At 36.7% G+C, this 72089-nt stretch overlaps 1 protein-coding gene across 1 annotated transcript; it reads right to left on the bottom strand.

Moving 5' to 3' along the window:
• Positions 1-3288: 3288 nt before the first annotated feature.
• Positions 3289-25425, bottom strand: LOC106088163 (histone H2B-like). Its single transcript, XM_013253546.2, has 3 exons — positions 25352-25425; positions 24325-24578; positions 3289-3470 (listed from the first exon to the last, which is right to left on the bottom strand). The coding sequence occupies exons 1-3, from the start codon at positions 25423-25425 to the stop codon at positions 3289-3291; spliced, it is 510 nt and encodes a 169-aa protein (XP_013109000.2).
• Positions 25426-72089: the final 46664 nt, after the last annotated feature.

Here is a 72089-nt window from a genome sequence, read left to right on the forward strand (position 1 = left end):
TCTTTATACCCTATACCATTACTGTTTGCAACGCTAAGAAGGAGAAGAGCTAGACCCATTGATAAGTATACCGATCGGCTAACAATCACTTCCTGATTCGATTTAGCTATGTCCGTCTGTCTGTCCATGCATTCTTGTGTTCATGGTATAGGTCGCATTTGTTATCCGATTTTCATCGTAAAATTTTGCACAAGTCACTTTTTTGGTCCAAGGACATACGCTATTGATTTTGAAAAATATCGTTTCAGATTTAGATATAGCTCCCATATATATTTTTTGCATCCGATATGTTCTTTCAAGGCTGTAGTAGCCACAATTTTTGTCCGACCTTTAAAAAATTTTGCATGAAACGTTTTATTCGACATTTTGATACTTGTGTAAAATTTCATAAAAATCGGTTCAGATTTAGATACAGCTCCCACATATATCTTTCAGCCGATATGGGCTTTCAAAGTGGTAGTAGCCACAAATTTTGTCCAATATTCATAAAATTTAGCATGAAACATTTTATTCGACATTTCAATACGTCTGCAAAATTTCATAAAAATCGGTTCAGATTTAGATATAGCTCCCATATATATCTTTTTACGTCCGAATACGTGTGCAAAATTTCATAAAAATCGGTTCAGATTAGGATATAGCTCCCACATATATCTTTCAGCAGATACGGCCTTTCAAGACTGTAGTAGCCACAATTTTTGTCCCATCTTTACAAAATTTTGCATGAAACGTTTTATACGACGTTTCAATACGTGTGTAAAATTTCATCAAACTCGGTCCAGTTTTATATATAGCTCCCGAATATATCTTTCATCCGATATAAGGCTGTAGTAGCCACAATTAAGGTCCTTTCGTAAGAAATTTTTACAAAGTTCTATTCAATATTTCAATAGGAACAGAAGAAGGAAGATGCCTTCTAGTTTCTACCGTTGAACTATCCAGATCGCTTTGCGAATGTTCACATCTGATAAATCAGACAGGATCTCAAAAAAACGAGAACCTAAAGTGAAACTCCTTCTAACTGCTAGTGAGGGACACACACACAGAAGGTGTTCTATAGATTCTTCTTCTTCGATGTCCTCACAGCTTGTGCAAAGGTCGTTGCTGGCAACCTTAAGTCTGTCAGCATGTTTGCCGATTAGACAGTGTCATGAGGGACACAACGACTGAGACGTCTGTTCTAGCCCATGACAGCAAAGCAGTAGACCTCTTCAATTGTTGATTAGTCCACATAGTTTTGAAATGCTCACAGACCCCTCTTTGTGACCATTTATCATTCATTGTCCTTTGGGCCTGAGACCCTGAAAACTTAGCTTGCATGTCGCTAGAGGCATACCCACAGATTCCAGTTGCCCTGGAATGTGTAAGGTAGTTCCTAGTCTCGCAAGCTCGTCCGCTTTGCAATTCCCTGGATTATCTCTATGGCCCGGCACCCAGAACAGGTGAATTTTGAACTGTTCAGCCATCTTGAGAGATCAGCTAGATAGTCGAGGATGGTTTTTGTGTTCAGAAAAACGATCTCCAAGGATTTAATGGCTGCCTGGCTGTCTCAGAAGATATTTATGCCAATTGTCGTAATGACATTATATCTTAGCCATTCCACCATTTCCTTCATTGCAAGCATCTCCGCTTGATACACACACTGCAGTGGTGGGGTAACCTTTTCGATATGACCAGTTCTAGATCTTTAGAGTACACCCCAAGGCCCACCTGGTCGTTTAGTTTGGAACCATCCGTATAGAAGTCTATGTAACTTCTGTTGCCAGGATAAAGTCTGACTAGATTTCAACATAGGTTCCATGTATTGAATGTAGGGTATTATTTAGTCGGCTCCGCCCGATTTATGCCTTTCCTTACTGGTTTTTTTAAGTTCTCACCCGGACTGAAATCCAGGCTTATAGTATATCAGGCGAAAAAGCTGGCCCATTCACCACAATGACGCACTAAATGTAAATACATGACATTTTAAGATCTTAAAAAAAAATTCACTAAAAATTAAACATTTCTATGATTTCGATTTTCCATATGGGAGTATTGAATCTCTGGAGAGCAAATTTTTCATCCAATAAGTCTTAAATTTAGCATGTAAAGTTATTTGTGGAACTAACCTAACTTCGTATTTGAGTTCTTACCTACTGACGGCAATACCAGATATGAACTAACTTAGGGGCTTGGTATGGAAAACAATTAGGTATTTTGTAAGTAGTACGGATTAATTATTCCGATTACGGATTAATATCCGCATCCTCTTTTTGACCTGACCTAACCTACCTTCTGACCTATAAGACCTTATACGGTACTAAAATCGCTGAATATGTCTACATTGCGAATATCCTTCAAGTGTCAAAATTATGAAAAAAATATATAAAACAGGTTAATTCGTAGCATAGCAAAGCCTAAAGAAATAAAACAAAGGAGAAAATAAAATATATAATTGTGATGTATGTTGTCTTTTTAATGTTTAGTCCTAGATACGTACCTATAAACATATATACAAATGAAAAATCCCCAAAACTATACACAAAAATCTATCTTATAAATAATTATTTACATAAATGGCAAAGAAAAACTTAAACTATATACAAAAAAAAAATAATATCTGTTAAGAAATAATGCAACAAATTTCCAAAAAAAGCTAGGAATTATTTAAAAACAGGAAAACATTTCAATGTAGAAAAGTTTAGGCCAAAATAACGTTAAAACTAAAAAAAATACTAGATAAACAACTGTGTACCTTTGATGTTATATGTACGTAAATGTAGTTGAATGCAAAGAAATAATAAATACAATACATATATATGATAAAAACAAAATATTATATATTTGTAGTTATAAATTTTAAACAAATATATATAATAATATTTACATTATGTACGAAATACAATAATAAAAATATTTTTTTATATTTTTTACATTTTCATTTTTATAAGGTTCAACAACAATTACAGTTTTTTTTTGAAATAAAACATAACATAACAAAATAATGGCTGTCAAGATAGGTAAAATGATAATACAACTTAGACTTAAGAGATTTAAACAAAATTATTTATGTAGTTTTGTTCCTTGTTAAAGAGTTACGTTACAGTTACATTGATATATGATCCAAATAATATATGATTTATATTGATAATGATAATGGCGCTCAGGCAAAACTTTCCTTTCATTTTTCATAAATGTCTACGTTTCTGAATCAGATCACAAAAATCTCTTGTAGTTTTCAAAAACAAAAAAAAAAGAATAAATATATAATTTTTTTAAATAACATACCAAAATCTGAACTCGCAAATGCTACAAATCCAAGCTATTTTCTAGTTTAGTAAATTCGCGCAATTGAAGCAACACTGTAAAGTTTTCCATGAAAATTAAGGCGAAAACCAATTTCTTGTGGGCGAAAAAGTTCAAAGTTATTTTGAAGGCCTTAAACGCTGTACCCGCTTTATTTTTTCGAAATTCGAAAACCTTTAGGCATTCTGCATTTCGAAATTCGAAGACGAATCGTAAAATAAACAGAAATTACTAAAATTTCACATCTTATTTTTTTCGCTTTCTTTTAAGAAGGCTAACCCCTTTCCAAAATTTTGAATTTTTGATGCGAAAAAATTTTTCGAGTTAAGTATACAGTATTGAAGATAATTGCAAAAGATTCGGTTTAACGCAACTCTTATGTTTTCTCTTCAAAAAACAAGCTCAAAATCGCATAATTGATTTCAAAAAAATGCAAAAAAAAATCTACGTGAGTTTGAAACTGCTGTAACTTCCGTAGTTTTGAGAACTTCAAAACTCTGAAGACAGCGTTGGATTCGTGAAGAAAATTGCTTTGCGAAGTGGTGCTGGATGAAGCAACACTGTAAAGCTTTTCATGAAAAATAAGGCGAAAACCAATTTCTTGTGGGCGAAAAAATTCAAAGTTATTTTGAAGGCCTAAAACGCTGTATCTCCTTCATTTTTTCGAAATTCGAAAACCTTTGGCCATTCCGCATTTCGAAATTCGAAGACGAATCGTAAAATAAACAGATATTACTAAAATTTCACGTTTTATTTTTTTCGCTTTTTTTTAAGAAGGCTAACCCCTTTCCAAAATTTTGAATTTTTGATGCGAAAAATTTTTTTGAGTTAAGTATACAGTATTGAAGATAATTGCAAAAGATTCGGTTTAGCGCAACTCTTGTGTTTTCTCTTCAAAAAACAAGCTCAAAATCGCATAATTGATTTCAACAAAATGCAAAAAAAATCTACATGAGTTTGAAACTGCTGTAACTTCCATAGTTTTGAGAACTTCAAAACTCTGAAGACAGCGTTAGATTCGTGAAGAAAATCGCTTTGCGAAGTGGTGCTGGATGAAGCAACACTGAAAAGCTTTTCATGAAAAATAAGGCGAAAACCAATTTCTTGTGGACGAAAAAATTCGAAGTTATTTTGAAGGCCTAAATCGCTGTATCTTCTTCATTTTTTTAAAATTCGAAAACCTTTGGCCATTTCGCATTTCGAAATTCGAAGACGAATCGTAAATTAAACAGAAATTACTAAAATTTCACATTTTATTTTTTTTGCATTTTTTTAAGAAGGCTAACCCCTTTCCAAAATTTTGAATTTTTGATGCGAAAAAATTTTTTGAGTTAAGTATACAGTATTGAAGATAATTGCAAAAGATTCGGTTTAGCGCAACTCTTGTGTTTTCTCTTCAAAAAACAAGCTCAAAATCGCACAATCGATTAAAAAAAAAAGCAAAAAAATCTACGTGAGTTTGAAACTGCTGTAACTTCCATAGTTTTGAGAACTTCAAAACTCTGAAGACAGCGTTGGATTCGTGAAGAAAATCTCTTTGCGAAGTGGTGCTGGATGAAGCAACACTGTAAAGCTTTTCATGAAAAATAAGGCGAAAACCAATTTCTTGTGGGCGAAAAAATTCAAAGTTATTTTGAAGGCCTAAAACGCTGTATCTCCTTCATTTTTTCGAAATTCGAAAACCTTTGGCCATTCCGCATTTCGAAATTCGAAGACGAATCGTAAAATAAACAGATATTACTAAAATTTCACGTTTTATTTTTTTCGCTTTTTTTTAAGAAGGCTAACCCCTTTCCAAAATTTTGAATTTTTGATGCGAAATTTTTTTTTGAGTTAAGTATACAGTATTGACGATAATTGCAAAAGATTCGGTTTAGCGCAACTCGTGTGTTTTCTCTTCAAAAAACAAGCTCAAAATCGCGTAATTAGTTTCAAAAAAATGCAAAAAAAAATCTACATGAGTTTGAAACTGCTGTAACTTCCATAGTTTTGAGAACTTCAAAACTCTGAAGACAGCGTTGGATTCGTGAAGAAAATCGCTTTGCGAAGTGGTGCTGGATGAAGCAACACTGTAAAGCTTTTCATGAAAAATAAGGCGAAAACCAATTTCTTGTGGGCGAAAAAATTCAAAGTTATTTTGAAGGCCTAAAACGCTGTATCTTCTTCATTTTTTTAAAATTCGAAAACCTTTGGCCATTTCGCATTTCGAAATTCGAAGACGAATCGTAAATTAAACAGAAATTACTAAAATTTCACATTTTATTTTTTTTGCATTTTTTTAAGAAGGCTAACCCCTTTCCAAAATTTTGAATTTTTGATGCGAAAAAATTTTTTGAGTTAAGTATACAGTATTGAAGATAATTGCAAAAGATTCGGTTTAGCGCAACTCTTGTGTTTTCTCTTCAAAAAACAAGCTCAAAATCGCACAATCGATTAAAAAAAAAGCAAAAAAATCTACGTGAGTTTGAAACTGCTGTAACTTCCATAGTTTTGAGAACTTCAAAACTCTGAAGACAGCGTTGGATTCGTGAAGAAAATCTCTTTGCGAAGTGGTGCTGGATGAAGCAACACTGTAAAGCTTTTCATGAAAAATAAGGCGAAAACCAATTTCTTGTGGGCGAAAAAATTCAAAGTTATTTTGAAGGCCTAAAACGCTGTATCTCCTTCATTTTTTCGAAATTCGAAAACCTTTGGCCAATCCGCATTTCGAAATTCGAAGACGAATCGTAAAATAAACAGAAATTACTAAAATTTCACATTTTATTTTTTTTCGCATTTTTTTAAGAAGGCTAACTCCTTTCCAAAATTTTGAATTTTTGATGCGAACATTTTTTTTGAGTTAAGTATACAGTATTGAAGATAATTGCAAAAGATTCGGTTTAGCGCAACTCTTGTGTTTTCTCTTCAAAAAACAAGCTCAAAATCGCATAATTGGTTTCAAAAAAATGCAAAAAAAAATCTACGTGAGTTTGAAACTGCTGTAACTTCCATAGTTTTGAGAACTTCAAAACTCTGAAGACAGCGTTGGATTCTGAAGAAAATCGCTTTGCGAAGTGGTGCTGGATGAAGCAACACTGTAAAGCTTTTCATGAAAAATAAGGCGAAAACGAATTTCTAAAACGCTGTATCTCCTTCATTTTTTCGAAATTCGAAAACCTTTGGCCCTTCCCCATTTCGAAATTCGAAGACGAATCGTAAAATAAACAGAAATTACTAAAATTTCACATTTTATTTTTTTCGCATTTCCAAAATTTTGAATTTTTGATGCGAAATTTTTTTTTGAGTTAAGTATACAGTATTGAAGATAATTGCAAAAGATTCGGTTTAGCGCAACTCTTGTGTTTTCTCTTCAAAAAACAAGCTCAAAATCGCATAATTGGTTTCAAAAAAATGCAAAAAAAATCTACGTGAGTTTGAAACTGCTGTAACTTCCATAGTTTTGAGAACTTCAAAACTCTGAAGACAGCGTTGGATTCGTGAAGAAAATCGCTTTGCGAAGTGGTGCTGGATGAAGCAACACTGTAAAGCTTTTCATGAAAAACAAGGTGAAAACCAATTTCTTGTGGGCGAAAAAATTCAAAGTTATTTTGAAGGCCTAAAACGCTGTATCTCCTTCATTTTTTCGAAATTCGAAAACCTTTGGCCAATCCGCATTTCGAAATTCGAAGACGAATCGTAAAATAAACAGAAATTACTAAAATTTCACATTTTATTTTTTTCGCATTTTTTTAAGAAGGCTAACCCCTTTCCAAAATTTTGAATTTTTGATGCGAACATTTTTTTTGAGTTAAGTATACAGTATTGAAGATAATTGCAAAAGATTCGGTTTAGCGCAACTCTTGTGTTTTCTCTTCAAAAAACAAGCTCAAAATCGCATAATTGGTTTCAAAAAAAATGCAAAAAAAATCTACGTGAGTTTTAAACTGCTGTAACTTCCATAGTTTTGAGAACTTCAAAACTCTGAAGACAGCGTTGGATTCGTGAAGAAAATCGCTTTGCGAAGTGGTGCTGGATGAAGCAACACTGTAAAGCTTTTCATGAAAAATAAGGCGAAAACTAATTTCTTGTGGGCGAAAAAATTCAAAGTTATTTTGAAGGCCTAAAACGCTGTATCTCCTTCATTTTTTCGAAATTCGAAAACCTTTGGCCAATCCGCATTTCGAAATTCGAAGACGAATCGTAAAATAAACAGAAATTACTAAAATTTCACATTTCTCTTTGCGAAGTGGTGCTGGATGAAGCAACACTGTAAAGCTTTTCATGAAAAATAAGGCGAAAACCAATTTCTTGTGGGCGAAAAAATTCAAAGTTATTTTGAAGGCCTAAAACGCTGTATCTCCTTCATTTTTTCGAAATTCGAAAACCTTTGGCCAATCCGCATTTCGAAATTCGAAGACGAATCGTAAAATAAACAGAAATTACTAAAATTTCACATTTTATTTTTTTTCGCATTTTTTTAAGAAGGCTAACTCCTTTCCAAAATTTTGAATTTTTGATGCGAACATTTTTTTTGAGTTAAGTATACAGTATTGAAGATAATTGCAAAAGATTCGGTTTAGCGCAACTCTTGTGTTTTCTCTTCAAAAAACAAGCTCAAAATCGCATAATTGGTTTCAAAAAAATGCAAAAAAAAATCTACGTGAGTTTGAAACTGCTGTAACTTCCATAGTTTTGAGAACTTCAAAACTCTGAAGACAGCGTTGGATTCTGAAGAAAATCGCTTTGCGAAGTGGTGCTGGATGAAGCAACACTGTAAAGCTTTTCATGAAAAATAAGGCGAAAACGAATTTCTAAAACGCTGTATCTCCTTCATTTTTTCGAAATTCGAAAACCTTTGGCCCTTCCCCATTTCGAAATTCGAAGACGAATCGTAAAATAAACAGAAATTACTAAAATTTCACATTTTATTTTTTTCGCATTTCCAAAATTTTGAATTTTTGATGCGAAATTTTTTTTTGAGTTAAGTATACAGTATTGAAGATAATTGCAAAAGATTCGGTTTAGCGCAACTCTTGTGTTTTCTCTTCAAAAAACAAGCTCAAAATCGCATAATTGGTTTCAAAAAAATGCAAAAAAAATCTACGTGAGTTTGAAACTGCTGTAACTTCCATAGTTTTGAGAACTTCAAAACTCTGAAGACAGCGTTGGATTCGTGAAGAAAATCGCTTTGCGAAGTGGTGCTGGATGAAGCAACACTGTAAAGCTTTTCATGAAAAACAAGGTGAAAACCAATTTCTTGTGGGCGAAAAAATTCAAAGTTATTTTGAAGGCCTAAAACGCTGTATCTCCTTCATTTTTTCGAAATTCGAAAACCTTTGGCCAATCCGCATTTCGAAATTCGAAGACGAATCGTAAAATAAACAGAAATTACTAAAATTTCACATTTTATTTTTTTCGCATTTTTTTAAGAAGGCTAACCCCTTTCCAAAATTTTGAATTTTTGATGCGAACATTTTTTTTGAGTTAAGTATACAGTATTGAAGATAATTGCAAAAGATTCGGTTTAGCGCAACTCTTGTGTTTTCTCTTCAAAAAACAAGCTCAAAATCGCATAATTGGTTTCAAAAAAAATGCAAAAAAAATCTACGTGAGTTTTAAACTGCTGTAACTTCCATAGTTTTGAGAACTTCAAAACTCTGAAGACAGCGTTGGATTCGTGAAGAAAATCGCTTTGCGAAGTCGTGCTGGATGAAGCAACACTGTAAAGCTTTTCATGAAAAATAAGGCGAAAACCAATTTCTTGTGGGCGAAAAAATTCAAAGTTATTTTGAAGGCCTAAAACGCTGTATCTCCTTCATTTTTTCGAAATTCGAAAACCTTTGGCCAATCCGCATTTCGAAATTCGAAGACGAATCGTAAAATAAACAGAAATTACTAAAATTTCACATTTTATTTTTTTCGCTTTTCCAAAATTTTGAATTTTTGATGAGAAAAATTTTTTGAGTTAAGTATACAGTATTGAAGATAATTGCAAAAGATTCGGTTTAGCGCAACTCTTGTGTTTTCTCTTCAAAAAACAAGCTCAAAATCGCATAGTTGATTTCAAAAAAATGCAAAAAAAAATCTACGTGAGTTTGAAACTGCTGTAACTTCCATAGTTTTGAGAACTTCAAAACTATGAAGACAGCGTTGAATTCGTGAAGAAAATCTCTTTGCGAAGTGGTACTGGATGAAGCAACACTGGAAAGCTTTTCATGAAAAATAAGGCGAAAACGAATTTCTAAAATGCTGTATCTCCTTCATTTTTTCGAAATTCGAAAACCTTTGGCCCTTCCCCATTTCGAAATTCGAAGACGAATCGTAAAATAAACAGAAATTACTAAAATTTCACATTTTATTTTTTTCGCTTTTCCAAAATTTTGAATTTTTGATGCAAAAAAATTTTTTGAGTTAAGTATACAGTATTGAAGATAATTGCAAAAGATTCGGTTTAGCGCAACTCTTGTGTTTTCTCTTCAAAAAACAAGCTCAAAATCGCATAATTGATTTCAAAAAAATGCAAAAAAAAATCTACGTGAGTTTGAAACTGCTGTAACTTCCATAGTTTTGAGAACTTCAAAACTCTGAAGACAGCGTTGGATTCGTGAAGAAAATCTCTTTGCGAAGTGGTGCTGGATGAAGCAACACTGTAAAGCTTTTCATGAAAAATAAGGCGAAAACCAATTTCTTGTGGGCGAAAAAATTCAAAGTTATTTTGAAGGCCTAAAACGCTGTATCTCCTTCATTTTTTCGAAATTCGAAAACCTTTGGCCATTCCGCATTTCGAAATTCGAAGACGAATCGTAAAATAAACAGAAATTACTAAAATTTCACATTTTATTTTTTTCGCTTTTTTTTAAGAAGGCTAACCCCTTTCCAAAATTTTGAATTTTTGATGCGAAAAAATTTTTTGAGTTAAGTATACAGTATTGAAGATAATTGCAAAAGATTCGATTTAGCGCAACTCTTGTGTTTTCTCTTCAAAAAACAAGCTCAAAATCGCACAATCGATTAAAAAAAAAAGCAAAAAAATCTACGTGAGTTTGAAACTGCTGTAACTTCCATAGTTTTGAGAACTTCAAAACTCTGAATACAGCGTTGGATTCGTAAAGAAAATCTCTTTGCGAAGTGGTGCTGGATGAAGCAACACTGTAAAGCTTTTCATGAAAAATAAGGCGAAAACTAATTTCTTGTGGGCGAAAAAATTCAAAGTTATTTTGAAGGCCTAAAACGCTGTATCTCCTTCATTTTTTCGAAATTCGAAAACCTTTGGCCATTCCGCATTTCGAAATTCGAAGACGAATCGTAAAATAAACAGAAATTACTAAAATTTCACATTTTATTTTTTTCGCATTTTTTTAAGAAGGCTAACCCCTTTCCAAAATTTTGAATTTTTGATGCGAACATTTTTTTTGAGTTAAGTATACAGTATTGAAGATAATTGCAAAAGATTCGGTTTAGCGCAACTCTTGTGTTTTTTCTTCAAAAAACAAGCTCAAAATCGCATAATTGATTTCAAAAAAATGCAAAAAAAATCTACATGAGTTTGAAACTGCTGTAACTTCCATAGTTTTGAGAACTTCAAAACTCTGAAGACAGCGTTGGATTCGTGAAGAAAATCTCTTTGCGAAGTGATGCTGGATGAAGCAACACTGTAAAGCTTTTCATGAAAAATAAGGCGAAAACCAATTTCTTGTGGGCGAAAAAATTCAAAGTTATTTTGAAGGCCTAAAACGCTGTATCTCCTTCATTTTTTCGAAATTCGAAAACCTTTGGCCATTCCGCATTTCGAAATTCGAAGACGAATCGTAAATAAACAGAAATTACTAAAATTTCACATTTTATTTTTTTCGCTTTTTTTTTAAGAAGGCTAACCCCTTTCCAAAATTTTGAATTTTTGATGCGAAATTTTTTTTTGAGTTAAGTATACAGTATTGAAGATAATTGCAAAAGATTCGGTTTAGCGCAACTCTTGTGTTTTCTCTTCAAAAAACAAGCTCAAAATCGCATAATTGGTTTCAAAAAAATGCAAAAAAAATCTACGTGAGTTTGAAACTGCTGTAACTTCCATAGTTTTGAGAACTTCAAAACTCTGAAGACAGCGTTGGATTCGTGAAGAAAATCTCTTTGCGAAGTGGTGCTGGATGAAGCAACACTGTAAAGCTTTTCATGAAAAATAAGGCGAAAACCAATTTCTTGTGGGCGAAAAAATTCAAAGTTATTTTGAAGGCCTAAAACGCTGTATCTCCTTCATTTTTTCGAAATTCGAAAACCTTTGGCCATTCCGCATTTCGAAATTCGAAGACGAATCGTAAAATAAACAGAAATTACTAAAATTTCACATTTTATTTTTTTCGCTTTTTTTTTAAGAAGGCTAACCCCTTTCCAAAATTTTGAATTTTTGATGCGAAATTTTTTTTTGAGTTAAGTATACAGTATTGAAGATAATTGCAAAAGATTCGGTTTAGCGCAACTCTTGTGTTTTCTCTTCAAAAAACAAGCTCAAAATCGCATAATTGGTTTCAAAAAAATGCAAAAAAAATCTACGTGAGTTTGAAACTGCTGTAACTTCCATAGTTTTGAGAACTTCAAAACTCTGAAGACAGCGTTGGATTCGTGAAGAAAATCTCTTTGCGAAGTGGTGCTGGATGAAGCAACACTGTAAAGCTTTTCATGAAAAATAAGGCGAAAACCAAAAACAAGCTCAAAATCGCATAATTGGTTTCAAAAAAATGCAAAAAAAATCTACGTGAGTTTGAAACTGCTGTAACTTCCATAGTTTTGAGAACTTCAAAACTCTGAAGACAGCGTTGGATTCGTGAAGAAAATCTCTTTGCGAAGTGGTGCTGGATGAAGCAACACTGTAAAGCTTTTCATGAAAAATAAGGCGAAAACCAATTTCTTGTGGGCGAAAAAATTCAAAGTTATTTTAAAGGCCTAAAACGCTGTATCTCCTTCATTTTTTCGAAATTCGAAAACCTTTGGCCATTCCGCATTTCGAAATTCGAAGACGAATCGTAAAATAAACAGAAATTACTAAAATTTCACATTTTATTTTTTTTGCATTTTTTTAAGAAGGCTAACCCCTTTCCAAAATTTTGAATTTTTGATGCGAAAAAATTTTTTGAGTTAAGTATACAGTATTGAAGATAATTGCAAAAGATTCGGTTTAGCGCAACTCTTGTGTTTTTTCTTCAAAAAACAAGCTCAAAATCGCATAATTGATTTCAAAAAAATGCAAAAAAAATCTACGTGAGTTTGAAACTGCTGTAACTTCCATAGTTTTGAGAACTTCAAAACTCTGAAGACAGCGTTGGATTCGTGAAGAAAATCTCTTTGCGAAGTGATGCTGGATGAAGCAACACTGTAAAGCTTTTCATGAAAAATAAGGCGAAAACCAATTTCTTGTGGGCGAAAAAATTCAAAGTTATTTTGAAGGCCTAAAACGCTGTATCTCCTTCATTTTTTCGAAATTCGAAAACCTTTGGCCATTCCGCATTTCGAAATTCGAAGACGAATCGTAAAATAAACAGAAATTACTAAAATTTGACATTTTATTTTTTTCGCTTTTCTTTTAAGAAGGCTAACCCCTTTCCAAAATTTTGAATTTTTGATGCGAAAATTTTTTTTGAGTTAAGTATACAGTATTGAAGATAATTGCAAAAGATTCGGTTTAGCGCAACTCTTGTGTTTTCTCTTCAAAAAACAAGCTCAAAATCGCATAAATGGTTTCAAAAAAATGCAAAAAAAATCTACGTGAGTTTGAAACTGCTGTAACTTCCATAGTTTTGAGAACTTCAAAACTCTGAAGACAGCGTTGGATTCGTGAAGAAAATCTCTTTGCGAAGTGGTGCTGGATGAAGCAACACTGTAAAGCTTTTCATGAAAAATAAGGCGAAAACCAATTTCTTGTGGGCGAAAAAATTCAAAGTTATTTTGAAGGCCTAAAACGCTGTATCTCCTTCATTTTTTCGAAATTCGAAAACCTTTAGCCATTCCGCATTTCGAAATTCGAAGACGAATCGTAAAATAAACAGAAATTACTAAAATTTGACATTTTATTTTTTTCGCTTTTTTTAAGAAGGCTAACCCCTTTCCAAAATTTTGAATTTTTGATGCGAAAAATTTTTTTGAGTTAAGTATACAGTATTGAAGATAATTGCAAAAGATTCGGTTTAGCGCAACTCTTGTGTTTTCTCTTCAAAAAACAAGCTCAAAATCGCATAGTTCATTTCAAAAAAATGCAAAAAAAATCTACGTGAGTTTGAAACTGCTGTAACTTCCATAGTTTTGAGAACTTCAAAACTCTGAAGACAGCGTTGGATTCGTGAGGAAAATCTCTTTGCGAAGTGGTGCTGGATGAAGCAACACTGTAAAGCTTTTCATGAAAAATAAGGCGAAAACCAATTTCTTGTGGGCGAAAAAATTCAAAGTTATTTTGAAGGCCTAAATCGCTGTATCTCCTTAGTTTTTTCGAAATTCGAAAACCTTTGGCCATTCCGCATTTCGAAATTCGAAGACGAATCGTAAAATAAACAGAAATTACTAAAATTTCACGTTTTATTTTTTTCGCTTTTTTTAAGAAGGCTAACCCCTTTCCAAAATTTTGAATTTTTGATGCGAACAAATTTTTCGAGTTAAGTATACAGTATTGAAGATAATTGCAAAAGATTCGGTTTAGCGCAACTCTTGTGTTTTCTCTTCAAAAAACAAGCTCAAAATCGCATAGTTGATTTCAAAAAAAATGCAAAAAAAATCTACGTGAGTTTGAAACTGCTGTAACTTCCATAGTTTTGAGAACTTCAAAACTCTGAAGACAGCGTTGGATTCGTGAAGAAAATCTCTTTGCGAAGTGGTGCTGGATGAAGCAACACTGTAAAGCTTTTCATGAAAAATAAGGCGAAAACCAATTTCTTGTGGGCGAAAAAATTCAAAGTTATTTTGATGGCCTAAAACGCTGTATCTCCTACATTTTTTCGAAATTCGAAAACCTTTGGCCATTCCGCATTTCGAAATTCGAAGACGAATCGTAAAATAAACAGAAATTACTAAAATTTCACATTTTATTTTTTTTGCATTTTTTTAAGAAGGCTAACTAACCCCTTTCCAAAATTTTGAGTTTTTGATGCGAAAAAATTTTTTGAGTTAAGTATACAGTATTGAAGATAATTGCAAAAGATTCGGTTTAGCGCAACTCTTGTGTTTTCTCTTCAAAAAACAAGCTCAAAATCGCATAATTGGTTTCAAAAAAATGCAAAAAAAAATCTACGTGAGTTTGAAACTGCTGTAACTTCCATAGTTTTGAGAACTTCAAAACTCTGAAGACAGCGTTGGATTCGTGAAGAAAATCGCTTTGCGAAGTGGTGCTGGATGAAGCAACACTGTAAAGCTTTTCATGAAAAATAAGGCGAAAACCAATTTCTTGTGGGCGAAAAAATTCAAAGTTATTTTGAAGGCCTAAAACGCTGTATCTCCTTCATTTTTTCGAAATTCGAAAACCTTTGGCCATTCCGCATTTCGAAATTCGAAGACGAATCGTAAAATAAACAGAAATTACTAAAATTTCACATTTTATTTTTTTCGCTTTTTTTTAAGAAGGCTAACAACCCCTTTCCAAATTTTGAATTTTTGATGCGAATAAATTTTTTGAGTTATGTATACAGTATTGAAGATAATTGCAAAAGATTCGGTTTAGCGCAACTCTTGTGTTTTCTCTTCAAGAAACAAGCTCAAAATCGCATAATTGATTTCAAAAAAATGCAAAAAAAATCTACGTGAGTTTGAAACTGCTGTAACTTCCATAGTTTTGAGAACTTCAAAACTCTGAAGACAGCGTTGGATTCGTGAAGAAAATCTCTTTGCGAAGTGGTGCTGGATGAAGCAACACTGTAAAGCTTTTCATGAAAAATAAGGCGAAAACCAATTTCTTGTGGGCGAAAAAATTCAAAGTTATTTTGAAGGCCTAAAACGCTGTATCTCCTTCATTTTTTCGAAATTCGAAAACCTTTGGCCAATCCGCATTTCGAAATTCGAAGACGAATCGTAAAATAAACAGAAATTACTAAAATTTCACATTTTATTTTTTTTCGCATTTTTTTAAGAAGGCTAACCCCTTTCCAAAATTTTGAATTTTTGATGCGAACATTTTTTTTGAGTTAAGTATACAGTATTGAAGATAATTGCAAAAGATTCGGTTTAGCGCAACTCTTGTGTTTTCTCTTCAAAAAACAAGCTCAAAATCGCATAATTGATTTCAAAAAAATGCAAAAAAATCTACATGAGTTTGAAACTGCTGTAACTTCCATAGTTTTGAGAACTTCAAAACTCTGAAGGCAGCGTTGGATTCGTGAAGAAAATCGCTTTGCGAAGTGGTGCTGGATGAAGCAACACTGTAAAGCTTTTCATGAAAAATAAGGCGAAAACCAATTTCTTGTGGGCGAAAAAATTCAAAGTTATTTTGAAGGCCTAAAACGCTGTATCTCCTTCATTTTTTCGAAATTCGAAAACCTTTAGCCATTCCGCATTTCGAAATTCGAAGACGAATCGTAAAATAAACAGAAATTACTAAAATTTCACATTTTATTTTTTTTTCGCATTTTTTTAAGAAGGCTAACCCCTTTCCAAAATTTTGAATTTTTGATGCGAACAAATTTTTCGAGTTAAGTATACAGTATTGAAGATAATTGCAAAAGATTCGGTTTAGCGCAACTCTTGTGTTTTCTCTTCAAAAAACAAGCTCAAAATCGCACAATCGATTAAAAAAAAGCAAAAAAATCTACGTGAGTTTGAAACTGCTGTAACTTCCATAGTTTTGAGAACTTCAAAACTCTGAAGACAGCGTTGGATTCGTGAAGAAAATCTCTTTGCGAAGTGGTGCTGGATGAAGCAACACTGTAAAGCTTTTCATGAAAAATAAGGCGAAAACCAATTTCTTGTGGGCGAAAAAATTCAAAGTTATTTTGAAGGCCTAAAACGCTGTATCTCCTTCATTTTTTCGAAATTCGAAAACCTTTGGCCATTCCGCATTTCGAAATTCGAAGACGAATCGTAAAATAAACAGAAATTACTAAAATTTCACATTTTATTTTTTTCGCATTTTTTTAAGAAGGCTAACCCCTTTCCAAAATTTTGAATTTTTGATGCGAAATTTTTTTTTGAGTTAAGTATACAGTATTGAAGATAATTGCAAAAGATTCGGTTTAGCGCAACTCTTGTGTTTTCTCTTCAAAAAACAAGCTCAAAATCGCATAATTGATTTCAAAAAAATGCAAAAAAATCTACATGAGTTTGAAACTGCTGAAACTTCCATAGTTTTGAGAACTTCAAAACTCTGAAGACAGCGTTGGATTCGTGAAGAAAATCTCTTTGCGAAGTGGTGCTGGATGAAGCAACACTGTAAAGCTTTTCATGAAAAATAAGGCGAAAACCAATTTCTTGTGGGCGAAAAAATTCAAAGTTATTTTGAAGGCCTAAAACGCTGTATCTCCTTCATTTTTTCGAAATTCGAAAACCTTTAGCCATTCCGCATTTCGAAATTCGAAGACGAATCGTAAAATAAACAGAAATTACTAAAATTTCACATTTTATTTTTTTTTCGCATTTTTTTAAGAAGGCTAACCCCTTTCCAAAATTTTGAATTTTTGATGCGAACAAATTTTTCGAGTTAAGTATACAGTATTGAAGATAATTGCAAAAGATTCGGTTTAGCGCAACTCTTGTGTTTTCTCTTCAAAAAACAAGCTCAAAATCGCACAATCGATTAAAAAAAAAGCAAAAAAATCTACGTGAGTTTGAAACTGCTGTAACTTCCATAGTTTTGAGAACTTCAAAACTCTGAAGACAGCGTTGGATTCGTGAAGAAAATCTCTTTGCGAAGTGGTGCTGGATGAAGCAACACTGTAAAGCTTTTCATGAAAAATAAGGCGAAAACCAATTTCTTGTGGGCGAAAAAATTCAAAGTTATTTTGAAGGCCTAAAACGCTGTATCTCCTTCATTTTTTCGAAATTCGAAAACCTTTGGCCAATCCGCATTTCGAAATTCGAAGACGAATCGTAAAATAAACAGAAATTACTAAAATTTCACATTTTATTTTTTTCGCTTTTCCAAAATTTTGAATTTTTGATGCGAAAAATTTTTTGAGTTAAGTATACAGTATTGAAGATAATTGCAAAAGATTCGGTTTAGCGCAACTCTTGTGTTTTCTCTTCAAAAAACAAGCTCAAAATCGAATAGTTGATTTCAAAAAAATGCAAACAAAATCTACGTGAGTTTGAAACTGCTGTAACTTCCATAGTTTTGAGAACTTCAAAACTATGAAGACAGCGTTGAATTCGTGAAGAAAATCTCTTTGCGAAGTGGTACTGGATGAAGCAACACTGTAAAGCTTTTCATGAAAAATAAGGCGAAAACGAATTTCTAAAACGCTGTATCTCCTTCATTTTTTCGAAATTCGAAAACCTTTGGCCCTTTCCCATTTCGAAATTCGAAGACGAATCGTAAAATAATAAAAATAATAAAAAAATGCAAAAAAAATCTACGTGAGTTTGAAACTGCTGTAACTTCCATAGTTTTGAGAACTTCAAAACTATGAAGACAGCGTTGGATTCGTGAAGAAAATCTCTTTGCGAAGTGGTGCTGGATGAAGCAACACTGTAAAGCTTTTCATGAAAAATAAGGCGAAAACTAATTTCTTGTGGGCAAAAAAATTCAAAGTTATTTTGAAGGCCTAAAACGCTGTATCTCCTTCATTTTTTCGAAATTCGAAAACCTTTGGCCATTCCGCATTTCGAAATTCGAAGACGAATCGTAAAATAAACAGAAATTACTAAAATTTCACATTTTATTTTTTTCGCTTTTTTTTAAGAAGGCTAACCCCTTTCCAAAATTTTGAATTTTTGATGCGAAAAATTTTTTTGAGTTAAGTATACAGTATTGAAGATAATTGCAAAAGATTCGGTTTAGCGCAACTCTTGTGTTTTCTCTACGTGAGTTTGAAACTGCTGTAACTTCCATAGTTTTGAGAACTTCAAAACTCTGAAGACAGCGTTGGATTCGTGAAGAAAATCTCTTTGCGAAGTGGTGCTGGATGAAGCAACACTGTAAAGCTTTTCATGAAAAATAAGGCGAAAACCAATTTCTTGTGGGCGAAAAAATTCAAAGTTATTTTGAAGGCCTAAAACGCTGTATCTCCTTCATTTTTTCGAAATTCGAAAACCTTTGGCCATTCCGCATTTCGAAATTCGAAGACGAATCGTAAAATAAACAGAAATTACTAAAATTTCACATTTTATTTTTTTCGCTTTTCTTTTCTTTTCAAATTTTGAATTTTTGATGCGAAAAAATTTTTTGAGTTAAGTATACAGTATTGAAGATAATTGCAAAAGATTCGATTTAGCGCAACTCTTGTGTTTTCTCTTCAAAAAACAAGCTCAAAATCGCACAATCGATTAAAAAAAAAGCAAAAAATCTACGTGAGTTTGAAACTGCTGTAACTTCCATAGTTTTGAGAACTTCAAAACTCTGAAGACAGCGTTGGATTCGTGAAGAAAATCTCTTTGCGAAGTGGTGCTGGATGAAGCAACACTGTGAAGCTTTTCATAAAAAATAAGGCGTAAACCAATTTCTTGTGGGCGAAAAAATTCAAAGTTATTTTGAAGGCCTAAAACGCTGTATCTCCTTCATTTTTTCGAAATTCGAAAACCTTTGGCCATTCCGCATTTCGAAATTCGATGACGAATCGTAAAATAAACAGAAATTACTAAAATTTCACATTTTATTTTTTTCGCTTTTCTTTTAAGAAGGCTAACCCCTTTCCAAAATTTTGAATTTTTGATGCGAACAAATTTTTCGAGTTAAGTATACAGTATTGAAGATAATTGCAAAAGATTCGGTTTAGCGCAACTCTTGTGTTTTTCTCTTCAAAAAACAAACTCAAAATCGCATAATTGATTTCAAAAAAATGCAAAAAAAAATCTACGTGAGTTTGAAACTGCTGTAACTTCCATAGTTTTGAGAACTTCAAAACTCTGAAGACAGCGTTGGATTCGTGAAGAAAATCTCTTTGCGAAGTGGTGCTGGATGAAGCAACACTGTAAAGCTTTTCATGAAAAATAAGGCGAAAACCAATTTCTTGTGGGCGAAAAAATTCAAAGTTATTTTGAAGGCCTAAAACGCTGTATCTCCTTCATTTTTTCGAAATTCGAAAACCTTTGGCCATTCCGCATTTCGAAATTCGAAGACGAATCGTAAAATAAACAGAAATTACTAAAATTTCACATTTTATTTTTTTCGCATTTTTTTAAGAAGGCTAACCCCTTTCCAAAATTTTGAATTTTTGATGCGAAAAATTTTTTTGAGTTAAGTATACAGTATTGAAGATAATTGCAAAAGATTCGATTTAGCGCAACTCTTGTGTTTTCTCTTCAAAAAACAAGCTCAAAATCGCACAATCGATTAAAAAAAAAGCAAAAAAATCTACGTGAGTTTGAAACTGCTGTAACTTCCATAGTTTTGAGAACTTCAAAACTCTGAAGACAGCGTTGGATTCGTGAAGAAAATCTCTTTGCGAAGTGGTGCTGGATGAAGCAACACTGTAAAGCTTTTCATAAAAAATAAGGCGAAAACCAATTTCTTGTGGGCGAAAAAATTCAAAGTTATTTTGAAGGCCTAAAACGCTGTATCTCCTTCATTTTTTCGAAATTCGAAAACCTTTGGCCAATCCGCATTTCGAAATTCGAAGACGAATCGTAAAATAAACAGAAATTACTAAAATTTCACATTTTATTTTTTTTCGCATTTTTTTAAGAAGGCTAACCCCTTTCCAAAATTTTGAATTTTTGATGCGAACATTTTTTTTGACTTAAGTATACAGTATTGAAGATAATTGCAAAAGATTCGGTTTAGCGCAACTCTTGTGTTTTCTCTTCAAAAAACAAGCTCAAAATCGCACAATCGATTAAAAAAAAAGCAAAAAAAATCTACGTGAGTTTGAAACTGCTGTAACTTCCATAGTTTTGAGAACTTCAAAACTCTGAAGACAGCGTTGGATTCGTGAAGAAAATCTCTTTGCGAAGTGGTGCTGGATGAAGCAACACTGTAAAGCTCTTCATGAAAAATAAGGCGAAAACCAATTTCTTGTGGGCGAAAAAATTCAAAGTTATTTTGAAGGCCTAAAACGCTGTATCTCCTTCATTTTTTCGAAATTCGAAAACCTTTGGCCATTCCGCATTTCGAAATTCGAAGACGAATCGTAAAATAAACAGAAATTACTAAAATTTCACATTTTATTTTTTTCGCTTTTTTTTAAGAAGGCTAACCCCTTTCCAAAATTTTGAATTTTTGATGCGAAATTTTTTTTTGAGTTAAGTATACAGTATTGAAGATAATTGCAAAAGATTCGGTTTAGCGCAACTCTTGTGTTTTCTCTTCAGAAAACAAGCTCAAAATCGCATAGTTGATTTCAAAAAAATGCAAAAAAAATCTACGTGAGTTTGAAACTGCTGTAACTTCCATAGTTTTGAGAACTTCAAAACTCTGAAGACAGCGTTGGATTCGTGAGGAAAATCTCTTTGCGAAGTGGTGCTGGATGAAGCAACACTGTAAAGCTTTTCATGAAAAATAAGGCGAAAACCAATTTCTTGTGGGCGAAAAAATTCAAAGTTATTTTGAAGGCCTAAATCGCTGTATCTCCTTCATTTTTTCGAAATTCGAAAACCTTTGGCCATTCCGCATTTCGAAATTCGAAGACGAATCGTAAAATAAACAGAAATTACTAAAATTTCACATTTTATTTTTTTCGCATTTTTTTAAGAAGGCCCCTTTCCAAAATTTTGAATTTTTGATGCGAAAAAATTTTTTGAGTTAAGTATACAGTATTGAAGATAATTGCAAAAGATTCGGTTTAGCGCAACTCTTGTGTTTTCTCTTCAAAAAAACAAGCTCAAAATCGAATAGTTGATTTCAAAAAAATGCAAAAAAAATCTACGTGAGTTTGAAACTGCTGTAACTTCCATAGTTTTGAGAACTTCAAAACTCTGAAGACAGCGTTGGATTCGTGAAGAAAATCTCTTTGCGAAGTGGTGCTGGATGAAGCAACACTGTAAAGCTTTTCATGAAAAATAAGGCGAAAACCAATTTCTTGTGGGCGAAAAAATTCAAAGTTATTTTGAAGGCCTAAAACGCTGTATCTCCTTCATTTTTTCGAAATTCGAAAACCTTTGGCCATTCCGCATTTCGAAATTCGAAGACGAATCGTAAAATAAACAGAAATTACTAAAATTTCACATTTTATTTTTTTCGCTTTTCTTTTAAGAAGGCTAACCCCTTTCCAAAATTTTGAATTTTTGATGCGAACAAATTTTTCGAGTTAAGTATACAGTATTGAAGATAATTGCAAAAGATTCGGTTTAGCGCAACTCTTGTGTTTTTCTCTTCAAAAAACAAACTCAAAATCGCATAATTGATTTCAAAAAAATGCAAAAAAAAATCTACGTACGTTTGAAACTGCTGTAACTTCCATAGTTTTGAGAACTTCAAAACTCTGAAGACAGCGTTGGATTCGTGAAGAAAATCTCTTTGCGAAGTGGTGCTGGATGAAGCAACACTGTAAAGCTTTTCATGAAAAATAAGGCGAAAACCAATTTCTTGTGGGCGAAAAAATTCAAAGTTATTTTGAAGGCCTAAAACGCTGTATCTCCTTCATTTTTTCGAAATTCGAAAACCTTTGGCCATTCCGCATTTCGAAATTCGAAGACGAATCGTAAAATAAACAGAAATTACTAAAATTTCACATTTTATTTTTTTCGCATTTTTTTAAGAAGGCTAACCCCTTTCCAAAATTTTGAATTTTTGATGCGAAAAATTTTTTTGAGTTAAGTATACAGTATTGAAGATAATTGCAAAAGATTCGATTTAGCGCAACTCTTGTGTTTTCTCTTCAAAAAACAAGCTCAAAATCGCACAATCGATTAAAAAAAAAGCAAAAAAATCTACGTGAGTTTGAAACTGCTGTAACTTCCATAGTTTTGAGAACTTCAAAACTCTGAAGACAGCGTTGGATTCGTGAAGAAAATCTCTTTGCGAAGTGGTGCTGGATGAAGCAACACTGTAAAGCTTTTCATAAAAAATAAGGCGAAAACCAATTTCTTGTGGGCGAAAAAATTCAAAGTTATTTTGAAGGCCTAAAACGCTGTATCTCCTTCATTTTTTCGAAATTCGAAAACCTTTGGCCAATCCGCATTTCGAAATTCGAAGACGAATCGTAAAATAAACAGAAATTACTAAAATTTCACATTTTATTTTTTTTCGCATTTTTTTAAGAAGGCTAACCCCTTTCCAAAATTTTGAATTTTTGATGCGAACATTTTTTTTGACTTAAGTATACAGTATTGAAGATAATTGCAAAAGATTCGGTTTAGCGCAACTCTTGTGTTTTCTCTTCAAAAAACAAGCTCAAAATCGCAAAATCGTGAGTTTGAAACTGCTGTAACTTCCATAGTTTTGAGAACTTTAAAACTCTGAAGACAGCGTTGGATTCGTGAACAAAATCTCTTTGCGAAGTTGTGCTGGATGAAGCAACACTGTAAAGCTTTTCATGAAAAATAAGGCGAAAACCAATTTCTTGTGGGCGAAAAAATTCAAAGTTATTTTGAAGGCCTAAAACGCTGTATCTCCTTCATTTTTTCGAAATTCGAAAACCTTTGGCCATTCCGCATTTCGAAATTCGAAGACGAATCGTAAAATAAACAGAAATTACTAAAATTTCACATTTTATTTTTTTCGCATTTTTTTAAGAAGGCTAACCCCTTTCCAAAATTTTGAATTTTTGATGCGAAAAATTTTTTTGAGTTAAGTATACAGTATTGAAGATAATTGCAAAAGATTCGGTTTAGCGCAACTCTTGTGTTTTCTCTTCAAAAAACAAGCTCAAAATCGCACAATCGATTAAAAAAAAAGCAAAAAAAATCTACGTGAGTTTGAAACTGCTGTAACTTCCATAGTTTTGAGAACTTCAAAACTCTGAAGACAGCGTTGGATTCGTGAAGAAAATCGCTTTGCGAAGTGGTGCTGGATGAAGCAACACTGTAAAGCTTTTCATGAAAAATAAGGCGAAAACCAATTTCTTGTGGGCGAAAAAATTCAAAGTTATTTTGTAGGCCTAAAACGCTGTATCTCCTTCATTTTTTCGAAATTCGAAAACCTTTAGCCATTCCGCATTTCGAAATTCGAAGACGAATCGTAAAATAAACAGAAATTACTAAAATTTCACATTTTATTTTTTACGCATTTTTAAGAAGGCTAACCCCTTTCCAAAATTTTGAATTTTTGATGCGAAAAAATGTTTCGAGTTAAGTATACAGTATTGAAGATAATTGCAAAAGATTCGGTTTAGCGCAACTGTTGTGTTTTCTCTTCAAAAACAAGGTCAAGGTCGCATAATTGATTTCAAAAAAATTTAATTATGAAAATCACTTAATGTTAAAGAACATCTCATTTGGCATACCTAACCAATAAGAGAGTGGCATATAAAATATTCCCAAAAAATCGCACTTAGCATACCTATTTCATTCTTTACGAGCGTACCTACCCATAGATTTCGCGTACAAACGTACAAGTCCACAAATGCATCCCTACAACATTTCACATTATACCCTAACATACTAGTATACATCCCTAAAAAAACTTCCTATCAACACACACGCTCTCGTATATTCCAGCATCAATGCAACGTTGCAAATCGAGTGTTTGAGCATATGAGCAATATGTGTTGATCATACTACTGCAAGTAAATGGTAAGCAAATAGGGCAATATTACAGTCTTTTATTTTAACAAAGTAAGAGAGGCAATGTGAGGGTATGAGTGGTAGATATATTTTAAGAAAATATTTTTTTTTAAATATGTATACATACATAAATTAATTTTAGTTGAATAACAAATTAAGTCTCTTTTTTAATAGTATTTTGTGGCCCTGAAAAGGGCATTCGATGTTGTCGGGAAAATATTATACGACGAAATAAGTATGCATTGGTACCTTCACTGACAGCGTGCTTAGCCAACTCACCGGGCAATAATAGACGGACGGCAGATTGAATTTCCCGACTGGTGATGGTGCAACGCTTGTTGCAGTGAGCCAAACGGGAGGCGGCGATACGGTCAAAGATATCATTGACGAAACTGTTCATGATGTTCATGGCCTTTGAGGGGATACCAGTATCGGTATGGACTTGCTTCAACACTTTGTAAATATAGACAGCATAACTCTCCTTGCGCTTAATGCGTCTCTTGGTCTTGTCACCCTTAGTGATGTTTTTTGGCCTTTTTTAAATTTCCAAAATTATACATTTTTAATGCGAAAAAAATTTTTGAGTTAAGTATACAGTATTAAAGATAATTAAAAAAAAAATTCGGTTAAGCGCAACTCTTGTTGCGCTCAAAATAGCATAATTGATTTCAAAAAAATGGAAAAAAATCTATGTGAGTTTGAAACTGCTGTAATTTCCATAGTTTTGAGAACTTCAAAACTCTGAAGACAGCGTTGGATTCGTGAAAAAAGCCTCTTTGCGAAGTGGTGCTGGATGAAGCAACATTTTAAAGCTTTTCATGAAAAATAAGGCGAAAACCAATTTCTTGTGGGCGAAAAAATTCAAAATTATTTTGAAGGCCTAAAACGCTGTATCTCCTTCATTTTTTCGAAATTCGAAAACCTTTGGCCATTCCGCATTTCGAAATTCGAAGACGAATCGTAAAATAAACAGAAATTACTAAAATTTCACATTTTACTTTTTAGGCATTTTTTTAAGAAAGGCTAACCCCTTTCCAAAATTTTAAATTTTTGATGCAGATAATTGCAAAAGATTCGGTTTAGCGCAACTCTTGTGTTTTCTCTTCAAAAAAAAAGCTCAAAATCGCATAATTGATTTCAAAAAAATGCAACAAAATATATGTGAGTTTGAAACTGCTGTAACTTCCATAGTTTTGAGAACTTCAAAACTTTGAAGACAGCGTTGGATTCGTGAAGAAAATCTCTTTGCAAAAACAAGGCATTAATTCACTCTGGCTTCGATATTTATTGATTCGCTTATACTCACGACTTTCTATTTCTCCCTTTCTCCGGTGGTTCCCTTTTCTCGTTTTCACTCGATTCTACTACTTCGACTGGCATGTTGCTATTGGCTGTATGGTTGCTTTGCCCATAGGATTATTGGCTTTAGTTGCATAATAATAATTAGACACTTTTTGCCATCATGAAATTAATGCGATGTATTTATTTATGAACAAATGAAAAGAAAGAATAGAATATGTTGCCAAGTTAAGGAATAAATATTGTTATATTATTAACATATTAGTCAATTGAGTTCATGTTCATTTACATTAACCAATCTATGAGAAAATAAACTTTATGTGTACGATTTTATTTCGTATATAATTAAAAAAGAAGAGCACGAGCTTGTCATTAGAATTAGAGTAAGTAGATGTTGTTTTTTATAGATATACTTTATATATATATTTATCCCAAAAACAATATTTTATATATACAATTATCTATAACTAATTGAAAGTAAAATTTTAAACACACTATACAACAAATCTTATACTCATATCTATCTATATTTGATGATGACGTTATAGCCAACAATGAACTAAAGAAGAAAAACCCCTACCTACAGAAATCTATCAATCAAATCTATAGTCGTAACCCACCTTCTGTATTTAATGTTATGTCTGAAGTGAGTTCGGAAAATTATGATAGCAATGTTGAATTCAGTTGATATCAAGTAAGTTAAAGTAAAGGTGCCTCTACCCAAATGCTAACTAAATGCAATGGTTGAGTTTGTTCAGCCGACCAATTAATTAAAAACACACATAATGTGCTTTGTTTTGGCGTTTATTCTTCATTGATACAATTGGACAATGGTTTTAATGTCGTTACCAATTTACCCCTTGATTCGTCGCCAATAATGAACCTCATAATAGGGGCTGTGTTCTGATTCGAAGAGAAGCGCCGCAGAACGCCTAGTCAGAATTAGGTCCAAGTAACAGTGATCATACAGAAATAGAACAAGGCAGCAGGAGTCGATGGGTACCCAGATGAGCTATTTAATGCCGAATGCGTTACGCTGAATAGGGTTATGCACCAGCTCGTCTGCATGATCTGGCTAAAAGAACGCATACCCAATGTTTGGGACCTCAGCATACGATGGCCAAAAAAGTGACTTGTACAAAATTTTACGATGATCGGGCAACAAATGCGGCCTGTACCTCGATAACCAAATTATTAAATATTGAAAGAACTGGAAGAACTAGTAAAATAGTGCTAAGTTCGGCCGGGCCGAATCTTGGGTACCCACCACCATGGTTTCCGCTGAAAATGTACCCTTATTAACCGAATTTGTATTTGAATTATTTTGTTCTCAAAAAGTCCTATTGGGATAGCGCTAATTAGGGGGAAGGAGCTATTTCACCATACTGATCGATTCGGATAAAACTTAGCATTGATGTTGTCGTTGAAGTCGTAAGATAGCGTTTTGTGCCAAATTTCAGCCGAATCAGTTGAAAATGTATGCTTTTAAGGGTTAAATAAGTCAAATCGGGGAATCGGCTTATAAGCGGGCTATATATGTTTATACACCGATTCGAATAATACTTGGCATGGAAGTTGCAAGGCATAACACGAGCCTTTGCTTCAAATTCCATCCAAATCGGATGAAAATTGAGGCTTCTAAGGGCTCAAGAAGTCAAATCCGGGGACAGTTTTCTATGGGAGCTATACCTGTTTATACACCGATTTGGATCATACTTGGCTTCAGATTACAATCGGATCGGTTTATATGGGCCTATAACTGTGTACAGACCGATTCCGATCATACTTGGCATGGATGTTGGAGGTCATAACACAAGCCTTTGTTTCAAATTTTAGCCAAATCGGATGAAAATTGCGGCCTCTAAGGGCTCAAGTAGTCAAATACTGGAATCGGTTTATATTCGCGCTATATCTAAATTTAGACCGATACGGCCCATTTGTAATCCTCAATGACCTACATCAGTAAGAAGTGTATGTGCCAAATTTCAAGCGGTAAGCTTTACGTTCGCGTTCGACCGCTTTCGTTATTCGACAGACAGACGGACACGGATGGATCGACTCAGAATGTCAAGACGATTCAGAATATATATACTTTATGGGGTCGCAGATCAATATTTCGAGGTGTTGCGAACGAAATGACTAGATTAGTATATCCCCATCCTATGGTGGTGGGTATGAAAATGTTGAAGTCGAGAGGCGCGGTTTAGGATTTTATTTTAGATACATGGTTTCTTAGGAGAAACTTCTTGGAATTGTATGTAGCTTACGTTTTTGTTACAGGAGTTTTAATTTTTTATACCCACCACCGTACGATAGAGGGTATATTCATTTAGTCATTCCGTTTGCAACACATCGAAATATCAATTTGCGGCCCTACAAAGTATATATATTTTGGATCGTCGTAAAATTCTAAGACAATTTAACGATGTCCGTGTGTCTGTCCGTCCGTCTATTGGAATCACTCTAGAGTCTTCAAAAATTGAGATATTGAGCTGAAATTTGGCACAGATACGTCTTTTTGATGCACGATGGTTAAGTTTTTGAACGGGCCAAAAGGGACCATATTTGGATATAGCTGCTATATAGACCGATCTGTCGGTAAAGGGTCTGAAGGCCATAAAAGCTTTATTTATTACCCGATTTCGCTGAAATTTAAAACAGTGCGTTATTTTATGCCTCCCGACATCTGTCGTAAACATAGTTCAGATCGGACTATATTTAGATGTAGCTACCATGTAGACCGATCTCCCGATAAAGGGTCTGAAGACCATAAAAGCTTTATTTATTACCCGATTTCCCTGAAATTTGCAACAGTGGGTTATTTTAAGCCTCCCGACATCCGAAGTAAACATAGTTCAGATCTGACTATATTTAGATATAGCAGCCATATAGACCGATCTCCCGATAAAGGGTCTGAAGGCCGTAAAAGCTTTTATTTTTAACCGATTTCGAAAAAAAAAATTGAAACAGTGAGTTATTTTTAGCCTTCTGACACCCGAGCTAAATATGGTTCAAATCGGACTATATTTAGATATAGCTGCCATATAGATCGATCCCCCGATAAAGGGTCTGCAGCCCATAAAAGCTTTATTTTTTATCCGATTTCGCTGAAATTTGAAATAGTCTGCAGTCCCAACATTCGACCCAAATATGGTACAGATTGGACTATATTTAGATATATCTGTCATATAGACCGATCTGCCGATAAAGGATCTTTAGCCCATAGAAGCTTTATTTTTTAACCGATTTCGCTAAAATTTGAAACAGTGAGTAATTTTTAGCCTCCTGACACCCGACCTAATTATGGTTCAGATCGGACTATATTTAGATATAGCCGTCATATAGACCGATCTGCTGATAACGGTACTGAAGCCCACAAAAGCTTTATTTATCACCCGATTCCGCTGAAATTTGAAATAGTGAGTTTTCCTGAGCCTCACGATATCCGACCTTAAAATGGTTCAGATCGGTTTATAATTGGATATATCTGCCAAAAAGACCAATATTTTGTGCTACTAAATTGAATAGTGGCATATACTTTAGACCACTCAATGTCCGTGCCGAATTTGGGTGCTTAAGTTATACAGTTTTCATTGGATTGTGACGGAATGAGCTTTACATATATACCCGAGGTGATGGGTATCCAAAGTTCGGCCCTTCCGAACTTAATGCCTTTTTACTTGTTTTTTTTTTTCCATCAATATAAATAACCCAGCCTAATATATATACTTTGTTAGGTCTTAGATCAATATGAGTTACAAACGGAATGTCGAAATTAGTATATATAATTTTTCAAAGTGGATGCTTATGACGTTCGGTGCGACCTATGAATGTGGGAACTAGAGAAATTCAGCAATTTTATCTACCTCTGAATCTGGAGCAATCTGCGGAATATTGACCTCGTATGTATCAGAGTAAAACGATTGCGTTGGCTAGGTCATGTTGTCAGAATGAGTAAAGAAGCTCCAGCGAAAAAGTCCTTTGAAGATTAACATTGTGCTACACGTAAAAGGGGAAGACCAAAACTTCCATGGAGAGATCAAGTGTAGAAAGACATGTCGAAATTTGGTTCAGAAATTACGGATATAATGCAGAAGATCAAGAAGCTTGAAAATCGTCTCAGATGGGCTTATTATAATGCTGATTTATAATTCCACAAACACTTTTCAATTCAATTCTACTCCCAATTGCAACAGAGGTTATTCAATTTGTAACAGACACCTCCTACTTAACTATTGCCTGAATCTCTGAAAAAAACAGATATCATTTTTGCTTCTTCGAACAGCTAATTATACCAATATACTCAGTTAAAAAAAAAACTATTCATCTAGGATTCCATGTTTTTGTTAAGAGGGAATTAGGGTAAGAAATTGGTTAAAGATGATTTTAACAGAAAAGCTGTTTATACCGAAAAGAAGGAAATAATATATATATATATATATTTACAAAAACTAAACAGTATTAAAACTTTATTAAAGTGTCAAAAAAGGAAACTTTCCGTTAAGCAATATGTTGTGTTATTTTGTTTTAACATTAATGAAAAATCCTGATAAAATAAAAATAAAAAAAAAAAATAATTCACTATAATCTAAGCAAATAAAGGTGAATAAAAAATCGAAAAAGATACAAATATAAAGAAACAAAAAACTATATGTTTTAAGTTTTCGTTGTTAACAAAATTATAGCTAATTTGAAGTAATAAACAAATGGAAAATTATCTTAAAAATCAAATATACTTAAAGAGAAAAATTAAAAAAAAAACGAAAGAAATAAAAAGCATAAGCTAGTGAAAATTATATATGTTTTTAGGAGTGTTGCATCATACATGCAGAATGCATAGTTATAAATAAGTTATATACATGAATATGTATTAAAATATATATACGAAATAATATGTAATTGGATAAGACATTATAATATATTAATAACAAAGTGAAAAAAAGCAAAGAACATTAATAAGTATATTACGTATAAGTATTAGAAATTTAACATGAAAAATATATTTATGAGATTTAAACAAATGTTAAGATAATTTGTTTTATTGCATTTGAATCCGTTTCTGGAAAACTTTCCTCCAAAGGCATTTTGTATGTTATTTGCCAATTTTATTTTCGCTCATCTCGCCATGTTCCATTGCTGCTAAAGTAAAGCCGTTCCAGAATTCAAGTTTTGAACCATTCAAAAAGTTATTCTCTTGAGGCGATTGGATTCCATTGTATTACAGTACTCGCCACAACGAGGGATGCATGTGCAATCCCACAAAACCCATGCGGTTGGGACGCTGGGCCAGTAACCCGCCCCCGAAAAACTATAAGAAACAAAGGAATAGTAAAAACGGACCCACGCAAACTAAAAAGGATCAAGATTTGCGGATCTGCACCTGGCATGTCCGCACTCTTTATAGAGAAAACAAATATTCGCAAAGCCATATGGGTGTCATCCGATCAAACACGAACACGAAACCATATTGATCACGTTGTGATAGATTCATCCAACGTGTTAGATGTACGATCGATCCGTGGAGCGAATATAGATTCGAATCAATACCTTGTTTGTAGCAAAGGTTCGCACCCGTTTGAACATGGCGAGGAAAGTACGATATGACACTGCACGGAAGCTGCAAACACAACAAATGGCAGCGGCATACTCCACTCGACTGACCCAATTGATTGATGAAATCACTCCTTGTTCCGATGATATAATGGCGCAGTGGCAAACTATTGCCCACTCCATGGAAAATGCCGCGAAATCCGTACTTGGGTACCGGCAGCCTCCTCCAAGAAACCCTTGGTACGAGATACTACCGAAGCCAAGAATGCGGCATATAGAGCAATCCTGCAATCAGTAGCAACGCGCCCGATGAAGGAGAGGTATCGGGAGAAAACGAGAGAGGAGAAACATCTATTTCGCAGAAAGAAAACGGAAATGGAAAGACGTGAGTGTGAGCGAATTGAGATGTACAGGAGTCAGAACGAAGTTCGGAAATTCTACCCAACAATTAAACATCAAACCGATGGCTTTGGTGCACGCACATCCTCCTGCAAAGACAAAGAAGTAAATCTGGTAACTGACGCAGATAACATGCTGAGGATATGGAAAGAACATTTTAACTGCTAGTGTCCGACGTTGGCGGCGAAAAGGATACCACAGAACCAATCAATGATTATGGTATAGAATGTTTACCTCCTAGTGAGAATGAGGTCCAAGTAGCCGTGACCGGACTAAAGAACAACAAGGCAGCAGGAGCCGACGGGTTAACCGCTGAACTATTTAAGATCGAAGGCGACACGCTGATGAAGCGTATGCATCAGCTTATCTGCATAATCTTGCTAGAAGAACGCATACCCGATGATTGGAACCTCAGCATACTATGTCCCGTACACAAGAAAGGAGACAAGACGAAATGTGCCAACAACAGAGGAATAAATCTTCTCCCCATCGCATACAAGATACTCTCGAGAGTACTGTGTGAAAGATTAAGAACCAAAAATCAATCAGATAATTTGGCCCCATCAATGTGGCTTTTGATCTGGTAAATCCACCCTGGACCAGATATTCACACTGCGCCAAATATTGGAAAAGACCCGAGAAGGACAAATCAACACCTACCTTTCTTCTTTTTGTTGACTACAAAACCGCCTTCGATACTTTTTTACGTCCAAAGGTATTTTAAGCCATGTCTGAGTTTCGTATCCCTGCAAAATTAATAAGACTCTACAGGATGACACTTGCTGATACGCGTTCCTCAGTAAGAATAGGAAAGAATCTCTCCGAACCATTTAATACCAAACGAGGTTTCAGACAAGGAGACAGCCTATCGTGTGATCCCTTTAATATGCTATTGGAGAAGATTATTCGCCATGCAGATGTGAATAGATATGCCACACTAAAGATAAGAGAACACATGCTGCTCGCCTCTGCCGACAACATCGACATCATAGGTCGGTCACCGGAAGTAGTAACTGCTGCCTTTGAAAGAATCGAAAGAGAGTCAGTGAAAATGGGTCTGGCAGTAAATGGAGATAAGACGAAATGGATGGTTCAACTCCCAAAACGCCTTGTACAACCGTGCAGATAAAGGAAATGGAGAAAGTTGGAAAACACAACTTTGAGATAGTCAGTAACTTTATCTACCTCGGCACCGCCGTAACCGAATCGAACGACACCAGTTTTGAGATAAAGCGAAGAATAATACTGGCAAACAGATGCTACTTTGGACTAAGTAAGCAGTTTAGAAACAAGGCCACCTCTCAACAGACGAAGATTACACTGAACAAGACACTGATACTAGCCGTGTTGTTATATGGTTCTGAGGCATGGGTACTTGTGAAAGCAGATGAGGCAGTGCTTGGAGTATTTGAGAGGAAGATTCTTCATAAGGTATAAGGACCAGTTTGCGATAATGGAGAATATAAGCGACGTATGAAGCAGGAGCTGTATGAGCTGTATGATGACGGTTTATATGGGAGCTACATCTAAATCTGTTTCGATATGGCCCATTTGTAATCCCCAACGACCTACATCAAGTAGCTGCGCAAAATTTCAAGCAGCTAGCTTTACGCGTTCGACCTCTATTGTCATTTCGAAAAACGGACGGACATGGATATATGGACTTAGAACGTCAAGAAGATCAAGAATATATACACTTAATGGGGTCTTAGACGAATATTTCGAGGTGTAACAAACGGAATGACTAGATTAGTATACCCCCATCCTATGGTGGTGGGTATAAAAATAACGGCCCACTTGACCACTATGTATGTGATGCCAACTGCCGTTTTGTATGACATTTAACTTTTCAACTATTGTTTAGTTCTAATCCAAATTGGAGAAAAAAATGGAATATGGTATATAGCATGGAATATCGTATATATAGTGGCAAATTTATAAACAAAAACAAATGCTTTATTATAATTACTTAAGGAGAAAAATGAAAAATTTCTCGGTTTCATTCATTTTAAATATCCAATTCATTTCAAATCCATTTAAGCTTTTGTTGTTGTTGTTGTTGGTGACGATCCTGTGATTGAAGCTCCTGTATGTGAGCAAGCTCGTTCCGGTCCAAAGGACCGATCGCCGCGGGAACAAAGTGGACATTGGTTATTAATTGTGTGTCGCACCCCAGGTTGTCCTATAGTTATAGTGTTCGGGGGCTAACTCTAGGGCCCTGAATTTTTGCACGTATGCATTACGGGCTTTGCTTTTGCTCATGCCCTTGCAGTTAGTCCAAGCTTCCCATTTAAGAACGCCAGCGATATTCAAAAAGAAGGGTTTATCTGCAAACAAAAAAAAAACGAATATAATCAGTCAGCTGCAAAATTAAATGTTAATGCTTCTTATCTAGCTAAAAAAAAGTATCTATTGTCTGCGCTATCTTTTTATACCACCACAGGATGGGGGTATACTAATTTCGTCAATCTGTTTGTAACTACTCGAAATATTCGTCTGAGACCCCATAAAGTATATATATTCGTCATCGTCGCGACATTTTATATCGATCTAGCCATGTCCGTCCGCCTGTCTGTCGCAAGCACGCTAACTTCCGAAGGAGTAAAGATAGCGGCTTGAAATTTTGCAAAAATACTTCTTATTAGTGTAGGTCGGTTGGCATTGTAAATGGGCCATATCGGTCCATGTTTTGATGTAGCTGCCATTTAAACCGATCTTGGGTCTTGACTTCTTGAGCTTCTAGAGTGCGCATTTCTTATCCGATCGGAATGAAATTTTGCACGACATGTTTTGTTATGAAATCCAACAATTGTGCCAAGTATGGTTCAAATCGGTCCATAACCTGATATTGCTGCCATATAAATCGATCTTGGGTCTTGACTTCTTGAGCCTCTAGTATGGTTCAAATCGGTCCATAACCTGATATAGCTGCCATATAAACCGATCTGGGATCTTGACTTCTTGCGCCACTAGAGGACGCAATTATTATCCGATTTAGCTGAAATTTTGCATAAGGTCTTTTGTTATAACTTTCAACAACTGTGCTAAAAATAGTTCAAATCGGTTCATAACCTAATATAGCTGTCATATAAACCGATCTGGAATCTTGACTTCTTGAGCCTCTAGAGGTCGCAATTATTATCCGATTTGCCTGAAATTTTGTACGACGGATCCTTTCATGACCATCAACATACGTGTTTATTATGGTCTGAATCGGTCTATAGACCGAAACAACTCCCATATAAATCAATCGCTCTATTTTACTTCTTGAGCCCCCAAAGGGCGCAATTCTGACATTTTACACAGGTCTCCAGCATATAGTATAATTGTGGTCCAAACCGGACCATATCTTGATGTCGCTCTTATAACCGATCAAATCTTTTCTTATATCCTTTGTTTGCCTAATAAGAGATACCGTGGCAAAGATTCGGCCCGGCCGAACTTAGCACGCTTTTACTTGTTTAACTTTAAAAATTTCATTAGCTTTTAGTAAGAAGTTAAATACGGAAAACAACACTTCGAATAAATAAAACAACAGAAATATTCTTTGCATGCTCGTAAGTCGTTCTTATCGAAATCAAATGTCAAATGTTAGCAGTCCGATTTCTGTGCAAAATATAGGCTAGGGTTCCCAAGTTAGGACGAAATGTTGTTGTTATCACCATCAAACATGAAACAAGTAAAAAGGCGTTAAGTTCGGCCGGGCCGAACTTTGGATACCCACCACCTCGGGTACATATACAAACCACCTTTCGTCATAATCCGGTGAAAAATGCATACCTTATGCCCTATAGCAGCTATATCGAAATATGTTCCGATTTGGACCAAATACTAATAAGTACAAGTCATTGTTCAATTGTGTATAACAATATATGGGTCTTTTTGTAGCTATATCTAAAAATAAATCGATCTGAACCATAAACGACACGGATGTCGAAAAGCCTAACATAAGTCACTGTGTCAAATTTTAGTGAAATCGGATTATAAAAGCGCCTTTTAATGGGGCTAAGACTTTAAATCGAGATATCGGTCGAAGAGCCTAACACAACTCACTGTCTCAAATTTCGGCGAAATCAAACAATAAATGCACCTTTTATGGGTCCAAAATCTTAAATCGAGAGATCGGTCTATATGGCAGCTTTATGCAAATTTTGATCGATCTAGGCCAAATTGCAGAAATATGTCGAGGGGCTTAACTACAATAATTTCACCGCCCCAAATTTCGGTGACATCGGGCAATAAATGCGCCTTTTATGGGCCCAAAACTTTAAATTGAAAGATCGGTCTATATGACAGCTACATTTAAATCTGAACTGATCTGTCTCAAATTTCGGCGACATCGGACAATAAATGCGCCTTTTATGTCCCCAAAACCTTAAATCGAGAGATCGGTCTATATGACAGCTTTATGCAAGTCTTGATCGATCTAGGCCAAATTGCAGAAATATGTCGAGGGCTTAACTTAATTCGCCGTCCCAAATTTCGGTGACATCGGACAATAAATGTGCCTTTTATGGGCCCAAAACCTTAAATCGAGAGATCGGTCTATATGACAGCTATATTCAAATCTGGACCGATCTGTGTCATATTGCAGAAGAATGTCGAAGGGTCTAACACAACTCACTGTCCCAAATTTCGGCGACATCGGACAATAAATGCGCTTTTTATGGCCTCAAAACCTTAAATCGAGAGATCGTTCTATATGGCAGCTATATCCAAATCTGGACCGATCTGAGCCAAATTAAAGAAGGATGTCGAAGGACCTAACACAACTTCCTGCCCCAAATTTCAGCAAAATCGGATTATAATTGTGGCTTTTGTGGGCCTAAGACCCTAAATCGGCGGATCGGTCTATATGGCAGCTATATCCAAAGGAAGTCGAAGGGCGTAACACAACTCACTGTCCCAAATTTCAGCGAAATCGGATAATAAATGAGGCTTTTATGGGCCTAAGACCCAAAATCGGCGGATCGGTCTATATGGGGGCTATATTAAGATATAATCCGATATAGCCCATTTTCGAACTTAAACTGCCTATGGATAAAAAAAGAATCTCTGCAAAGTTTCAGCTCAATATCCCTTTTTTTAAAGACTGTAGCGTGATTTCAACGGACAGACGGATGGACATGGCTAGATTGTCTTAGATTTTTACGATGATCAAAAATATATATATACACTATAGGGTAGGAAATGGATATTTCGATGTGTTGCAAACGGAAGGACAAAATGAGTATACCCCCATCCCTCTGTGGAGGGTATAAAAAGACCAAGTATCAAAAATCGGAGTCTATCTATTCTAAATTTCATCTTGACTTCGCTAAATTCGGTATAAAAATCTTTATTTGTGAAATGTACTCTTATATAGGAACCGCTTTAAAATAGGCCGAGACCGAGTCAACAAATTGGAACAAAAATATGGGTTTAAGAGCAAAACACACCAAAAATTCGGGGTACGTTGGTATGGAACCTACACCTTAAGCGGAACGAATATGGATCATATTCGATATATTCGCATTTTAACGGTTTAAGTTGTTTAATGTGGAGATCGATCTATGCGGTAGCTATATCAAAATATGGACTGGGATAAGTATATTAAAACAAATTTTTCCAAACATTAGGGAGCTGATGATTTCAAATCTGCAGTCCAGTCTATGCACAGCTCATCCTCTCTTCTTATATATAAAAATCAATTCGTGTTTGTTTGTAGGTTTGTTTGTTTGATTGTGTGTTCCGTATAGACTCAGAAACGGCTGAACCGATTTTCTTGAAATTTTCACAGGTGGTGCATAATGACCCCATGGTGAAAATAGAGTACTACATTTTTTGATATTTGAAGGCGGGGCGGACCCTAATTAGGGTAAGGGGGAGGCCCTTACCCTAATTTTCAGACACGCCAGATCTCGGAGATGGGTGGTGCGATTTAAGCGAAAATTTGTGTGCTCTCATATAGTACCAAAAAAACAAAAATTTGGTATCCAAATTTCGGATGGGATACCTAGGGGGGCTGCCTCACCCTAAAACCTACCAAACATATATTTAAACCAATCACGACAATATGGGACTCAAATGAAAGGTATTTAGGATAAGAAAACGTATCTGATATCCAATTGTCGGACCAAGTGCGAGGGGGACCACCCCAAGCCCCAAAACACCCCAAAATCGGACATGTTTACCGACCATGCCAATATGGGACTCAAATGAAAGGTATTTGCGAGTAAAATACGAATCTGATATCCAAATGTGGGACCACGTTTCTGGGGGTCCACCCCTTTCCCAAAACACTCCCCAAATAGGACTTTTTTATTAACCATGGGAATATGGGGCTTAAATAAAAGGTATTTGAATGCAGAATACGAATCTGTATCCAAATATGGGACCAAATGTTTGGGGCCGCCTCTCACCAAAAACATTCCCCAAAGGGGACAAATTTACGACCATAGCAATATGGGGCTCAAATGAAAGGTTTTTGGGAGTAAAGCACGATATGATATCAATATTCGGGAAAAAGAGTTTATGAGGCCACCCCACTCCCACAACACCACCCAAATAGGAAGTATTTTCTGACTATTGCAATATGAGGCTCAAATAGGAGGGTTTTTAAAGTGGTACACGATTCCGATATATATTTTCAACGCCAACTCACTGAGTGGCCGCCCACGTATTTGATATCAACATTAGGAGTCAACTGTCTAGCGGACGTCCCACCACCATAACAACCCCCAAATAGGACGTATTTGCTAACCAAGACAATTTGGGTCTTAAAGAGAGTGGAACAAAATATTCATAGTTTTTAGGGCCAATACACGAAACCGGACATATTTGCTGATTTTTCATTTAAATGAGATTAGAAAACGAATTTGATATCAAATTTTGAGGGCAATGGCAACATGGGGTTCAAAAAAATGATATATACATATATGAGAATAGAGCACGTTGCTGATATATTTTCGGGGCTTAGAATTTGGGGGCCCACCCCACTCCCCAAAACACCCCTAAATCGGGCATATTTACCGACCATGACATTGTGGGGCTTAAATGAAAGGTATTGGGGGGGGGGGCAGAGCAGGGTCTACCCCTTTTCCAAAAAACCCCACAAACAGCAATTTTTTAGTGACCATCGCAATATATGGCTCAAATAAAGGTATTTGGGAGTAGAATACGAATTTGATTTTAAAATGTAGGATCATGTATTTAGGGCATCATACCTTTCCCAAAACACCCCCAAAGGAACAATTTTTTCGACCATGCCAATATGTGGCTCAAATGAAATGAATTTGAGATTAAAAAACGAATTTGATTACCTTTTTTGGAGCCTCATCCTGTAAACTCCCCCTGAATGGCAATATGGTAGTTGAAAGAAGAGCACGATGCAGATATTTTTTTAGGGTCAAGTATCTGGGGGACCACCTCTCCGCCGAAAACACCACTAAATCAGACATCATGAGAATATCGGGCTGAAATGAAGTATTTTAAGAATGGAGTACACCTTAGATCCTAGCTTAAATTCGTAGACCAATAAAGATCATATGGCATTCAGATAAAGGCACTTATATTGTTAAACTGTTAGTCAAGCGATATACTATTTCATGATATTTCACTAAAAGATCTTTAATTGTTGAAAATAAATATTCGAAGGAAACTTCTGTTCCATATAAAGTAAAAGAAGGCGCAGCGGAGCGGACCCCGGTCAGCTAGTAATAGATAAAAAAATACATTTGTACCAAAATTCAGCTTTCATAAACATAAAACTATTGAGAATAATCTTACACTTATAAGCACGTAATCCTTAAAATATGGTTTTGGATTCAACCATGTAATGATATTACCATGTTTTGCCTTTACTTTAAACAAAAAAAAATGTTTTTATGGCAATGAGAGTAAACCGAAGAGCCATGAATCGTAAAATTGAAAACAATTCTTACATAGCAGCAACATAAGCAAAGCCAAACTTGTATCTCTGTGCAGCTTTCTTTTCGACTGTTCGACTTAAAAATCCATTATTCGATTTTTAATCATTGAAAGGTGACTTCGACTTTTTTACACAAAAAGTCAACTCATCGATTAGTCAAAAGCCGACTTTGGGATCCCTAATAAAGACCAGAGAGAAGAAGTTTGTTGTACACTGCAGCGGCAGCCCTTGCCGATAAAATACTCCATAGGGTCAATCCGGTGCATACAACTGGCTGCTATAGGATTGATTTGGTAGTCGTATAAAAAAGTGTACTGTAAAATTTCAGTTGATGAGCTACCAAAGACTGTAGAAGTGGAAATCGGGCGGCCATGAAATAACTCTCCTTCTTTAATTCTCTAATATCTTTTTAGGGTGCGGATACTTCGCCCTGAATGTGGTTATGGAATTCGTGCCATTGTGGCCTATGTTCGCCTGTGAAGCTGAACGCCTGCGTTTGAACCCTCTTAATACTGGCGACAGGTACCATGCCATACATGGTTATGTAAAAAAATCTCCCCGAAGAGGTGTCGTACTGCGGCACGCCATTCGGACTCGACTACAAAAAAAGGTCCTTATCTTTGAGTTTAAACTTGAATTGAAAGGCTTTCATTGATGTGTGAGAAGTTTGCCCCTTCTCGGTCCTGGGCAAATTTCACTGTACTCCCAAATGCTTTTTTTTGGAGTCCTATACTACCGTATTGGTAAATATTTCCGGTTTAGGGAGTATTTCGGGGGTGGGGTGCCACCCAGATCCTTGGCTCTTACAATAAATATAAAATTCGTGCTCTACTTTCAAATACATTTTATATGAATCCCATAATGGCATGATCGGTAGATAAGTTCTGTTTGAGGGTGGGGTGGACCCAGGGTCTTTGTCCCGAAAATGAATATCAATTTCCCGAAAATCAATCAATTTCCAACCTAAATAGCTTTTATATAATAGTGAGGTGTTTTGGGGCTGGGGCAGCCACCGGCACTTTGCCCTGAAAATAGATATCAAATTCGTTCTTTACTCCCAAATGCCGTGGATTTGAGCTCCATAATCTACTCCCGAATACTTTTCATTTGAGTTGCATATCGACGTTCAATTTGTTTGCTTGAAGGAGTTTGGGGTTAGGGCGACTTCCATATTCGCTTTCTACTCTTCAATACCTTTCATTTGATACCCATATTGTCCCGATCGGTCCACTTTTGATTTTGGGTGGTGTTTTTGGGGTATCGGGGGAGGGTCCGTCCCCTTCCGATATCAAAAAATTATTATTATAAATTATTATTATAATTAAGCCTGTTCCTCCCTCCTGCCCATATCCGCAATCTACTCCCGAATACCTTTCATTTGAGTCCCATATTGTCATGATAGTCCAATACACATATTTTGGGTGGTTTTGGGGTTAGGGCGGCCCCCAGTTTATTGAATCCAATTTTTAATATGAAATTCGTACTCTACTCCTGAATACCTTTCATTTGAATCACATATTGTCCTGATCGGTACGCTTTAATTTTTAATAAAATAAACTTTGAAATGAAATTGTACCAAAACAAAAAAGGTTTTTAATGTCGTTCCTACCTGTGTTACAGTTGCCGACTGTTGCTTGTTTATAAAGACCATACAGTTCACATAGATCGGAATCATATATCCTATGTTTTACTCTATTGAAATCCTTAACGGCTTCGTCGAATTCCTTAAATGTAAATGATGATAATATCATGGCACACGTTATATATATATATATATATATATATATATATATATATATATATATATATATATATATATATATATATATATATATATATCCATCCATATATATATATATATATATATATATAGGGGTTATATATATATGTATATATATTTCAATATATATATGGTGGAGAAAATAATAGCGGCGACAACAGATACTTTATTGGCTATGACAGAATGTTTGTTTCAAGGTGTTTCCAAGGTGTCTCCCACCACTTCATCTTTCCATTGGCCTTTTTGGTCTACCCGGTTTGCGTGTACCGTGTTTGCCTTCAAAAGACTTCCTTGCTGGAGCTTCTTCATCCATTCTGACAACATGATCTAGCCAACGCAGCCGTTGTATTTTAATGCGTATAACCATGTTATAGTCGTCATACAGCTCATACAGCTCGTGGTTCATACGTCGCCTATATCGCAAAAAAATACTCCAAGCACTGCCTCATCTGCTTTCACAAGTACCCATGCTTCAGATCCTTTTAACAACACGGGTAGTATCAGTGTCTTGTATTGTGTAATCTACGTCTGTCGAGAGAGGTGGCCTTGTTTCTAAACTGCTTACTTAGTCCAAAGTTGCATCTGTTTGCCAGTATAATTCTTCGCTTAATCTCAAAACCGGTTCCATTCATTTCGATTCGGTTACGGCGGTGTCGAGGTAGATAAAGTTACTGACTATCTCAAAGTTCTGGTTCCCAACTTTATCCATTTTCTTTATCTGCTCGGTTGTAAAAGGCGTTTTGGGAGTTGAACCATCCATTTCGTCTTATCTCCATTTACTGCCAGACCCATTTTCACTGACTCTCTTCCGATTCTTTCAAAGGCAGCAGTTACTACTTCCGGTGACCGACCTATGATGTCGATGTCGTCGGCATAGGCGAGTAGCATGTGTTCTCTTGGGATTAGCGTGCCATATCTATTCTCATCTGCATCTCGAATAATCTTCTCCAACAGGATATTAAAGAGATCTCACGATAGACTGTCGCCTTGTCTGAAACCTCGTTTGGTATTAAATGGTTCGGGGAGATTCTTTCCTATTCATACTGTGGAAAGCGTATCAGCAAGTGTCATCCTGCAGAGTCTTACTAATTTTGCAGGGATACCAAACTCAGACATGGCTTGAAATACCTTTGAACGTAAAGGAGTATCGAAGGCGGCTTTGTAGTCAACAAAGAGATGGTAGGTGTTGATTTGTCCTTCTCGGGTCTTTTCCAATATTTGGCGCAGTGTGAATATCTGGTCTAGGGTGGATTTACCAGATCAAAAGCCGCATTGATAGGGTTCAATTATCTGATTGCCTTTAGGTTTTAATCTTTCACACAGTACGCAAGAGAGTATCTTGTATGCGATGGAGAGAAGACTTATTCCTCTATAGTTGGCACATTTCGTCTTGTCTCCTTTCTTGTGTACGGGACATAGTATGCAGAGGTTCCAATCATCGGGTATGCGTTCTTCTAGCAAGATTATGCAGATAAGCTGATGCAGACGCCTTATCAGCGTGTCGCCTCCGGTCTTAAACAGTTCATCGGGCAACCCGTCGGCTCCTGCTGCCTTGTTGTTCTTTAGTCGGGTCACTGCTACTTGGACCTCATTCTGACTAGGAGGGAAACATTCTATACCATCATCATTGATTAGTTCTGCGGAATCCTCTTTGCCGCCAATGTCGGACACTAACAGTTGGGTAAAATGTTCTTTCCATATCCTGCCTGCACCAAAGCCATCGGTTTGATGTTTAATTCCTTGGTAGAATTTCCGGACTTCATTCTGACTACTGTACATCTCAATTCGCTCACACTCACGTCTTTCCATTTCCTTTTTCTTTCTGTGAAATAGATGTTTCTTCTCTCTCCTTTGCTCCCGATACCTCTCCTTCATCTGGCGCGTTGCTACTGATTGCAGGGTTGCTCTATATGCCGCGTTCTTGGCTTCAGTAACATCTCGACACTCTTGGTCGTACCATGGGTTTTTTGGAGGAGGCTGCCGGTACCCTAGTACGGATTTCGCGGCATTTTCCATGGAGTGGGCAATAGTTTGCCACTGCGCCATTATATCATCGGAACAAGGAGTGATTTCATCAAGCAGATGGCCATCTTTTGTGTTTGCAGCTTTTCAATGTCCAGCTTCCGTGCAGTGTCAGATCGTACTTTCCTCGCCATGTTCAAACGGGTGCGAACCTTTGCTGCAACTAGGTAATGATCCGAATCTACTATATTCGCTCCACGGTTCGATCGTACATCTAACACGCTGGATGAATCTATCGTGTTTTGATCGGGTGACAGCCATGTGGCTTTGTGAATATTTATACCCTACACCACCACTGTGGTACAGGGTATTAAAAGTTTGTGCATTTTTTTGCAACACTAAAAAGGAGAAGAGCTAGACCCATTGATAAGTATACCGATCGACGCAGAATCACTTTCTGATTCGATTTAGCACTTATATAGCCGTAGTAACAACAATTTTCAAACGATCTGTTTGAAAGTCGTTTCAGATTTAGATATAGCTCTCATATACATATATATTTATATATTGCCCGAATTTATAATTATAGGGTAGGTGTAGGGTATTATATAGTCGGCTCCGCCCGACTTCTGCCTCTCCTTACTGGTTTTATGTTGAAATCTGGTGGTACTAGCTACCATGTTTTTTGCCGCAGCGAAATCTATCAGCCTCAACCCATTACTGGACGTTATCTTGTGAAACATGGTGGCGCCTCATTAATGATTTGGGGGTCTTTTTCTGTATGTGGCCCGTATCCGTATAGATGAGGGACGAAATGTGTGTTGTGGATTCCAAGGATACTTTAGGCAATAAATTTCTTTCATTTGGCGAGGAAAAAATTCCACTTAAATGACAGTTCATGTAAGTTAACGACAAAAAGCACTCGGCCTGCCAGGGGTTATTCTAGTTCCAATAGCTTTCTGTAACGAGTTTGGAACGCCTATCGCAATCATGGGACCTAGACCAAATCGAAAACCTTTGGGGCTCAAAAAAAGACAACGTTTTGAAACTCTTCTTATGCTTTGTATATGTTGTTGTTGTTGTTTTTTTTTTAATTTCTTAGTCACTTTTTTCTTTTCACCAGTTGCGTGAAGTCCGCGAACCATTTTAAGGTACTAATGCTTTAATTGGAACGCCTATCGCAATCATGGGACCTAGACCTAATCGAAAACCTCTGGGGCACAAAAAAACAAGATTGGTCAAACAATGAGCTTGCAGTGGCTCTTGGGGTGAAAATATGGCAATATACATATATGACAGCTATATCTAAATCTGGGCTGATTTCTATGAAATTCACCAGTAATATCGAAAGTCATAAGAAAATCCTTCCTGCAAAATTTCGAGAGAATCGGCTATAAATTAGCACTTTCATGCAATATTTCTCAAAATGGGACGAACATTTGTATGGGAGCTATACCTAAATCTGAACCGATTTCGATCAAACTTCTCAGATACTGTGGCAGTCGTCGAAAAAAGCGTTTTGCAAAATTTTGACAAGATGGGTCAATAAATGCGCTTGATGTGATTCTAGAAGTTAAAATCGGGCGATATACATATATGACAGCTATATTTAAATCTGGTCTGATTTCCATGAAATTCACTTTTAATGTCCAGAGGCAAGAGGAAATCCTTACTGCCAAATTTCGAGAGAATGGTCATTTTATTGCATTATTACTGAAAATCGGACGAACATATATATGGGAGCTATATCTAAATCTGAACTGATTTCGAGCAAACCTCTCAGATACTGCGACCGTCGTCAAGGAAAGCGTTGTATGAAGTTTTGGGAAGTTTGTTCAATAAATGCGCTTGCAGTGGCTTTAGGGGAGAAAATTAGGCGATATATTTATGAGAGCTATGTCTAAATCTGAACCGATTTCTATGAAATTCACCAGTAATATCGAGAGTCAAGAGAGAAATCCTCCCTGCCAAACTTCGGTTAACAAATGACCATTTTATTGCATTATTACTGAAAATCGGTCGAACATATATATGGGAGCTATATGCAAATCTGAACCAATGTTTTCCAATTTCAATAGGCTTTGTCTCTAGACCGAAAAACATGCCAAATTTGTAGACGATCGGATGAAAACTGCGACCTGTACTTTGTACACAAATTAGCATGGACAGACGGACAGACAGACGGACGGACAGACAGACAGTGATTCTGAGTCGGTCGGAATACTTATCAATGGGTCTATCTCTCTTTCTTTTGGGTGTTACAAACAAATTCACTAAGTTATAATACCCTGTACCACAGTATTGGTGTAGGGTATAAAAACAAAGATTTGAAACTCTTCTTATGCTTTGTATATGTTGTTGTTTTTTTTTTATTTTTTAGTCACTTTTTATACCCCCCACCATAAGATGGGGGGTATACTAATTTCGTCATTCTGTTTGTAACTACTCGAAATATTCGTCTGAGACCCCATAAAGTATATATATTCTTGATCGTCGTGACATTTTATGTCGATCTAGCCATGTCCGTCCGTCTGTCCGTCCGTCCGTCCGTCTGTCTGTCGAAAGCACGCAAACTTCCGAAGGAGTAAAGCTAGCCGCTTGAAATTTTGCACAAATACTTCTTATTAGTGTAGGTCGGTTGGTATTGTAAATGGGCCATATCGGTCCATGTTTTGATATAGCTGCCATATAAACCGATCTTGGGTCTTGACTTCTTGAGCCTCTAGAGGGCGCAATTCTTATCCGATTCGAATGAAATTTTGTACGGCGAGTTTTTTTATGATATCCAACAACTGTGCCAAGTATGGTTCAAATCGGTCCATAACCTGATATAGCTGCCATATAAACCGATCTTGGGTCTTGACTTCTTGAGCCTCTAGAGGGCGCAATTCTTATCCGATTGAAATGGAATTTCGCACGACGTGTTTTGTTATGATATCCAACAACTGTGCCAAGTATGGTTCAAATCGGTCCATAACCTGATATAGCTGCCATATAAACCGATCTTGGGTCTTGACTTCTTGAGCCTCTAGAGTGCGCAATTCTTATCCGATTGAAATGAAATTTTGCACGACGTGTTTTGTTATTATATTCAACAACTGTGCAAAGTATGGTTCAAATCGGTTCATAACCTGATATAGCTGCCATATAAACCGATCTTGGGTCTTGACTTCTTGAGCCTCTAGAGGGCGCAATTCTTATCCGAATGGAATGGAATTTCGCACGGCGTGTTTTGTTATGATACCCAACAACTGTGCCAAGTATGGTTTAAATCGGTTCATAACCTGATATAGCTGCCATATAAACCGATCTTCGGTGTTGACTTCTTGAGCCTCTAGAGTGCGCAATTCTTATCCGATTGGAATGAATTTTTTGGCACCAAGTATTTCGTTATGATATCCAACAACTGTGCAAAGTATGGTTGAAATCGGTCCATAACCTGATATAGCTGTCATATAAACAGATCTGGGGATTTGACTTCTTGAGCTTCTAGAGGGCGCAATTCCTATCCGATTTGGCTGAAATTTTGCATGACGTATTTTATTTTTACTTTCAACAACTGTGTCAAATAAGGTTCAAATCGGTTCATAACCTGATATAGCTGTCATATAAACCGATCTGGGATCTTGACTTCTTGACCCCTAGAGGTCGCAATTATTATCCGATATGCCTGAAATTTTGTACGACGGATCCTCTCATGACATTAAACATACGTGTTTATAATGGTCTGAATCGTTCTATAGCCCGATACAGATCCCCTATAAATCGTTCTCTCTATTTTACTTCGTGAGCCCCAATGGACGCAATCTTGATATCGTTTTAATAGCAGAGCAACTCTTTTCTTATATCCTTTTTTGCCTAAGAAGAGATGCCGGGAAAAGAACTCGACAAATGCGATCCATGGTGGAGGGTATATAAGATTCGGCCCGGCCGAACTTAGCACGCTTTTACTTGTTTCTCTTCACCAGTTGCGTGAAGTCCGCGAACCATTTTGAGGTGCTAATGCTTTAATTTACGATATGCATATTGCAATGAAGCACGTGCATAAGTGGTTACCATTTGGTTTTCTCTCCTTTTACATTTTAATTAACAAAAAGGATACACTTCAAAGGTTATAACCACGTTTTAATAAGTGTCCCCGTTATTTTTTCCAAGTGAATTTACTAAAACAAAATCACCATAACGAGTATCCGTGAATTATATGAGATTTTATATCAAGTCTAAATAAACCGTTCAAAGTCCGTTCACGTCTACGAATATTCAGGTTCAGCCTTATTCAGAAGTAATGTTCTTTTTTCTTACTCTGTATTATATTCCTCAATATTATTCTTAGTAACTGTTGTCCTTAGTATTTTTTTACCACTCTATATTTGAATGAAAAATTACTTCTTTGGTTGCCATTTTTCTGAGTGATAGATGTGTACTTGTGCACTGTTGATGAAACACTGTTTCATTTGAAAAAAGAAATTAGTTTTTAAACGAATGAATAGGTAGGTGTCACTGACTCATTCACTCAAATCGCGACCACTATGTTTTAAATGATAATTCGCATAGCCTTAAACGCTGTGAGAGAGAAATAGTTCAAATTTGTTAAAAAGCTCAAAGTTTCCAAGTAAAATCATAATATCATATGGAAACCCTGAATGTGTAGATATCCCAAAGATGATTGAAATAACAGAGAAATTTTCATGCTCTCAAAATTTTACAGCAAATGGCATGCTTATAGGTGTCGGTAATTATTTTATTTTTCTTCAAAGCAAGCAGCTCTGCCCAAAACATCAACAGGTAAAAGAGTGCCAACTTCGACCCATCACCATGGACTCTGCCACAAATTTTAACAAAATAAATTTAGATGTCTTCCGCTAAATTTATATGGTCTTGAAAATGTATTTACCTGGTAAATTGGGTAAATACCCGGGTATTTACCCATTCATACCCAAAAGCTGGGTATTTATAATTTTGCAAATATCTTGGGTATAAAAACGTTTTCCAAAAATTTTCCGATAATTTCGTCTTCTTTGTATATAAACCTGATCTTCTGATCTCATAAAATCGGATTTTAGTTATATATAGCCGCTATATAGACCGAGCTCCAGACTAACATTCTTGAGGCAATAAATTGGTAATTTTTCATCCGATCTCGATGAATGAATTGGCACAGTGAGTTGTGGTAGTCCCCTATTCATTTCTGTGAAGTGCGGTTCTGATCGAACTATATTTGGATATAGCTGCCCTTAGACCGACCACTCGATCTCTCTTATTACCCAAATTCGATGAAATTTGGCAAAGTGTCTTCTGGTAGACCCTACCCATTCCTGTCAAATGTGGTACAGATCGGACCATATTTGGATATAGCTGCCATATATACCGGTCTCCCCATATGTATTCTTGGTTCCCGGGCATGAGGGACAAGTTGAATGAGTTTATAAGGAATTGCTTGAAATACATATTTTATTCGGCGCCCGGTAGAAGGAATGAACGAAATTTGCACAATATTGAGAAGACCTCGCGGCCATTCGAAACTTTACACAGAGATCACTTCGGTCCATTGCCGTCAGTAAGGTCTAGAAGGAAGTATATTTTGGTCGTCATAGACGCGTTTACGAAAATCGTCAAGCTGTATGCAGTCAATACACCAGGGACAAAGGAAGTCTGTTGCGCTTTGAGGAGATGTTTTGAGTATTATAGTCGTCCCAGGTGTGTGATAAGTGGCAGGGGTACATGATTTACTTCGAATGAGTTCGCTAAATTTTTGGGCGATCGTAACATGTCCCATGTGAAGGTTTCGGTAGCTTCCCCTCAGTCTAACGGCCAGGTGGAGAGAGAGGGAAAAGGGATCCAAGTGCGATGTTGTCTAAATTAGCTGAGCCGGTTAAACTCTCGGACTGGGTCGAGAAATTGGCCGAGGTTGAGTATGAGGTGCACTGCACGATTGGACAGTCTCCGAGTAGGCTGCTGTTTGCTGTAGACCAGAGAGTGTCACGGAGCAGCTGAAGGAGACCTATGATAGGGATGACGGCGATTTGAAAGAAAGCGTCGGAGGCTATTGGGAGATCTGAGTTCCACAACCTTGAGTATTTTAGAAAGCACCATAGGCCTGCCAGGACTTTCAGGTCGAGGGATTTAGTGGTTTTGAAGAATGTTGAAACCACTGCGGGGGTGAACCAAAAGCTCATACCGAAGTATAGTGGACCATACGTGGTTCGGTGGGAATTGCGCAAAGACGGATATGAGATATCGGACATCGATAACTATCAGATCACACATATGTCTTACGTCGGCATGGTAGACTCAAAGTCAATTGAAAATGTGGCTAGAACATGATGAAGGGTAGAATCCTGGTAGATCCTGAGGCAACACTGCCAGCCTTAGTAATTGTAATGAAGGTGATACAAGCGAATATGAAGGTTATGAATTATTAGATACAATCGAAGTCGATTGAATGGTCAGGTTGGCCGAGATGTAGCGGATACGACTTTGTATAATAGTTAATAACAATATGGTAATGTAATATAGATCTGTATATAGTATGGCAAATCAAAGATGGCGGGGCAAAGCTGTTTCCAATAAAAAAATTATAATTGATTGTGATTTTATATTGAACAAGATCGACCAGGCGTTTCATTTATCGCAAATAACGCAGTCATTATTAAAGTTGGTTTTATTTGGTGCGTGCATTGATATTGCTTCTATATAAATTGATTTCCTGATTTATACTTCTCATTTTGTTTTGATATATAGGTGATGTGAAATTAACGAAAGTATCGATACTATCGACATTTATTATTAGAAATATCGAATGTGTCGATAATTGAAAGTTTGTCAACTCTAGTCGCTGATGCAAAATTACACTTTAAATGTCCAATTTGAGAAAATCACTTAGAGATTGGGTTAATTTTGGCTGACGCCACCTGTTGGCCACTAGTAGCTAATATATAAATGAAAGATGGGACTAATTCTTGCAAGCGACATCTGTCGTGGAAAAATAGCAACTGTCACAGGGTGCTCTTGTTACAATGGAATTGTTTCCATAGCGTAGACGAGAACATGTAAGACCAGCAGCAAAGACATTAAAATTTATAAACAAATCTACCCCTTTTGGGTGCTAGATGTCGTTAGTAAAAAGGCCCCATCTTTCAGTTATATTTTATTTACAAGTAGTGGTCAACAGGTGTCGTCGGTCAAAAGAGGCCCTATCTATTTTAACGGTTTTCCTTAAATTGGATATTTAATGTGTAATTTTGCATCAGTGAGCCCTTGAATGAATATATTTATCGATTGAAGTAATCACCACATGCATTGTGTTATTATATGCAGTAGTATTCAAAATAATAGGAGTGTGCACCTCTAAAATACCAAAGTTTATTTTTTTTATAAAAATATTTTTTTTTTGTAACTCTTGAAGCTAAGATGATTTAATAATCAATTCTCTAAATTGTATAACAATTATTATTTTCAAATCTTCAATTAAAGCTTATCTAGTCATTCCGTTTGTAACATCTCAAAATATTAATATTAATCTTGTTCTGCATCGTCTCGATATTTTGAGTCGATCCAGCCATTTCCGTCCGTCTGTTTGTCAAAATCACGATTGCAGTCGAACACGTAAAGCTAACCGCCTGATTCGGCTGAAATTTGGCCCAAAAATGGATTTTATGACTTAAAACATCAGTGCGAAGTTTTATCCGAATCAGTCAATACGGAGATATGGACCCTCTAAGCACCGATATAATAATTCAAACTCAGTCAGTACATTTTTAGCGGAATCCATGATGATGGATTCGGCCCGGCTGATTTAGCATATAGACTCAGCTCAAAGTCTGCCGAAATTCTTCGACAAATAAAAAGTGGCCGGGTCGAACTTTCGATACTTTTGGGGGTAGCCAAAGTTCGGATATACATATTATTTATCAAATTATTCCGAAAATCGATGAAAAATTTAACAATTTATGAAGCAAATAGTTTATTCGAGAAATTTATTTAACAAAATCTGATCTAGACCATCTCGGGAAGGGCACCGTGGAGTCAAAAAGACTCATTGTTTCCAATGTTGATACTATTCGGCAATATATATGCCTTTTATGGGCCCAAGATTTTAAATCGGTGATTAGTTTATATGGAAGCTATAGCCAAAATTAGGATCTAAATAAAACACGGCATGAGTATAGTATAGGTCTTATACAACTCACTATTCCAAATATCAGCGAAATTAAATGATAAATGTGCGTTTTATGGGCCCAAGACCATAATTCGCACGATCGGTTTATACGGCAGCTATATCCAAATAAGCTCCAATCTGAACCAAACTCGACACGTTTGTTGAGGGGTCAAATACGACTCGCCGTTCAAATAATCGACAGATCGTTCTATGACAGCTACGTATATACAAATGTATTAAATCTTAACTATACTCGTTATAAATGCACTTCACAATCAAAATTTCAACCAAAACCTGATAAAAATTGAGGCTTCTAAAGGGGGATAAAGTCAAATCCGAGAATCGGTATTTACGGCGGCTATATCTAATCGTGGGTGGGATTTGATATGACTGTTGGATGTACTTCACGTACTAAAAATCAGCAAAATAGGATGAAACATGGGGACGTGTTGTATAGTGGCTCCGTGAAGTTGTAAACAAAGATTGCTTTAAACACGCTAGAATTGCCAGGTTTGTGGATGTTTGCTGGCGGGGATCGAATCCTTGATAACTGCTTGTGGAATGTATTGAGTGAAGTTGGGCGCAAAAAGACTTTTAAAGATTAAATATTTCTGAACTTTCACTGGAAGGTGCAAATATTAAAAAAACACTCAATTTCTTAAAAATCATCACTGGTTACAACAGCTGATCCGTTCTAGCAAAATAGTGTTTTGAACTTGAAGCCGCCACATCGAATGAATTGACTGTAACATCTGACTGTCAATTATAGAGGTAAAACACCTAATTGTGTTTATTCAAAGGAATAACCTCAATTATAGAGGTAAAACACCTAATTGTGTTTATTCAAAGGAAACGTTAATTACTGGCTCCTAAAAGTATGCCAAGTGCAAAACAAAATATGTCAACACCAACTAACCCTGCAGGGAAAATGAGGAAATTAGGGGAAACGTCTCCAGAAGTTCCAAGATCATCCGGAACAAATCTCGCAGGAAACGTATCAGTAAACGATTTGATGAAGATGATGAAGACTGTCATGGATCAGAAACTAAAAAATATTTCTACAAAATCAGATATCGATAGAGTCAAAGTTCAAATTGAAAATGTCACAGGAAAGTTTGAGGAAATTAAGAAAGAAAACGAGCTTCCAAAGCAAAAATTGGAACAAATAGATAGACAACAAGATCACCAAATTATTCAAATAATCGTTAATCAAAACAGAAGAAAGAATGTCATGTTTAAGGCTATGATGCGAAACGACTCACCGAAATCATCAGTATTTGCCACTTGTAAGAATATCCAAAAACTGAGAGACGTGAAGGTTCGATCACCCTAGTTCGGCGATCGAGAGACAGGTTTATATGGGAGCTATATCAAGTTCTTGATTGATTTGGACCTTACTTGGCACAATTGTCATAACAGAACACTATGTGCAAACTCTCAGTCAAATCGGACAAAAATCGCGGCTTCCAGGGGCTCAAGAAGTCAAATTGGGAGATCGGTTTATATGGAGGCTATATCCGGTTATTTGAACCGATTTGAACCGAACTTGGTACAGTTGTTGGAAGTCATAACAAAACACTATATGCAAAATTTCAACCAAATCGGAAGAAAACTGAGGCTTCCAGGGGCTCAAGAAATCAAATCGGGAGATCGGTTAAAAGGGAGCTTTATCAGATTCTCGACCGATTTAAACCGTACTATGTACAGTTGTTTGAAGTCACAGCAGAACACTACGTGCAAAACTTTAGCCAAATCGGACAAAATTGCGGCTTACAGGGGCTCAAGAAGTCAAATCGGGAGATCGGTTTATATGGGAGCTATGTTAGGTTATTAACCGATTTGGACCGTACATAACACAGTTGTTGGAAGTCATGACAGAACACTACATGCAAAATTTCAGACAAATCGGACAATTATTGCGGCTTCCAGGGGCTCAAGAAGTCGAATTGGGAGATCGATTTATATGGGAGCTACATCAGATTCATGACCTATTTGGACCGTACTTTGCACAGTTGTTGGAAGTCATAACAGAACATTACATGCAAAAATTCAGCCAAATCGGACAAGATTTGCGGCTTCCAGGGGCTCAAGCAGTCAAATCGGGAGATCGATTTATATGGGAGCTATATCAGGTTCTCTACCTATTTGAACCGTACTTTGTACCGTTTTTGGAAGTCATAACAAAACACTATATGCAAAATTTCAGTCAAATCGGATGAAAACTGGGGCTTCCAGGGCTTAAGAAGTCAAATCGGGAGATCGGTTTATATGAGAGCTATATCAGGTTTTCGACCTATTTTAACCAGACTTGTACTTTAGGCAAATCGGACAAAAATTGCTGCTTTTAGGGGCTCAAAAAGTCAAATCGGGAGATCGATTTTTAAGGGAGCTACCACCCCATCCTGTGGTGGGGGAATAAAAAGTCATAATTCACTAACCCATAACTCTCATATGTCCATAAATATCTTATATTATAATACTAGCTGAACCGGGCCCGCTCCGCTGCGCCTTCTTTTATTTTATTTAGAACAAAATTATCCTTTCAACATTTATTTTCGACAAATAAAGAGCTCTTAGTGCAATATCATGCTACGAAATTAATGATGTATGTATATCGCAAAAGCATAATAATTTAAATGCCTTTATCTGTAGCCCATATGATCTTTACTGGTCTATGAATTCGCTCGGAGGGTTTAATGCCATTAATGTTTGGATGATAGATATACTCCATTATTAAGTCTTTATTTCAGCTCGATATTGTCATGAAGTCCGATTTAGGAGAGATTTTGGGGGGTGAGGTCCCTAAGACTTTTGGCCCTGAAAAAATATCAGCTTCGTGCTCTTTTCTTAAATACCATTTTTTAAACCCCACATTAGTTTAAAGGGAGTTTATGGGATGAGGCGTCCTCAAACATTTGGTGTACTCTTTGGGGGATGTTTTGGGAAAGGGGCAGACATTTGAATATCAGATTCATATTGTACTCCCAAATAACTTTATTTGAGCTCCATATTGCGATGATCAGTAAATAATTGTTGTTAGTGGGGTGTTTTAGGGAAGGGGTAGACCCCCAATACCTTGACGTGGTTGGTAAATATACCCGATTTAAGGTTGCTTTGGGGAATGGGGTAGTCCCCAAACACTTAACCCTGAAAATATATCAGCATCGTGCTCTACTTTCAAATATCATTTATTTGAACCCTATATTGCCATTGGCATCAAAATTGGATATCAAATTCGTTTTCTAATCTCAAATACTTTTAATTTAAATCACTTATTGCAAAAGTCAGCAAATTGGTCTATATATATATTTGGTAAGTTTTGGGGGTGGGACGGCCCCCCTAGGTACCCCATCCGAAATTTGGATACCAAATATTTGTTTCTAGGTTACTATAAGAGAGCACACAAAATTTGGCTTAAATCGCTCAAATTAGGGTAAGGGGGAGGGTCCGCCCCCCCTTAAAAGATCAAAAAATGTAGTACCCTATTATCACCAAAGGATCATTATGCACCATCTGTGAAAATTTCAAGAAAATCGGTTCAGCCGTTTTTGAGTCTATAAGGAACACACAAAGAAACAAACAAACACATATTAATTTTTATGTATAAGATTTATTTTTGTAAATATCCACATGTATTACCGAATAAAATACTACTAATACTACCATTCCAAATCAATCCCATGGATGACGATTGACGATGGAGTCCTTCATCGGCAAGGGCTGCCAAATCAGTGTACAACACACTGCTACGACGAACACAACAAGCATTCAAACTATTGTTGAAATGGGGTGAAACACCCAGAACAATAAGTTTGCTGATATCAGCAAAAACTTTCAGCTGACTTTGAATTTAAAGTTTTTAAATTTCCAATTTCATAAAGACAAATTTGAGCTAACAAATTGTTTAATTTTTGTTTTGCTCACTTCAGCTTAAACAACAGACTTTATGACAATTTTATGTTAATTATTTTATTTTAAGAAAAAATGAGAAAAACAATTTTGTGAACGTACTCGCCTCGCCATGATTTTCCACTTCCACTTTCCTTGTTAGCGTTTCTTAAGACGACAACAGGTGTTGCACTGTAGAGAACATTCAAAGGGCAAACTTTTTGGCAGACAATCAACGTTACAGCAGTCAGTAAGAGGGTCAAAGCAAAAATATGCCCCATGGCCACTGCCTGGGCATGGACAACTTGTGAATGAACAGTGAAAATTTAAAGCAAAATACCACCCATGCTGAGCACCACCAAGAACTTTGCTATACGAAGTGACTTAGAGTTTGCGTTTGCCCTATGTTGGCAGGTTTTCTCTAAGTTTTGTTGCAATGGCAATGAAGAGTAGACAGACACAAGGAAAACTAAATTTCAGTAAGAAGCACAAACTTTGAAGAAATGTGCAACACTTGTTTTTATCAATTTCCATAATTTAAAAATTGTAACTTTCTTTTTTGTGTTCACAGGATGGTAACTACCCGCCAGCCATGGTTAAAGGAAAAGCAAACTCTTGCAGGAGCAAAAGCAAAGCAGAAAAATGGCAACAAATGTCTCTTCCGCTTTAGGCCGCCAAAGAAAAACAAAAACCAGCCAAACAAAACGAAATTTGTGAAAAGTGCAAAAAGCGTTAACTAAAAAGTTTTCCCATCGTCTTTTACAGCTTTGCAAGCTTTATCCTCTTGTTAGTGCTATTAGTCCTGCGGTGAAATGGGATTTTTTTTCTGTTATGATTTTTTCTTTTTTGAGTTAATGTTTTGCTAGATTTCTGAATGCAACAATTTAGATATAAATATTTCAAAGGGAACGATTGTGATATTAACTGTGCCACACAGGGCACATTGGGCAAGTGGAGAGGACCAACGGCGCACAGTGGGACAAACGGCAAAATTGAAAATAAGTCTACAACTTTTTATCTGTTGATGTTTCGAAATGTTCTATACATTTGTAGAGCAGGACATAAGCTTTCAGGAAAGTACTGCCGTGTGTCCATATCTTTAATACAGGGTGAGATACAGGGTGTCAAAGTTGACCACTTTTAACTTCTCCCACCTTCTGGGGGCCATAACTTTTCATCTACTGAATCGATTTGCATGATATTAGAGCGATTTCAAGAAATGGTCCGGCTTGGACCACAATTAAATTATATGTTGGAGACCTGTGTAAAATGTCATTCAATTCGAATAAGAATTGTGCCCTTTGGGGGCTCAAGAAGTAAAATAGAGAGATCGATTTATATGGGAGTTGTATCGGGCTATAGACCGATTCAGACCATAATAAACACATATGTTGATGGTCATGAGAGGATCCGTCGTACAAAAGTTCAGGCAAATCGGATTATAATTGCGACCTCTACAGGCTCAAGAAGTCAAGATCACAGATTGGTTTATATGGCAGCTATATTAGGTTATGAACCGATTTGAACTTTATTTGGCACAGTTGTTGAAAGTTAAAATAAAATAAGTCATGCAAAATTTCAGCCATATCGGATAGGCATTGCGCCCTCTAGAAGCTCAAAAAGTCAAGTCCCCAGATCTGTTTATATGATAGCTATATCAGGTTATAAACCGATTTGAACCATGCTTGGCACAGTTGTTGAATATCATAACAAAATACTTCGTGCAAAAATTCATTCAAATCGGATAAGAATTGCGCCCTCTAGAGGCTTAAGAAGTCAAGACCCAAGATCGGTTCATATGACAGCTATATCAGGTCATGGACCGATATGACCCATTTACAATACCAACCGACCTACACTAATAAGAAGTATTTGTGTAAAATTTCAAGCGGCTAGCTTTACTCCTTCGGAAGTTAGCGTGCTTTCGACAGAGAGACAGACGGACATGGCTAGATCGACATAAAATGTCGCGACGATCAAGAATATATATGCTTTATGGGGTCTCAGACGAACATTTCGAGTAGTTACAAACAGAATGACGAAATTAGTATACCCCCCATCCTATGGTGGAGGGTATAAAAATAAATAAATACGCATAATGTACCATCGCGTACTGTTAGCGAGTTATGAGTTGTTGTTTAAAACCAGCCGAAACGGGCTCGCTCCGATGCGCCTTCTATAACTCTCTAATATCTTTTTAGGACGGAGGACACTTTTCCCAGAATGCGGATATAGAAATCGTAATGCTGAACGCCAGCGTTCGAATCCTTGCGAGAACATCGGACAAAATTTAAAGCGATGGTTATCCCCTCTTAATGCTGGCGACATTTGCGAGGTACCATGCCATGTGCATGGTTATGTAAATTCTCCCCAAAGAGACTCGACTGTAAAAAAAGTCCCTTGTCATTGAGCTTAAACTTGAAGCGGAAAGCTTTTATTGATGGATGAGATGTTTGCTGCTGGGTACATTTTTCCTCCACTTGCAAATGACTTTCTTTAGAGTCCTATAGTATCGTATTGGTAAATATTTCCGGTTTAGGGATATTTCGGGGGAGGGGTAGCCGCCCAGACACTTGGCCTTAAAGCAAATATACGCTTCGTGCATGATCGGTAAATAAGTTCTGTTTGAGGGTGGGTTAGACCCCAGGGCCTTTTCCCGAAAATCAAGCAATTTCCACATCAAATTGCTTTTATGTAATAGGGAGGATTTTTCGGAAGGGGCAGTTCCCCAAACACATGGAAAACACAATTAGATATCAAATTCTATTTTTTTCTCTCAAGCACCTTTCGTTTGAGTTCTATATTGTCCTTATTGGTCTGTATAGCCTTTGGCGGTTTTTGGACGGCCCCCGAGGCACCCGACCCCAGCAATAGAAACCGTATTTTGTTTGGACTGTGAGAGTGCAAAAAAATTTCGAACAAATCAAATTATTAATCTCCGAGATCTGGTGTTTTTGAAAATTCTGGTAATGCAAGGGCTTTTTTGGGGAGGGATGGGACCTCAGGCATTTCGACTCAAATATGAATATCAAATTCGTGTCCTAATCCCAAATCCCTTTAATTTGAGGCCCATATTGTCATGATCGGTAAATATGAACCGTTTGGAGGGTGTTTTGGGGCTGGGGCGGCCACCGTCACTTCGCTCCCAACACCTTTCATTTGAGTCATATAACCATGGTAGGCTAATATGCCCATTTGGGGGTATTTGGGGGTGGGGCGACCTCCCATTACTTTGACCTAATTTTTTATGCCATATTTGTAATCTAATGCTGAATACTTTTCATTTGAGTCCCATATTGATATGAACGTCGAATATATCAGTTTAGAGTAGTTTTGGGGTTGAGGCTTGCTTAGACTAAAATTTTAATAAGATATTCGTTTTATAGTCTCAAATACTTTTCATTTAACACCCATATTGCCTATCAGTCCACTTATGGTTTTGGGTGGCGTTTTTGGGGTAAGGGGGAGGGACCGCCCCCATCCGATATCAAAAAACTATATAGCCTATGTTTCCTTCCAGACAAACCTACACAATCTGTGGAAATTTTAAAAAAATTGGTGCAGCCGGTTTGGATTCTACGGAACAAAATAAAAAAACCGAGTCCCATATGGTCATAATTGATTAATATGCCCATTAGGGGCGTTTTCGGGGGATTGGTGTGAGCCCCTAAACTTCAATCTCATTTTATATGCCTAATTCATAATCTACTCCCGAATACCTTTTATTTGAGTCCCATATTGATATGAACGTTTAATTTGTCTGCTTGGAGGAGCTTTGGGTTTAGGACTTCTTGACTTCCTGAGTACTTGGACCCAATTTTTAATACCATATTCGCATTCTACTCTCCGTAACCTTTCATTTGATACTCATATTGTCATCATCGGTCAACTTTTGATTTTGGGTGGGGTAACGGGGGAGGGTCCGCCCCCTTCCGTTATCAATAAATTATAAAGCCTGTTCCTCCCTCCTCCCCATATTCATAACCTTCTCCCGAATACCTTTCATTTGAGTCCCATATTGTCATGATCGTCCAATAAACCTATTTTAGGGCGTTTTGGGGTGGGTTTTGGGGCGGCCCCCCAGTTAATTGGACCCAATTTTTAATATGAAATTCGTACTCAACTCCTGAATACCTCTTATTTGAGTCCCATATTGTTCCGATCGATACACTTTTATTTTTGGGTAGTACCTTTGGGGTAGAGTTCCGATATCAAAAAATTATATAGACTATGTTTCCTATCAGACTAATTTACACAATATGTGAAAAATCGTGCGAATTTTTTTTACAACTTTCGAGGTGGATTAACTCATTTTTGGCGATCAAACTCCATTGAGGGCCAGTGTTTATCGATGGTATGGTGAATTCAACCGAGGTCGCAGTTCACTCCAAAACTAATTTCGTGAAGGTTCTCCAAAATCAGTTGTTGTTCCAAAAACCATTAATGCTGTGTGCAAACTGATATTGCAAGGTCGTCATGTGACCTATCGTGAGATTGAGACAACCTTAGGCCTTAGTGGCACCAGCATACAAAACTTTTTTGATATTCAATCGCTCAAAAAAAGGCTCTTGTCGATTGGTCGAAAGAAATGCTCCAAAAATACGATCGCGGTGCTTCGAAACACCGCTATGACATTGTGACAGGTGATGAATCGTGGATTTACGCGTATGAGTCCGATAGTTAAGAGCAGTCGACTGTATGGGAGTTTTCAGATAAGCCAAATCCAACAAAAGTTGCTCGCGCACGAAGCACTTCCAAGCAAATGATCGCCTGTTTTTTTCGGAAAAACTGGACATGTACAATAGCAATCGTACCACTAGAACAACGCAGAACAGTCAATTCTGAGTGGTGTACAACCATTTGCTTGCCCTTTGAGAGGTCGACGTTTTTCGACACCTGAAGAAGCGGTTGGTGCGTTCAGAATGCATGTCTTTAAGATATCTCAATCAGAGTGGCAAAAGTGCTTCAACAATTGGATAGACCTTATATATTTTGAAAAACAATAAAGCGATTTTCGTTGATTAATATTTGTTTTTGTTCTCTAATCCCGAAATATAAAAGGCAACCCTCGTATTATGTTATCTTTAAAGCCAAATGTCCTTTCCTTCTTCCCTTGTATGAACATCCCAACACATGCTTTTCTATTTGAGCTTACGTCTTTTCTTGTTGTCCCCATTTGTTTTTATCCCACTGTTCATCAAAAAGTGCAGGGACTGTGAAAAACTTTAATAGAAATTTCACATCTTTTTAGAATAGTACTGTCATACTTTTTACATCGTTCTTATTTTATTATCAAGTAAAAACTTTTAAATATATTAAAAACAAAGCGACAAACAGAAAATTCACTTGCCCGCCCCATCAGCCATCTAAAGGGGCAAAATAGATGGTGGTGGAGGCACCCCTCTCTAATTTCGGTAACAACAATGAATTTTTATGCAAATGCACGAAGAGCTGGTCTGAAGCTGAAGAAGTTTTTCTACACAAGTTCAAGGAATAAAACTTTGTCCTCAGCATATTTGCTTTGCGGAGTCACTTCTGAGAAGATGATATTCATTGGAATGTGGTCATAAATCTTTTGACACCAGAAATCAACAACAATTTGCTCACAAACCACAAAAGGCAATAATTGACACTAGGGTGATAAGGAAAAAAATTTATTGAAATTTTGTTTTCACTCTCTTATTTTATCTGAGCCCTATATTGTCACGTCAGGAAAAAGTCCTGTTTTGGGGTGCTGGTACGGGCTTTCAGATATTTCGCTCCAATGTGGATATTATATTGGTGCTCTACCCCAAATACCTTTCATTTGAGCTTTTTATTGCTTTGGTCGGCAAATATGTCCGGCAGGGGGGTGAGGCGAATTCCCATATATCAGATTCGTACACTGATCTCAAATACCTTTCATTAGAGTCCCATATTGTCATTATTCGTTTATATTTCATTTGGCGGGCTTCGGAGGAGCGACCGCCCCAGACATCTCACCTTAAATAAGTATAGCAAATTTCTGTTATTGAGTTATTATAAACAAAATAAATTTCGTTTAAATCGCCGCACCCATTTCCGAGATCTCTGGCGTTTTTAAAAATAGTGGGAGAGGGGTGTCCACCCATTAAGGATGTTAGATCTTCTTCATTCTCTTGGTTTTGGTGGTGGATTGGAGTAGCCAAACCCTTCGCCCGAATAGTGGATATCAGACTCATTATCTACTCCCAAAAATCACATTTCAGCTATATATTTCTATAGTCGGTATATATATATACCTTAGGGGGAGTTTATGTGATGAGACGTTCCTGAAAAACTTGGCCATAAAACAGATATCAGATTTGAACACCTTTTTGCCATAATCCACAAATATGTTCAGTTTGTGGTGTATGTAAGGTGCGGCGGTCACCCACGCGCTTGGCCCTGAAAAATATAAGCATCGTTCTCTACTCTCAAATTTCTTTTATTTGAGCTTCAATTTCCATTGATTTAGGGAGTATTTATGGGGTGAGACGACCCCCGAACACTTGGCCTTAAATTTGGCTATCAAATTCGTTTTCTACTATCAAATACCTGTTATTTATTGCCATAGTAGGCAAACATGTATGTATGTATGGGCTGGAGCTTCAAAATCATCCCTGGAGCTGCTGGAACGTGTACAGAGGAGAGCGATGCCGTTGATTGGGGACAGTAGGGTATCCAACTCAATTGCCTCCCTTTATCATCGCCATGCAATATGGGTAGTTTGGCGTTGTTCTATCGGTACTTTCATGGTGTGTGTTCGTCTGATATTCGTCTTCTTATTCCTGATGTAAGGATGTATGTCAGGGATACTAGACATTCCAGAAACTCACACCCGTTTGTAATTGTTTGCCAGCGGACCAAACAATGCATTATAGAGAGAATTCTTATTTTGCCCGAACCATTCGTATGTGGAATCGACTTCGGGCTAATGTTTTTCCCACCCACTTTGACATTTTATTTGATATCCACATTGTCCCAATCGGTAAATATGTCCTGCTGGGGGGTTTTGTGGTGCGGGAACGCCCCTCAGACACCAAGGAAAACATTTTTTATTCATGATATCCATATTACCAAAAGCGGTAAAAGTGTCCTGGTGGCTGGTGTTTTTGGGGGTGAGGAACCCCCCGTCACTAAGGATGACATTTTTATACCAAGTTCGTGCTCTACTCTTAAATATCTTTCATTTGATACCCATATTGTCCCAGTCGGTAACATGTCCGTTCGAATGGGTTTTGGGATAGGGCGTCCCCCCAGGCCAGCTGACCCCAAAATTTTATACCAATTTCGTGTTTTTGGGGTACCATAAAGTGGCATGCAAAATTTCGCTTAAATTGGTGGACACATCTCCGAGATCTGGCGTTTTTGAAAATGAGGGTCCGCCCCCCTTCGGACATCAAAAAATTAAATACCCTATTTTCACCGAGGGGTCAAGCTCTACCATCTTCGAAATTTTTATGAAAATCGGTGTAGCCGTTTTTGAGTCTATACGGAATAGACAAACAAACTAACAAACAAAGGGCCGAAAGGGTCTTGCATATGGCATATGACTGGGCTAGACCCAGAGGTCTCAATGTTAACACAGAGAAGACTGAAATATGCCTGTTCACGAGGAAAACGAAGGTGGGCCACTTTAACGCACCATGTTTCCTGAATAAGAGGATTTTGATACCTGACAAGGTCAAATACTGAGGTATGATCTTGGACAGGAAACTGAATGTCACATTCAGGAGCGTACTGAGAAGGCTCACAGATGTTGGGCACTATGTAGACGGGCCGTAGGCTCGAAATGGGGCCCGAATCCGAGGATAGTCCACTGGCTCTACTATACTTACTTACGACTCAGTAGTTTGGTGGACTGCTATGGAGAAAAAGTGCAACATAAGGACCATACAACAGGTTCAGAGAACATGTTGTCTTGGCATAGGCGGAGCGATGAGGACCACGCCCACTAGGGCACTGGAGACTATTCTAGAAATCTGATCCATTGACATACAGATGAAGTGTGAGGCAGCCACTACAGCTATGAGACTTAAGGCGATTGGAGAATAGATTGAGGATGGGAGCAGTTCATACCATCGCCGTATAATCGAGGCGACGATAGGAAACCTGGAAGGAAATGGAAAGGTTTCCGATCGGATAACTGAGATGAACCTTGAAGTCGAGTGCAAGGCACTGCTGCCATCAGCGCAGTCTTGGATTGACGGAACCCTAGTATTGCCATCTGGAAGATCATGTTACACGGATGGATCAAAGCTAGAGGACAGAGTAGGACTGGAGTCTACATTGAGAATCCAGGGACGGAGATTTGTTTCAGACTACCTGACCATAATACGGTCCTATAGGCGGAGATCCGGTCGATCACGGAATGCGTGAAGTGGTGTGGTGTTAAGGCGAGGACATCGAGTGTGAACATCTTTACCGACAGTAAAATTGCCATAAGGTCAATAACAACCAGGACGGTAAAGTCACGAACAGTCTTGCAGTGTAAGAAGGAGGTTAACGCCATCTCTGGGGATGGGAAAATTCGCATCGTTTGGGTGCCGGGCCATAATGGAGTAAGAGGAAATGAAAGCGCAGACGATTTGGCGGTGAAGGCCAGAGGACTGCCGTCAATAAACTTGGTTAATCCGAAGCCTTTCGGGTCGACGCAGTCCGAGTTAAGGGAGTGGGCAAAGAATGCGGATGCTACATTGTGGAACAGCGAAACGGTCGGTAGGACGGCGAAAATCCTATGGGGGATCCAGATCGTGACAAGACGAGGCTATTACTGAAAGGAAGCAAGAAGGAGGTCAGTATAGCTATTGGTATCATAACGGGACACATAGGACTACGAGCTCACTTACGTAAAATCGGTGCGGCAAGTGATAGCATGTGGAGGGCATGCGGGGAAGATGATGAGACGTTGGAGCATTTCCTTTGTCATTGCCCGGCTTTCGCGTCCAACAGATACCGGTACTTAGGCGGAGACACAATATCAGACATGAACCAACTTAGGCGAGTGGTATTGAAAACAATTAAGGATTTTGTAAGTAGCACGGAATTCCTAACTTAAAATTTTCTTTTTAGAGGTTACTTTATAGTTTTTAGAGCACAAAACAAGCCGATTATTGGTTGAGGTGTATGTCCATAGTGCCATGGGGCGGATTAATATCTGCACCCCCTTTTCCACCTAACCTAACAAACAAAGCGCAAACATATCATATTTATATAATAGATAGAAGATGTCAATCAAACCATAGCGCAGTGGTTAGTATGTCTGCCTATAGCGCTGAATGCCTGGGTTCGAATTCTGGCGAGACCATCAGAAAAAATATTCAGCGGTAGTTTTCCCCTCCTAAAGCTGGGAACATTTGTGAGGTACTATGCCATGTAAAACTTCTCTCCAAGGAGGTGTTGCTCTGGGGCCGTTCGGACTCGTCCATAAAAAGGAAATCCCTTATCATCGAGCTTTAACTTGAATCGGACTGCACTCATTGATATGTGAGAAGTTTGCCCCCGTTCCTTAGTGGAATGTTCATGGGCAAAATTTACAATTTGCAATTTGTCATTCAAATTTAATCTTTGTCGCACATTTCATTGACATTTTTCTTTATAAAAATTTCATTGAAAATTTATTCTCTGAGAATATTTTTTTGAAATATGTTAAAAAAATAAAAAAAAAATTAAATTTGTTTTTAGAGAAAATGGCATTACAATTTCGTCTTAACGGCAATTTTAATGAAAATTTTGCCTTTAGAGAAAATTTCATTATAAATTTTAGAATGCTTGGTTAACAAAACAAAAAACAAATCATAAAATGTCTGTTTTTAGACAAAATATTACTGAATAAGGGGCTTGGGTTCTATTTATTCCATCTAAAATGTTTTATACGGTACTCACTTATATCTATTGTCACACAAGTGTTTGACTCTGTGCTCGTGTATCATATGGTTTTACTGCTGCTCGAATTGGGTGTTTGTGTGTTTCCGTTTCCGTTTGTTTTCTTCGCCGTTTAAATCTCTTTTGAAGTTTCGACTTTGTTTCTTACTAGGGACTTTGTGTTTGAGTGTGTTAAGGTTTAATGCTTCTTTTATGAGTTGGCCGTAAGAATTTTTACCAATCCGTGAGTGAATTTGCATAATTTGAGAATTGTTTTTAAATTGCAATAACAGTTATTCTTGTGTTTTAATTGTGTTTTTACTTCATTTAAAAATTTGTTCACTTCCATTCAATTCACTTTGGGTATGATTTTATGCAATTGTTTCATTTGCTTGCAACTACAGAACGTTAAAAACTTTCGCATTGTTCTTTTTCTCGCGGCAGATGGGAAAAGTTTTTTGGTGGGGCATTTTTTTTTTTTTTTTTGAATTTTTGTTAGCTTGATGTGGCATCGAGGGTTGAGAAGGGAAACGAACAGCTTAATTGGTTTCAAACAAATTTAAACAATTAATCGAAATTTATTCAATTGGAATTAAAATGTGGTTTAGTTTGCAGTACTATTTAATTCAATTGTTCAAACAATAGATTGACTGTGATGGTGGTTGAGGTTTTCTCATATGCCATTTCGCTTTGAGCAGCTGTGAAGTAATGCAAGTATATATTCTTTTTGAGGCCATTTCTTCCAAAATGGCGACTATTAATGTTTTATTGCATGCAATTAAAGTTTTTTGCCAAAGTGTTTTAATCAGAAAATGAACAATTTTGATACCCGATGTAGCCTTTGTTGTATTTATGCTGGATGTAGGAACAAATAACCTTATTCAATTCAATGGCTAATTTAAACACGTGGACGCAAGAATGAACTTCGATAGGTGGACTTAATATATCTTGACAATGAAGAATATATGTATATATACTTTATAAGGTCTTTAACCCCTATCCTATGGTTATGGATAAAGAAATCCATATGGATATCTTATATTGGGTTGCCTAAAAAGTAATTGCGGATTTTTTAAAAGATAGTAAATTTAATAAAACTTAGAATGAACTTTAATCAAATACATAATTGCCATTTTGTTTGATAACCTTTTGTCATCTTCCTGGCAAATTTAGTATTCCACGCTCATAGAACTTCTGGCCTTTATCTGCAAAAAACTGAACCAAGTGCGATTTTATAGCCTCATCATTGCCGAAAGTTTTACCATTTAAGGAGTTCTGCAAAGATCGAAATAAATGGTAGTCTGATGGTGCAAGGTCAGGGCATCAAAAGTTCCCAGCCAAGCTCACTCAGTTTTTGGCGAGTGACCAAAGATGTGTGCGGTCTAGCGTTGTCCTGGTGGAATATGACACCTTTACGATTGACCAATTCTGGTCGCTTGACAGTAAACATCCGAATTAATCGTTTGGTTCCTTGGAAGCAGCTCAAAATATACCACACCCTTTCAATCCCACCAAACAGACAGCATAACCTTCTTTTGGTGGATATCAGCCTTTGAAGTGGTTTGAGCTGGTTCACCATGCTTGGACCATGATCGTTTTCGACTAACGTTGTTGTAAACAATCCATTTTTCATCTCCAGTTATGATTCGTTTTAAAAACGGATCGAATTCATTGCGTTTAAGGTGCATATCACAAGCGTTGATTCGGTTTGTTAAATGAATTTCTTTCAATACATGTTGTAGCCATATTAAAATTGACGCCAAACAAATAAATGTAAACAAAATTTCGCGCACTTTTTTTTCTAAAGCAAGCTAAAAGTAACAGCTGATAACTGACAGAATAAAGAATGCAATTACAGAGTCACAAGACGTTGAAAAAATTTGTCAACGCCGACTATATTACTACTATATTACCGACAATTACTTTTTGGGCAACCCAATATATGACCTTCAATTATACACCTTTCATTTCTACCTATAAAAAGAAATAGAACATTGTACTATTCTAACGTTGACGGCCCCCTTAAACGTTGACTGACCTCCAAAAATATCGTTTGGGAGGATGTATTAAATTTTAATAATCTTAAAGAAATGTTGCGTTATTTTTATGATACATTATTTATTTATTAAAAGCGTGCTAAGTTCGGCCGGGACGAATCTTATATACCCTCCACCATGGTTCGCATTTGTTGAGTTCATTCCCGGTATCTCTTTTATGATAAACAAAGGATAGAAGAAAATAATTGCTTTGCTAATTGAATTTAATGTTGGAGACCACAGTGGAAGTATATGAGTAAAATTTCAGCCAAATCGAATAACAATTGGGCCTTTTAGGGGCTCAAGAAGTGAAATAGGCAAATCGGTTTAAAGGGGGTCTGTATCAGGCTAAAGACCGATTCACACCATATTTAACACGTATGTTGGAGGTCATGGAAGAAGCCGTTGTACAAAATTTTAGCCAAATCGGATAATCAAGATCCCAGATCGGTTTATATGGCAGCTATATCAGTTTATGGACCGATTTAATCCATACTTGGTATAGTTATTGGAAGTCATATCAAAACACCTCATTCAAAATTTCAGCCAAATCGGATAGGAATTGCGCCCTCTAGAGGCTCAAGAAGTCAAGACACCAGATCGGTTTATATGGCAGCTATATCAGGTTATATACCGATTTGTGCCATACTTGACACAGTGATTGGAAGTCATAACAAAACACGTCATGCAAAATTTCAGCCAAGTCGGATAAGAATTGCGCCCTCTAGAGGCTCAAGAAGTCAAGACACCAGATCGGTTTATATGGCAGCTATATCAGGTTATATACCGATTTGCGCCATACTTGGCTCAGTTATTGGAAGTCATAAAAAAATACCTAACGCAAAATTTCAGCCAAATCGGATAGCAATTGCGCCATCTAGAGGCTCAAGAAGTCAAGACGCCATATCGGTTTATATGGCAGCTATAACAAAACTTGGACCAATATGGCCTATTTACAATCCCAACCGACCTACACTAATAAGAAGTATTTGTGCAAAATTTCAAGCGGCTAGCTTTACTCCTTCGAAAGTTAGGGTGCTTTCGACAGACAGACGGACGGACGAACATGGGTAGATCGAGTTAAAATGACATGACGATCAAGAATATATATACTTTATAGGGTCTCAGAGGCATATTTCGAAGTGTTACAAACAGAATGACGAAATTAGTATACCCCCATCCTATGGTGGAGGGTATAAAAAAACAAATAATTTAAGGAATATAAAATGTCTTGTACTTCTATGGATTTTTCCATGTTTTCAATTTGTAGGTCGGAATATAATACCGACAATAAAATTGCCTGCCGTATTTATTTATGCTCCATGAAGCAACGAGTAAAATCAAATCCAAAAAAAATTTATAAATTTATCAATTCGAAGCGAAGATGTTGCTCTCTTCCTAACACCCTTAAACATAGTTCACTAATCGCCGAAGAAAATAAAGAAATTTGTAACATGTTTGCAAATATTTTTGCCTCGACATATTCTGATAGAATGTATGATATCAACTCTGAATATCTGTACGAAATTCTTCAATTCTTTTTAATAAATATGACTGGAATAACTATTGATACCGTTTTTAAGAACTTGTAATCTCTGTAATGCTCTTTTTAACCAGGCCCTGATGGGGTACCCGCTAGTGTACTTAAATATTGCGCTGATCACCTTAAATTTCTTTTAATCGTGATTTTCCATAGATCGGACCATGCGATTAAGTTGTTATCAGAGTTAAATAATAATTATTTTTAAATAAATTTATATTAAAAATATATAAGTGATTTTACTTACTGAAGTAAAATACTTCCTGTCAGTATTTATAATGTCACTTACTTGAATTGTATATGCAACTAGCCGCACTGGGCCAGCTCCGCTGCGCCTTCTTTAACTCTGTTATCTTTTTAGGATGGGCACACTTCGCCCTGAATGCGGATATCGAATTCGTGCCATTGTAGCCTATGATGATGAACGCGTTCGAATCCTGGCGAGAACATCGAATAAAGCGGTGTTTATCCCCTCTTAATGTTGGCGACATTTGCGAAGTTCAATGCCATGCATGGTCATTTAAAAAATTTTCCCCAAACAGGTGTCGCACTGCGGGACGCCGTTCGGACTCGGCTATAAGAAAGGTCCTTATCAGTAAGTTTAAACTTGAAACAGAAAGCACTCATTGCTGTGTAAGAATTTGCCCTTCTCGGTTTTTGGCGGTAATATTCTTCCTTAGGGTAATGTTCTCATTAGGGGAGGGATGGCACCTCAGACATTTCGACTCAAATATGGAAATTTGAAAATTTGAGTCCCATATTGACATGAACTTCGAATATATCTGTTAAGGGAGTTTTGGGGTGGGGGGGGGGGGGGGGGGGACACTGTGTACTTGGACCCAAATTTTAATACCATATTCGTTTTCTGGTATTCACTACCTTTCATTTGATACCCTAATTGTGCCCATCGGACCACTTTCGGATATGGGTGGCGTTTTTGGGGCAAAGGGGAGGGTCCGCCTTCACCCGATATCTAAAAATTATATAGCCTATGTCTCCCTACAGACAAACGTACACAATCTATGGAAATTTTAAGAAAATCGGTTCAGCCAAGTATCATGTAGTCATAATGGGTCTAATGGCGTTTTTGACGGGTGGCATGACCCCCTAAACTTTGATCTGATTTTGTATGCCAGATCTATCCCGAATACATTTCATTTGAGCTTCATATTGAAATTAACGTCCAATATGTCTGTTTGGGGGAGTTTTGGGGTTGGGCGGCCCGATGGGTACTTAGACTCAAATTTTAATACCATATTCGTATTCTATTCTAGTTCCGATCGGTCCACTTTTGATTTTTGGTTGTGTTTTTGGCATAGGGGGGAGGGTTGGTCCCCCTTCCTATACCGAGAAATTATATAGCCTATGTTTCCTTCCTGACCAACCTACACAGTATGCTAAAACTTCGAGAAAATCAGTTCTGCCGTTTACCAGTCTATACGGAAGAAACAAACCGAGTACCATATATCCGTGATTGGCTAATGTGCCCATTTAGGGCGTTTTTGTGGGAGTGGGGTGGCCCCCTATACTTCGACATGAATTTGTATGCCAGATTCGTTATCTACTCCCGCATACTTTTCATTTGATACCCATATTGGCCTTATCGGTCCACTTTTGATTTTGGTTAACGGTGGAGGTGTTTTTGGGGTAACGGTGAAGGGTCCGCCCTTTTCTGTTACCAATAATTTATAAAGCCTATTCCTACTTCCTGATCATATTCGTAAGGTAAGGGGAGGGTCCGCCCAAAAACAAAAAAAAAAAATTGCCCAGCTTTCGCGACTTAGGGTCGTGTCAAGGAAAACAATGCCTAGCTTAGATTTTCTTTTTGGAGGTTACTTTTTGTTTTTAGAGCGCACAACAAGCCGATTACTGGCTTAGATGTATGTCTATAGTGGCATGGGGCAGATTAATATCGGCACCGTCTTTTCAAACTATTACATAACATTTTAATTGGTACAATTAAAAGTTTGTTCAACATATGCCTTGTTTACCAATCACTTGCCGTGATACAAAGGAAAATCGAATTTCTATGTCAAAAATTATTAAAGTGATTAACACTTTGTTTGGAAAGTTTTTTATATGACAATACCATACATGATCGGTCAATCTTAAGTCTATATTTTTTGTGTAAACCCAAAAACTGAAAATAGTTCCTATTTCCAGTAGGAGTCGTTTATAAAACAAAGCTTTAATCTTTTTTGGTCATTTCCGACGTTAACCACCTCATGCATTGATTTGGTATTACTTTTTTTTTTCGATAGCTAAAAGCTTTCTTATCTCCCACATCGGGCCTGTGGCGTGGCTTTTGTTTTAGTTTTATACGCAATGCTCCGGGAAATTTGTGGTTGGAGCCCTGTTAACTGTAAGTCACACTGTGTGTGTGTGTGTGTGAGGTTTCTAAACAAAAATTACCAGCCATGACACAAAGTGCTTTTCTCGACCTGTGATGCTGTCGTAATAACCTCTAGCCATGACCAATATTAAATGTTGTTTATCGATTACATGGCAAAACCACAGTTAACGATGGTGTTCAAATAAATATTAGCTTTGTTAACAAACACTTGTTACACATCCGTTGTCCGAGTGTCTTTTGTTGTTGTCAGTGTTATTTTGACCACATCATCTAAAACGTTTCCTGGCCATGCATTTGAATAGGTTGTCGATAATTTGCAATGTTTATTCAATACAAAACGTGATTCTATTACGGCAACAGATGCAACCAAAAGGTATTTGCTATGCAACCATTCTGCTCTCAATTTATTTGAATGAGATTCCATGGAAACCACCAAATAGTAAAGAGAATAGCTTTTATGAACCGCAATCCATACAAAACAATATCATAAAAAAGGGTTTTTTTTTTCGTAAGATGACATTTTGCAAAGAAATAACACATGGAAAAAGGTGAAATTTTATACAGTATACGAGGGCGGTCCCAAAAGTAGCAGACCTAACAAAGAAGACACAACATATTTAGGGACATGTCCTCGCAGCTTCTGCAAAAGTCGTTGCTGACAACCTTCAGTCCGTCAACATGTTTTCCGATTAGAAAATGAGCTGTCATGACGGACACAATGATTGAGACGTCTGTTCTAGCCAGTGACAGCAAAGCGGTAGACCTCTTCAAGTCTAGATAAGGCCACATAGTTTTAGAATGCTTACAGCTCCCTCTTTGTGACCATCAATCATCCGTTGTCCTTCGGGCCTGGTCCTCAAAACTTAGCTTACATGCCGCTAGAGGCATACCCACTGATTCCAGTTTCTCTGGGATGTGTAGGGTAGTTAATAGACTCTCAAGCTTATCCGCTTTACAATTCCCTGGGATATCTCTGTGGCCCGTCACCCAGAAAAGGTGAATTTTGAACTGTTCAGTCCTCTGGTTGAGAGATCTGCGACTGTTGAGGGCGGTTTTTGTGTCCAAAAATACTTTCTCAAGGGAACGCTTGCATAACTTGTTTGTTGTAAGAACTGTCTAGTTCCTCAAAATCGCCTTTTGCTGCAACTTCCAGAGGTGTAAACAGAGAAAGAGCTCTTAAGAAATTTTCCTACAGTCCGACTGCGCGAACGAACACGGCCAAGGAGAGGTTGTAGGAGAATTTCCGCGAATGTGAAGAATCCCCCTACGATCCGAGCTAGCGAAAAAGCATGTTGTAGGAAAACTA

The sequence above is a fragment of the Stomoxys calcitrans genome, chromosome 5, assembly GCF_963082655.1.
Source record: "Stomoxys calcitrans chromosome 5, idStoCalc2.1, whole genome shotgun sequence".
In the NCBI taxonomy this organism is placed as follows: domain Eukaryota; kingdom Metazoa; phylum Arthropoda; class Insecta; order Diptera; family Muscidae; genus Stomoxys; species Stomoxys calcitrans.

What these genes read in the sequence shown, in the direction of transcription:
- LOC106088163 (XM_013253546.2), bottom strand. Translation starts at nt 25,425, where the DNA reads ATGCCAGTCGAAGTAGTAGAATCGAGTGAAAACGAGAAAAGGGAACCA. An exon ending in AAAGGGAGAAATAGAAAGTC is followed by an intron (nt 24,579 to 25,351) that starts GTGAGTATAAGC and finishes AATTTAAAAAAG; the next exon opens with GCCAAAAAACATCACTAAGG. An exon ending in CGTCCGTCTATTATTGCCCG is followed by an intron (nt 3,471 to 24,324) that starts GTGAGTTGGCTA and finishes TTCGAAATGCAG; the next exon opens with AATGCCTAAAGGTTTTCGAA.